At 37.5% G+C, this 54,128-nt stretch overlaps 1 protein-coding gene across 2 annotated transcripts; it reads left to right on the top strand.

Annotated features, from left to right (window-relative positions):
* Positions 1-11,054: 11,054 nt before the first annotated feature.
* LOC138333403 (follistatin-A-like) lies at positions 11,055-47,315 on the top strand. Of its 2 annotated transcripts, none has more exons than XM_069281758.1 (7): positions 11,055-11,630; positions 41,851-42,048; positions 42,229-42,447; positions 44,499-44,720; positions 45,255-45,485; positions 46,007-46,113; positions 46,430-47,315. In XM_069281758.1, exons 1-7 carry the CDS (start codon positions 11,558-11,560, stop codon positions 46,463-46,465), a joined length of 1,086 nt encoding a protein of 361 aa, XP_069137859.1. In that variant the 5' UTR covers positions 11,055-11,557; the 3' UTR covers positions 46,466-47,315. The 2 variants fall into 2 exon arrangements, with proteins under 2 accessions (XP_069137859.1, XP_069137858.1); XM_069281757.1 differs by having other exon boundaries at positions 11,060-11,630; positions 46,007-46,126.
* The last annotated feature ends 6,813 nt before the right edge of the window (positions 47,316-54,128 follow it).

Raw genomic sequence — 54,128 nt, 5'->3', positions numbered from 1 at the left:
AATGTCGGACAAAGGTCAAGTACGTCCGTGGAGGTAACAGACGGGTTAGGGACGAGTTCGCGCTGTACTGGTAAACAACTGAATGGAATAGCCATTAATTAATCCCGAAGTTCTGTCATGTAAAAGTTCATGGTAGTGCCACATTATATGAGTCACTGCCAAGGTTAATGCGATGGTTTTACAATCAAGTACTTCTGAACTTATAAAGACGAAATCTAGGACATTAAATTGGTTTGCCGGTGTAACGTTGGATATTGAGCCACCGTCGAAAACTAACCTTGGGTCATTTATCAACGTTGGAAAATGACGCAAATTCCCGTTGAAAAATTTCATTAAAGCGAATTTTTCACACCTGTCCATTGAAAATGAACCCCGTTGAAAAATGAACCTATAAGAACTAAGAATGTATCATTACGTAACCCTACGCTACAAACTATATCTCGACAAACACTTACACATTTACTCATCCCAATCGACTCGATCTATCGTTTTATCTTTGAAAAAAAAGTGAATGTCAAAATTCGAGGTCATTATTGTCAATGGCCAAGGTTCATTTTTATACAGTTTTATTTATTTTTTTACGATATTATAAAGCAAATGAGTGCAGAAATGGAAAAAGAGTCATCGCACCAAGGCCTTGGTTAATTTAGTTTAGTTTATTTTTGTTTTACGTTCTATTCGGTTTGATTATGTGTGATATAGTGTGAAGGCATTTCGAGATTATTGTTATGACGGGAGGCGATAACAGACCTGGGTTAGGGTTAGGGTTAGACCTAGACAATTCGTCGAGGGTTTCCCATGGTAATTTTCCAACGGTTATTTTTCAACAGACGTGCCGTTGAGAATTGACCCTCGATGCTGTCAGTTTTCAACGACATGTTCAATATTCAACGACATTCGGGGTCAGTTTCCAACGTTGACAAATGACCCGAAGTCAATTTTCAAAGAAGGTCCGTTTTCAACGTTATTTATATTCATCATTTGTACAACGAACCATCTAAGACATGTTTTGCTTCGGGGTTTTACCCCAAAAATTAGTTACTAGAAAATAACATCTCATTTGCACAAATTTTTATTTAATACTTTTCACTTCCGGTTCACCATACAAAGGCTCTATTCTTGTACTATCGCAAGAGTCGTAAGGGTCGTACATATGTTTGTTTGTTGTTGGTTGTTGTTTTTTTTTTTTCGTTTTTTTTTCTCCTTTTTTTCTTTATTGTTTTGTTGTTTGCATTACACATTCTATATGAATCAATGTAGAATAGTCATTGAATATTTGTCTTTGAAAAACAGCATTATCTTCCAAATGGTCATTGATGATGTGTTTATTGCGTATCATTCAGTTGTATCAAATAGTGAATTTGATACAGAGGTATGCATGTACTGTACATGAAATGTATCAACGTGTTCATCCCTAGACACCTATATTACTAATATTGGAGGACCTTTTCGAACTTTAACTAGTTCCCTATGACCTGTGTAACCAAAGTACTAGGGAATGGCATGAAATATAAATACCACACCAATTTCTACCAGGCTGCGAGATCACCGAAGTTTTGTAGATATACCGATAGTGAAATGTAGAGAATTCCATTCATAAACTATATCAAACAATTCACACGCAATATGACCCATCCCATTATCATTGTGAAATCACACACAGATTAAGTGTAGTCGTTTTTTTTATGAATGGGATAGTTTTTTATGAATGGAGAGTAGGAATTATTAACCCCTAGTTTTAGGTCAATCCGTATGTAGGTTTATCCTAAAGCAAACCATCACAATAGCGTTGTAGACAGTAAGTATAATTACGTGTAAATCGACACATTAAAATCAGAAGATCTAATTTCCATTTCAATTTAAAATGATGTTATCTGGTGCCCGGCAGCATCTTGTTATCTGGCGCGGGAATATTAAATGGCGTTATCACCGAAGTTATGATCTACACCGCATCGATACACTTCCGGTTTTAGTGCGAAAGAAACCAATGTCATTCGTACTCTTGCCAAGTCATCATCTCTCAATTTGTTATTTTGAAAAAAAGTTATTTCCAACGTAACGCAACAAGTCAAAAAACAAATAACTGTAGTTGTAGTCCACGAAATAGTTTTTGGTGGATATAAAGATGTCACACTCCCTCAATTGCTATTCTGAAGTGATGGGATCTTAACCCATTACTGATCGACTTTCGTCCATTGCTATTCTGAAGAGATGGGATCTTAACCCATTAATGTTTGACTTTCGTTCATTGCTATTCTGAAGTGATGGGATCTTAACCCATTACTGATCGACTTTCGTCCATTGCTATTCTGAAGAGATGGGATCTTAACACATTACTGATCGACTTTCGTCCATTGCTATTCTGAAGTGATGGGATCTTAACCCATTACTGATCGACTTTCGTCCATTGCTATTCTGAAGAGATGGGATCTTAACCCATTACTGATCGACTTTCGTCCATTGCTATTCTGAAGAGATGGGATCTTAACCCATTACTGTTTGACTTTCGTCCATTGCTATTCTGAAGAGATGGGATCTTAACCCATTACTGATCGACTTTCGTCCATTGCTATTCTGAAGTGATGGGATCTTAACCCATAACTGTTTGACTTTCGTTCATTGCTATTCTGAAGAAATGGGATCTTAACCCATTACTGATCGACTTTCGTCCATTGCTATTCTGAAGAGATGGGATCTTAACCCATTACTGATCGACTTTCGTCCATTGCTATTCTGAAGAGATGGGATCTTAACCCATTACTGATCGACTTTCGTCCATTGCTATTCTGAAGAGATGGGATCTTAACCCATTACTGTTTGACTTTCGTTCATTGCTATTCTGAAGAGATGGGATCTCAACCCATTACTGATCGACTTTCGTCCATTGCTATTCTGAAGATCGTTAGCCATCGCATTCTAAGAGACATGTCCATCATCATAATACTGCTCTTCCGAGAGCGTGACTTTCGTCTATTACTATTCTAAGAGACACGACTTTCGTCTATTACTATTCTAAGAGACACGACTTTCGTCTATTACTATTCTAAGAGACACGACTTTCGTCTATTACTATTCTAAGAGACACGACTTTCGTCTATTACTATTCTAAAGACAGACTTTCGTCTATTACTATTCTAAGAGACATGACTTTTCGTCTATTACTATTCTAAGAAACATGACTTTTCTTTCTATTCGTCTATTACTATTCTAAGAAACATGATTTTCGTCTATTACTATTCTAAGAGACACGACTTTCGTCTATTACTATTCTAAGAGACACGACTTTCGTCTATTACTATTCTAAGAGACACGACTTTCGTCTATTACTATTCTAAGAGACACGACTTTCGTCTATTACTATTCTAAGAAACGTGATTTTCGTCATTAACTATTCTAACAGACACGCATTTCGTCTATTACTATTCTAAGAGACAGAGACTACGACTTTGTCTATTTGTCTATTCTATTCTAAAGACACGACTTTCGTCTATTACTATTCTAAGAGACACGACTTTCGTTTTTCTAGATCTTTCGTCTTTACTATTCTAAAGACATGACTTTCGTCTATTACTATTCTAAGAGACACGACTTTCGTCTATTACTATTCTTAGAGACATGACGTCTATACTATCAAAGATTTCGTCTTTACTATCTAGAGACATATTTCTTACTATTCTAGAGACATGTTTTCGTCTGATTACTATTCTAAGAGACACGACTTGGTCTATTACTATTCTAAGAAACATGGTTTTCGTCTTGAACTATTCTAAAGACAAGACTTTCGCTATTACTATTTAAGAAACATGACTTTCGTCTATTACTATTCTAAGAGACATGATTTTCGTCTATTACTATTCTTAGAGACATGATTTTCGTCTATTACCGTTCTAAGAGACATGACTTTCGTCTATGACTATTATTAGAGATAAGACTTTCGTCTGATACTATTCTAAGAGACACGACTTTCGTCTATTACTATTCTAAGAGAGACACGACTTTCGTCTATTACTATTCTAAGAGACACGACTTTCGTCTATTACTATTCTAAGAGACACGACTTTCGTCTATTACTATTCTAAGAGACACGACTTTCGTCTATTACTATTCTAAGAGACACGACTTTCGTCTATTACTATTCTAAGAGACATGACTTTCGTCTATTACTATTCTAAAAGACACGACTTTCGTCTATTACTATTCTAAGAGACACGACTTTCGTCTATTACTATTCTAAGAGACACGACTTTCGTCTATTACTATTTCTAAGAGACACGACTTTCGTCTATTACTATTCTAAGAACATGACTTTCGTCTATTACTATTCTAAAAGACATGACTTTCGTCTATTACTATTCTAAGAAACATGACTTTCGTCTATTACTATTCTAAAAGACACGACTTTCGTCTATTACTATTCTGAGAGTCACGACTTTCGTCTATTACTATTCTAAGAGACACGACTTTCGTCTATTACTATTCTAAGAGACACGACTTTCGTCTATTACTATTCTAAGAGACATGACTTTCGTCTATTACTATTCTAAGAGACACGACTTTCGTCTATTACTATTCTGAGAGTCACGACTTTCGTCTATTACTTTTCTAAGAGACACGACTTTCGTCTATTACTATTCTAAGAGACACGACTTTCGTCTATTACTATTCTAAGAGACACGACTTTCGTCTATTACTATTCTAAGAGACATGACTTTCGTCTATTACTATTCTAAGAGACATGACTTTCGTCTATTACTATTCTAAGAGACAGCACTTCCGAGATCGACTTTCGTCTATTACTATTCTAAGAGACACGACTTTCGTCTATTACTATTCTAAGAGACACGACTTTCGTCTATTACTATTCTAAGAGACATGACTTTCGTCTATTACTATTCTAAGAGACACGACTTTCGTCTATTACTATTCTAAGAGACACGACTTTCGTCTATTACTATTCTGAGAGTCACGACTTTCGTCTATTACTTTTCTAAGAGACACGACTTTCGTCTGTTACTATTCTAAGAGACATGACTTTCGTCTATTACTATTCTAAGAGACACGACTTTCGTCTATTACTATTCTAAGAGACACGACTTTCGTCTGTTACTATTCTAAGAGACACGACTTTCGTCTATTACTATTCTAAAAGACACGGCTTTCGTCTATTACTATTCTGAGAGTCACGACTTTCGTCTATTACTTTCTAAGAGACACGACTTTCGACTATTACTATTCTAAGAGACACGACTTTCGTCTATTACTATTCTAAGAGACATGACTTTCGTCTATTACTATTCTAAGAGACACGACTTTCGTCTATTACTATTCTGAGAGTCACGACTTTCGTCTATTACTTTTCTAAGAGACATGACTTTCGTCTATTACTATTCTGAGAGTCACGACTTTCGTCTATTACTTTTCTAAGAGACATGACTTTCGTCTGTTACTATCATAAGAGACATGGATTTCGTCTTTAACTTTTCTAAGAGACATGACTTTAGTCTGTTACTATTATAAGAGACATGATTTTCGTCTTTAACTTTCCTAAGAGACATGACTTTCGTCTGTTACTATTATAAGAAACACTTACATTGATATTCTGGATATTTAAGTCCATTGCTATTCTAAAGATCTTCGGCCTTTGCTATTCTGAGAGATGAGGTCTTCGGTCATTGATATTCTGAGAGACGGGATCTTCGTTCATTGCTATTCTGAAAGACGAGAACTTCGTCCATTGCTATTCTGAGAGACGGGACCTTATTCTAGTGCTATTCTAGATATTTTCGTTCATCATTGCTACTCTGGACATTTTCGGTCATGGTACTCTGAAAGATGAGATCTTCGTCCATTGCTATTTTAAGAGACGGGACCTTCTTCTTGTCCTATTCTGGATATCTTCGGTCATTGGTACTCTGAGAGATGGGACTTTCGTCAATTGCTATTCTAGATATCTTCGTTCATTGCTATTCTGGATATATTTGGTCATTGCTATTCAGAGAGTCGGGACCTTCGTCCATTGCTATTCCGAGGAATTTCGTCCATTGCTATTCCGAGGATTTTCGGCCATTGCTATTCTGAGAGGCGGGGCATTAATTGTTATTATGAAAAGACTGCACTTCCCCACCTTTACATTCCTTCACCCACTGCGTTTTTGACAGACGCACGTTCTGGCTTTGACCCTGTGTTGTTTTTTTACGATATGACAGAGACAGGAGCATAATATCTAATTATTGGATTTAATATGAAGTGAGTGATGCTTGTAGCCTTACCTGAACTTTCAGTACGTCACTGTTTGGTTGGTTTTTGGTTACTGAATTCAATGATCTATTCACGTTGGATATGCATTCTCTCAGATACCCTACTAGAGTCTCTAGGTAGATCCCATGACCTGCCACGTTCCGTTAATTCCGAGTACGCGATATATTTGGTGTTGTCAACGAAATATAGTAGTACTTTTCATTGGTGTCAGCACTTGAATATTTTTCGCGTTGTATATTTTATAAAAGTAATAAAACGATTACAAACATGTCACCCTATCTTAATTAAATCCTCAATACCGGTAACAATAAACCTACACGACATGCTTCAAGTCGGTATAAGATTACAATAGTTACGTGAGAAGGGTTTGTGATCGAGGAGGAGGGCATGGGTGGGGCTGTATTATCTAACCTGTACGTAATAACACGTACTTCTGTATCCGTGTAGGACTTGATACATTTTCCCACATTATTCTTTATACAACTAAGAGTTGTTACTGACGCTTCCATCAGATATCAGTGTAAATAAAGGTCGGTTTGTTTACATTTGTACTATATTCCTCTATACCCCCACTCTTTGTTTCTACTTGTGTCACCTCCCTAGTATCTTTATAGTGCTCCCTAACTTTCTATCACCCTTGTGTCTCATTCCCCTTCTGAACCCCTCTCTTTGTGTTTCTAACCCCTTTTTCCCTACCCTTATATATCTCTCCCATTATATCTCCCGTCCTCTTGCACTTGTATTTCGCCTCCCTCTGTATCTTACCCTTCCCTTGTCTCCCCTTCTCTTGTATTTCGCCTCCCTCTGTACCCCCTCATTCCCTTGTCTCCCCTCCTCTTGCATTTCGCCTCCCTCTGTACCTCCCCATTCCCTTGTCTCCACTCCTCTTGTATTTCGCCTCTCTCTGTACCTCCCCATTCCCTTGTCTCCACTCCTCTTGTATTTCGCCTCCCTCTGTACCTCCCTATTCCCTTGTCTTCCCTCTGTTTTATCTTACCCTTACCATACCATGGTGCTATCTCCCCTTCTAATGGTGGTCTCCCCTTCCCCTGGGTCTTCTTCCATTGTGACCCCTCCCTTTGTGTTTCCCTCGTCGCTTTTCTGCCCTTCCCTCCCTCATCTCACTCTTCCTGCATCTTGTACCCTCGTCTTTATCCTATTTTTCGTCAATAAACTTTTTCGCCACAATCCATTACGTTTTAAAATTATCCTTTTTTGATATCATTTGCAGTCAATGAAGGGTCGAGCCATGTACATTTTTTGAAAGGCTTGGCATAAAACAGACATCACACTACAATAGCCTTCAAACAAGATCTCCGTCTGTTTCTTCAATTCCCGTCAAGTTCTAATGGTATCCTTGGATAATGTGTGTTGCAGCTGAAGATATTATCATCGGAGTAATGTGCATTCCGGAAGAATGTGAACCGAGTCACCCCTCTATATTTAAGTTCAACGTTCGATCTTGACCTATATTTTCTGTATACATTTGTACATAGTTCTAACTATAAGAGCATTCGAATCTTTTTCGTTGCAATTAAGAATGCGTAATGCATGAATTGTCATGAAAATGCATGAGGTGTTCTTATCTTATTATAGGTAACATGTTTAATAATTTTAGAAAAAAGCAAAAATAAAATAACAGGTCGCTACACTACCAAAATAGTGCGCTTGATTTAAAACTTCTCAATCGCAGCATTATCTTCTATGAGGTTTTTTTACACCTTTTATAGAACAGTGATTGTAATGTTATATACCGCGCGCATATTAATGAGTCGTTATCTATATTTATGTTACAATTAATTAAATTACTAATTCCGATTCATTAAAAACTACAACTTTTTATACAATTGCGTGGAAATTTTGAATATATCAATTAAATCGATGTAATGCCTCCATCCCTTACATGACAGGGGAGACTTCATTTAGATTTAAATATGTGTAGATAATTAATTTGGAAAATACGTATAAAAACATGTTTTATTTATCATCAAAGTGGGAGCTTACTAATTTCACCGATATACCCAGTCAATGCCCTGGTGTATCCTTGACTCACAGAAGCATGCGATTCAATTCATTTTATATACAGTTAAATGGAATAATTGTAATATATGGGGCAAGAGGGAGGGCATGCATAAACATTAATATGGTAATTAATTAATGTTACTGCTACATAACGAGTAGAGAAGTTATAGTTTGTATATGAGTGATAGTGTACACAGTTTTGATTGACACTTGATTTAACCTTTTAGAGAATATAATATAAATATTTTTGAGGTCTTGTGTCTGTGGTTGATAACACATAGCACCGCACGTGGAGTTGACATCTCGTGAAAATTGTAAAATGTCGTACAAATTGCTAACTGAAGTCATTGTGGGAGACCATACAATCAGCCGTGGATCTTCGACGATCAACTATGTTAATATAAAATATGCTCTACTTCTATTCCGTCTTTGCGAATTGATAGTGACGTAATTATATAGTGAGCACAAATTACATCATGTTGTCTGCACTAATACGTTACGTTCACAAACACAAGGCGGAACTATAATTTACGGGACGCCAAATGGGACACTTGAAATTTTGTATACGAAATCCAATTTTGTGTAGACAAAAATGAATAATGTACAACAAAGATGAGTGCAGATTAACAAAATTTATAACACAAATAATCTTTCAGTGGACAAAGATCATGACGAAATCCAATTTTGTAGACAAAAATCAATTTCGTGACACAAAATTGAATTCTGTCGTAACAAAATCATTTTCGTCTTACAAAAAAAAGGATTTTTTATAATAACTTCATTTCCGTTATGACAAAAATAAATTTTGTTAAACAAAATCATCTTTCAGTGGACAAAAATCATTTTTGTTATGACAAATTTCATTTTTGTGGACAGAATTCATTTGCGTCATGACGAAATTCAATTTCGTCTCGACATAATTCATTTTAGTCAGTTAAGTATGCAAATGAGTCCATGTTTGACCTTTACTTGTAAGCTGCAAACCGATTGGTTGAAACGCTTACAGTTCGCTCAATCTTTGGTGAAGGATAACCGGACTTGAAAGTTGTGATAGTGAACGAATATTTGTTGAATAGGTACGTAATCATTACGGTCAAATAACAATTCGTGTGCATTTCCTTGAAAGACTATTTTCCATAGAGTATTCATTGTATGTAACCTCCTTCCCCTTCTACTAGGCCTTATAAATGATATTCCAGAGCATGCGCCTTTTACATGACATATTCTGCTGATTAAAGTAAATATATTAAACATCCACAAGAATGACACGGATGATACAAACACAAGTGCTTTCTGCAAAAGCTCTTGCAGCCTATCCATTATTTAATGCCACATTGGTTTAACACCGTGTGCGCGTGCCATACCAACGGTCACTATATCAAATCAGAGGCCACGTCACAAAAATCGTGGCGAGACAGTTCATTTTCATTTTGCATTTATCCATATTTGGATTCGGTGACAAAATTGACTTTTGTGACACAAAATTAAACTTTGTCAATTTTCACTTTTGTCTAACAAAAATTAACTTTGTCATGACAGAAATGAATTTTGTGGAGACACAAATGAATTTTGTGTTCTGAAAGATAATTTTGTAAGACGAAAATGATTTCGTTATGGCAGACAAAATTAATTTTGATTAAAAAAAGATAAAGTCCCAATCGGCGCCCCGTTTAATTCACTACAGTACTTTCTCCGCAAGGGTAGACAACAATTAATATCAACCCACCTTTCCTACCGGTAAGCTGCACTGTCACTATCAATACATAATGTCTCGGTATAACGATTTTCGGTAATCTGTCGCGCGACCCTTTCTAACTAAAACATCTATATATAACGAAGGAACTATCACAGCTCTGTAGACAATGCAGTATCTCTGTACAGACACCAGAACTTAGCCGGCTAATTAAGTTTGCTCCCAGGTTTGATGTGTGTAAAGGAATTTTAACGTGTTGTGGCCGTGTCTGTCGAGACGAAATGTAGTTAGTACAGATCAGACAACTATTTAACAACGTTAGATTAAAAACGTGATGATAATGTCGAATCAACTTAGCGGTCTGACAAGCTTCTTTCCCAGTGTAGAGTAGTACAATAAAGCATTACGAAGACATGTACACTGAATGTTGTGGAGGCTGAGTCCTGACCGAAATCGACTATTGCAAGAGAGAATTTATCGTCGATGGCATCTCTTCAACCTTCATGTATAAAACTTTTGGACGTACAAATTTATTATTGAAGTCAATGCGTTAATGTCAAAGCCGAGTAATAAATGTATAGATGTATGATCATTGTTACATTGTAGACGAGTACTCCAACCAGGAATCGAACTCGGCTATCCGGCGTGATCAACCGTGTGTGTACAGGAAAATTACTAGCTAGGTACACGTACTGACTTTAACGCGTTTGTTTTTTCTCAGGACACTCCGGTGTTCATCCACTTTTTAAACGATACATATGCTAAAATGTAAATTATTATTTAAAAAAAACGCCATACAAAATAAACTACTTTACCCGTATTTTATATGTTAACCTTCAGGGGCTACTATCACTGTCGTTGGTGGATAGAACAACAAGACTAATAACCCCTGGAGTATCGAGGATGTACAACTGCCTTCTACCACTGATAACAATTTACTGGCATCAACGAGGGACAGTAGCATGGTCATTACCGTAAGTTGGAAGTTTTCCTCAGGGTACTCTGCCCTACCTCCTCCTCGTCCTAAAAATGGCACGTGTATGATGTTAGATAACAGAATATACCTAGAGCCCTTTACCAGTGAACCGTCCGCTCCCTCTAGTAATACTGGTGTGTGTAAAGTGTGTGAGGCATTACTACGCCCTAGTACTACACGGTTAGCTGTCTTCGCCCGGAACACATTAATCAAATATCTCTCAAAATTGTTATGTTAATTTGATATCTCAATCGAACGCGCAGTTACAGCTTCGCAGGTAAGGACTCTGTATACAGGTCCCTCCCCTTAAACTCGTCGCTGGTAGAGGTGTCACTGACAAGTCCCTCCTCCCGCGATGCCACTATAACATAAATATATATATAATCACTCCATTCATACATTCGTCCGTCATAGTAGACTCATAGTATGAGGAAGGGACGTGTTATCGGTGAAGTGTTTATTTACCGTACGTAACTAGTGCTACACTGTCACCCTACCCCAGGGCCATTAAATCTCGTAAATACGTATATCAGGACAAACACCCAGTGCATGTTGGAAAACACGTGTCTACATGTGTGTACTATGGGATAATAGTGCGCCTCAGACTCATGGATACATACGCTACCTGTCATCATTCAATACCTATAATTCTCCTTGTGTCTTGGGCTGGATATGCTGCAGGTAAGTGTGCATAACACCTGTCAGACCAAATTATGTGACAATTTCGCAAAGTTGTGGTGATTTGAAAGCGCTTGTAGTAAAATATCATAAGTTTACGTAATATGACATACACGTGTTACTCAATATAATAATACAGTTGACACGATATAAGATGCACATGTAGCCCGTTATCACACAACAACATGCACATGTAGCCCGTTATCACACAGTTAATGGCCATAGATATGTAATTTAAGTGTATTCCAATATCATACACTGATATATGACCTGCACGTGTACCCCGATATCACATACTGTTCTTTAAGTAGTTAACAGCATAAGACGCACATGTGCACATATGCCCGATGGCATACAGTTGAAGGGATATGACATGCACGTGTAGCCCGATATAGCAACGTTGACGGGATATGACATCCACGAGTAGCCACGTATCATACACATTTTGTCCACAATATCATACATGCCTTGTCCTCTCTAACATACACGTGCTGTCCTCAATGATATAAACGTGTTATACTCTATAACATACACGTTGTTATACTCTATAATATACACGTGTTATACTCTATAACATACACGTGTTATACTCTATAACATATACACGTGTTATACTCTTATAACACGTGTTTACTCTATAATATACACGTGTTATACTCTATAATATACACGTGTTATACTCTATAATATACACGTGTTATACTCTATAATATACACGTGTTATACTCTATAATATACACGTGTTATACTCTATAATATACACGTGTTATACTCTATAATATACACGTGTTATACTCTATAATATACACGTGTTATACTCTATAATATACACGTGTTATACTCTATAATATACACGTGTTATACTCTATAATATACACGTGTTATACTCTATAATATACACGTGTTATACTCTATAACATACACGTGTTATCCTCAATGATATACACGTGTTATCCTCAATGATATACACGTGTTATCCTCAATGATATTCACGTGTTGTCCTCTATAATATACACGTGTTATACTCTATAACATACACGTGTTATCCTCAATAACATACACGTGTTATCCTCAAAAACATACACGTGTATTCCTCTATTAACATACACGTGTTATCCTCAATAACATACATGTGTTATCCTCTATAACATGGATTAATACACAAGTGCTATTCTTTTGAACATACGCGTGCTGTCCTCTATAACATACGCGTGTTGTCCTCTATAACATACACGTGTTATCCTCTATAATATACACGTGTTATCCTCTATAACATGCACGTGTATTCCTCTATAACATACATGTGTTATCCTCTATAACATACACGTGTTACCATCTATAACATATGCGTGTCAATCTCTATAACATACACGTGTTGTCCTATACAACAAACACGTGTTGGCCTCTATAACATACATGTGTTATCCTCTATAATATACACGTGTTATACTCTATAACATACACGTGTTATCCTCAATAACATACATGTGTTATCCTCTATAACATGGATTAATACACAAGTGCTATTCTTTTGAACATACGCGTGCTGTCCTCTATAACATACGCGTGTTGTCCTCTATAACATACACGTGTTATCCTCTATAACATACACGTGCTATCCTCTATAACATACACGTGTATTCCTCTATAACATACATGTGTTATCCTCTATAACATACACGTGTTATCCTCTATAACATATGCGTGTCAATCTCTATAACATACACGTGTTGCCCTATACAACATACACGTGTTGGCCTCTATAACATACACGTGTTGTCCTCTATAATATACACGTGTTATACTCTATAACATACACGTGTTATCCTCAATAACATACATGTGTTATCCTCTATAACATGGATTAATACACAAGTGCTATTCTTTTGAACATACGCGTGCTGTCCTCTATAACATACGCGTGTTGTCCTCTATAACATACACGTGCTATCCTCTATAACATACACGTGTATTCCTCTATAACATACATGTGTTGTCCTCTATAACATACACGTGTTATCCTCTATAACATATGCGTGTCAATCTCTATAACATACACGTGTTGCCCTATACAACATACACGTGTTGGCCTCTATAACATACATGTGTTATCCTCTATAATATACACGTGTTATCCTCTATAACATACACGTGTATTCCTCTATAACATACACGTGTTATCCCCTATAAAATACACATGTTGTCCTCTATAACATACATGTGCTGTCCTCAATGATATATACGTGTTGTCCTCTATAATATACACGTGTTATACTCTAAAACAAACACGTGCTGTCCTCTATAACGTACATGTGCTGTTCCCTATTACATACACGTGTTATCCTCAATAACATACATGTGTTCTCCTCTATAACATGGATTGTCACTATAATATACAAGAGCTATTATTTTGAACATACACATGTTATCCTCTATAACATACATGTGTTGTCCTCTATAACATACACGTGTATTCCTCTATAACATACACGTGCTGTCCTCTCTAACATACACGTGTATTCCTCTATAACATACACGTGTATTCCTCTATAACATACACGTGTTGTCCTCTATAACATACACGTGTATTCCTCTATAACATACACGTGTATTCCTCTATAACATACACGTGTTGTCCTCTATAACATACACGTGTATTCCTCTATAACATACACGTGTATTCCTCTATAACATACACGTGTATTCCTCTATAACATACACGTGTATTCCTCTATAACATACACGTGTATTCCTCTACAACATACACGTGTATTCCTCTATAACATACACGTGTATTCCTCTATAACATACACGTGTATTCCTCTATAACATACACGTGTATTCCTCTATAACATACACGTGTATTCCTCTATAACATACACGTGTTGTCCTCTTTAACATACACGTGCTGTCCTCTATAACATACACGTGCTGTCCTCTATAACATACACGTGTTATCCTCTATAATTTACACTCAGGTATACACTTGTCGACAACTAATTACACTCAGGTATACACATGTTGACGACTTATTACTCTCAGGTATACTCTTGTCGATGACTAATTACACTCAGGTATACACTTGTTGGCGACTAATTACTCTCAGGTATACTCTTGTCGATGACTAATTACACTCAGGTATACACTTGTCGACGAGTAATTACACTCAGGTATACACTTGTCGACGAGTAATTACACTCAGGTATACACTTATCGACGAGTAATTACACTCAGGTATACACTTGTCGACGAGTAATTACACTCAGGTATACACTTATCGACGAGTAATTACACTCAGGTATACACTTATCGACGAGTAATTACACTCAGGTATACACTTGTCGACGACTTATTACACTCAGGTATACCCTTGTCGATGACTAATTTCACTCAGGTATACACTTGTCGACGACTAATTAGTAATTACACTCAGGTATACACTTGTCGACGACTAATTACACTCAGGTATACACTTATCGACGAGTAATTACACTCAGGTATACACTTGTCGACGACTAATTAGTAATTACACTCAGGTATACACTTGTCGACGACTAATTACACTCAGGTATACACTTATCGACAAGTAATTACACTCAGGTATACACGACTGTTGACGACTTATTACTCTCAGGTATACTCTTGTCGATGACTAATTACACTCAGGTATACACTTGTTGGCGATTAATTTCTCTCATGTGTACTCTTGTCGATGACTAATTACACTCAGGTATACACTTGTCGACGAGTAATTACACTCAGGTATACACTTATCGACGAGTAATTACACTCAGGTATACACTTGTCGACGAGTAATTACACTCAGGTATACACTTGTTGACGACTAATTACACTCAGGTATACACTTGTCGACGACTAATTACACTCAGGTATACACATGTTGACGACTTATTACTCTCAGGTATACTCTTGTCGATGACTAATTACACTCAGGTATACACTTGTTGGCGACTAATTACTCTCAGGTATACTCTTGTCGATGACTAATTACACTCAGGTATACACTTGTCGACGAGTAATTACACTCAGGTATACACTTATCGACGAGTAATTACACTCAGGTATACACTTGTCGACGAGTAATTACACTCAGGTATACACTTGTCGACGACTAATTACACTCAGGTATACACTTATCGACGAGTAATTACACTCAGGTATACACTTGTCGACGAGTAATTACACTCAGGTATACACTTGTCGACGAGTAATTACACTCAGGTATACACTTGTCGACGAGTAATTACACTCAGGTATACACTTATCGACGAGTAATTACACTCAGGTATACACTTGTCGACGACTAATTAGTAATTACACTCAGGTATACACTTGTCGACGACTAATTACACTCAGGTATACACTTATCGACGAGGAATTACACTCAGGTATACACTTGTCGACGAGTAATTACACTCAGGTATACACTTGTCGACGAGTAATTACGCTTAGGTAGATATGGGCAGATGGTCTCATCCAGGAACGTATTGCAAATTAGAAGTTAAGTTTATGAAGCATCAATTCAATTTAGAGTGTGTTTTAATTTCTACATTGACATTCCAAGTGACATTGAATTTCTTGAGGATTTCCTCATTTTCGAGATATTTTATACACGTAGTCTCAGTATATATATTTTATTGTTGCTGGAAGGAAATGGGTGTCTCTTATAGACTGTATTACTTCGTTTGTGTTTATGAAGAGAAAAACTTATCAAATTCACAGTAAAATGGTTATATCTATCATAGTTACCTCCCTTAGTTTCTCTCCATTGTCTCATGAGTTAGGATCACGACACACGTATTGATTTGCTGTGTATTAATACTTTTAATCATGTCATTATTATAAGGTTTCCATTGACCTAACTTATAATATCAGCGTTTATTGCTAATCATGCCACGGACGGCACGTGCTTCTATGCCTTGTCTTTGATCCTAACGAATTACGTGAGGATTGATATATACGAAAATGTGGCTACCCTGGTCCGACCCCCGACATATTAGAATACATCTCAGAAAATGTTAAAGTGACAATCCATTTCGAGGCTAATTCTGTTACATAACCACGAAGCATTAGACATAAATATATTGTTGTACATTCCTTATGAAACATATAACATGAAATATTAACAAATACCACGACATTGATTGTTACCGTTGAAATTCCAAATCGTTGATCAATAAGATTAAACAGGTACAACATGTACGCTGTACTTATACCCGAACCAAAGTCACGCACGTTAAACAAATGCAATACATAACTACTGAGGAGTTGATGAAATCATATTTTAGACAAGAACATGCATCTAATAAGGAAAAGACACTACTGTAAGAGCGATTTGAGTAGTTCTAGACAAAATCTTTACCAAACTGGCAAGGGCCAGGGTTCGGCATACAGGACATCCGACCACTATGTGTAATGACGAATAGTAAGCGAGTTTGAACATTTCACATACATTTCACTACAGTGGGTTTTTTCTGGCATATCACAGTAAAACCACCTAATCTGATTTATATTAGAACTTGTTTGTTTTCGAAATATGTGCAAATTTTAATATAGTCTTAGACTGAATCAATAAAGCATACCACAGGCTTTTGGCTCTATAGATGTACGGACTCCTATATTAGTGTGTCACTATCGGGTGTCATCTATAGAGCAAAAGGCCTGTGATCTGAACGGACATTTCGGACAGACTATCCTGTAAGGATTTATAGTCAATCATTCCAATCACAGGTATTACCGTATGACCTATTTCGCCCGACTTCTAAAATGGCATACATAAATCGTAAGAATATATATCCATATTTAAATGATTTATGGAATTCTATTCATTTGATATAAAATTTTATATTAAAAATATAATAAAAATAAAGATAGTTCCTTATATGCCTTAATCCTTTATATACCGGACTTTAATTAGCTGACTTTCATAATTAAAGTTATATGTGCCGTAACTGGGTGAAAATTTTGGCATGTTTTAAAAATTTTCTTGTTTAGATGGAAACTTTCCTGCAGAAATCACTGTAAAAATGTTACATGAAATTGTAGACCACGATCGTGGTCTGACCGTAGGTACTAATTTCACTTCACTATAGACCAAGGACGTATATGAGACTTATAAATCCTTGCTATAGACGTACATATAATGATTTTTAGCAGTACTGCTAAAAATTATTTTTTCCTCTGATTTTGTAAAATTAAAACCAATGTATTGAAAGTACTATAATTTTCAAAATATTAGTACATGTAACTTAAGGTGATGAATAACATTAAAAGCTTATCTTGATTCGTGAGTATGAAAAATACTGCACATATAAGCGTTATGAATTTATTGAACTGATTAGCATGTACGACAGACTGATGCATCACGTATAATGTATTGAACATATCAGAAATGCTTTTGATGTGTTTCACCTTGAACTGATTTGTTCTAAATTTGTAACTTTACGACGACGACGACGATGACGACGAAAATGATAATTGATGATGATGATGATGATGATGATGATCACAATGATGATGATGATGATATGAAATGAATGATGATGATGATGATGATGATGATATGATGAGATGATAATGATGATGATGATGATGAGATGATGATGATGATGATGATGATGATGATGATGATGATGATGATGATGATGATGATGATGATGATGATGATGATGATGATGATGATGATGATGATGATGATGATGATGATGATGATGATGATGATGACAAATGATGATGACGATGATGATCACATATGATGATGATGATTATGATTAATTGTTTTCTTGACATTATTTAAACCTATATCTATTATCATATATGACATTCGATATACATTGAACTTCAACGCGAACTATTTTAAGACCTATTCAAATGACTTCAATCACTAATATGAACTTTCGTTATTTCCAAGTTTATATAAATAACTACTAATTTCAAATCTGTTTGACCTGTATATTTTGACTCTGACTGAAAACATATAAGATCGTAGGCATATATGAGATACTGATATTAATTATATCAATGTTTATAGTAAGCGTTAACAGGCGCGTTATTAGTAAATTGACGCTTTATATTCTAAAATTGATTAAGATAGAATATGATGTAGTTTATGTAATTTGATTTGGGGCAGGTAATTTCTTTATTTGGTTATTTTACTAGAACATTCATATCTGTCTTACCTAGATCTCCAAATCATCTAAAATGCTGTTGTTTTATAATGTATTATTACGGAAATCCATTGATGCCAAAACAATTCTGTAAAATGGAATTTATTCGATATACTAAATATTTTTGCGATTATAGGATACAGATGCACATACCAGCTGTTTTCGTAGGTCCTTGTGTTCGCTAAGCGGGTAGAGCTTTTGACAACACAAATAAAAAATAAATTTTAGACCTTGAAATCCGATATATCGACATGGGATATACAGTTTGCTGATAGAGTTATTTCTGACACTCATGTGTGTACCTTATATGAAGAGAAAAGTATGAATAATTATGAGTAAATATTGTTATCTTGCTATATGATCACTTACGGTCACACATGAAACAGGTAAATCCTTAAATAAGCTAGAAATTCTCAATGACACTGTCACAATCACGTGCACTCCGACCTCTCAGAGTTACTTCCCTTCGCTTCACTTCGCCAGTACTGACGGAGTGGAACGAAGGGAAATAACTCTCAGAGTTACAAAGTACTTCCCTTCGCTTCACTTCGCCAGTACTGACGGAGTGGAACGAAGGGAAATAACTATAAGAGATCGGAATGGGTCACGTCTTCGCACAAAGACAAAAAAAGTAAACTTTAGGAAGGTTTCCAAGAAAAGGGCGACCCTGACCCCCAGGGGCGATGAGGTTTAACTGCAGTCAATGGCGCGCTTTTTTGAATGGCTGTTGTGCATGGATAAACATGACGTCAGAATAATTTTAACAGCAAATAACACATGATAAATAACTGTATCTGTCGTTCTGGTTGATTTTATTGTTCAAATTTACCTCATGCTCCGTTGGGTTTATCATTTATAAACTAAACAAAGTAATAGGTAAATCCTTAAATAAGCTAGAAAATCTCAATGACACTGTCACGATCACGTGCACTCCGACCTCTCAGAGTTACTTCCCTTCGCTTCACTTCGTCAGTACTGACGGAGTGGAACGAAGGGAAATAACTCTCAGAGTTACAATGTACTTCCCTTCGCTTCACTTCGCCAGTACTGACGGAGTGGAACGAAGGGAAATAACTCTCAGAGTTACAATGTACTTCCCTTCGCTTCACTTCGCCAGTACTGACGGAGTGGAACGAAGGGAAATAACTCTCATTGTTACTTCCCTTCGCTTCACTTCGTCAGTACTGACGGAGTGGAACGAAGGGAAATAACTCTAAGAGATCGGAATGGGTCACGTCTTCGCACAAAGACAAAAAAGTAAACTTTAGGAAGGTTTCCAAGGTAGCTCTTAGTGACTGAGAAATCAACCAAGGACCATAGTTTATTACCTCACTCCAAATGGATTTTCACCAAATTTAGCCTGAAGCTTCCTTGGGTGAAGGGAAACCAATCTAGTATAAACGGTGACCCTGACCCCCAGGGGCATGAGGGGCGGGGCCCAAAAGGGGAAATATAACAAATTCTTTAAAATCCTTCGTCTTCTGTAGGGATGAAGTTGTTTAGATCTAATTTGGTCTGAAGCTTCATTGGGTGAAAGGGAACCAATTTTGTATAAACGATGACCCTGGCCCCCAGGGGTCTGAGGGGCGGGGCCGAATAGGGGAAATATAGCAAATTCTTAATATCCTTCTTCTTCGGTAGAAATTAAGGGATTTAGCTCTAATTTGATCTGAAGCTTCTTTGGGTTATGGGGAACCAAACTTGTATAAAGGGTGACCCTGGTTCCACAGGGACCTGAAAGGGGGGGCCTATAGGGGAAATATAGCAAATTCTTTAAAAATACATCTGTAGAAATAAATAGATTAAGTTCAATTCTAAAGTCTTCAAGTTGGTAGCTTGTTTTTTTAGCCGAAACAGGTGGGCGATACAGGCCCAATGAGCCTCTTGTTCAACTGATGATTGTCTCAAAAGTACATCATGTCTCAGTATAATATTATCAAAAGTGCATATGACATAATAATACAGCGATATCTAACACTTTTTTCTTTCTTGTATTCTGTGCCAGTTTATCTGATAAAGAGGGATGATAGCCTACACCTGTAGGTTAGAAACACAGGTACTGTAGAACTGGGTCAATCGGATACATTTTATCGTAAGTTATAAGGGCACCAAGGGGAGTTCTACTGTACTTTAGCCAAGACAGAAGAAGACGGAGACCACAACTCATACACCGGAAGTACCGGAACCACATATTTGAATCCAAAAAGTGAAAAACGGGAACCGAAAAAGAATCAGACACGGGAACATATATTTGAATCCATAAAGTTCTTGGCAATCACTGGAAACAAAATGCCGAAATATACATTGGATGAGCGCACTGGAGTCCTGTGCCGAAAGGAGATTCCGGAAACGTGGTTTTGGGCGCCAGGATCAGACTGTGGAAGCAGGGTATAGAGATTAGGCATACGAAGTCATACACGTATAAGCTTCCCGCTAAGTGGGCTACACGAAAGCTTAACCCTTTGATTGGAAAAAATATGGAAATTAAACAATGATATGACGTTATTGCTTAGCAATTTTAATTATTCTGTTGAAAGCAATTTAATAATAAAGGAGCTTGTTTAAGTGCAAGGTAGCCAGGTCTAGTACAGACGAACAGTTTTAATCAAACTTTCGTTACCAACAAGATTCAAATATTTTTTATGCAGAGATTGCTAAGCTCAGAAAAAAGCAAAGGCAATATTTCATATGTTTCTATGTTTTTTTATGTTCCGTTTTCATTTCGCTTTAATAAAGTATTTTCATTCCGCATTCCGCTATTTAGTATATGTTCCATGTTCCGTCAATTAGCATCTACGCATTGTCTGATATTTATTGTTACACGATTGTGTTCTAAATAAAAAATATATAAGTAATGTCTCGAACATGGTATACTACTACAGAAATATTTGTTCCATCTGTAAATGGAGCTAGATTTCATTGAAAGTACCTTAAAAATCTTATGACCAAGATCTTATCAGGATGATGACCAAGATCTATCAGGAAGATGGCGTCCGAATCCGAACAGATTCAAGTCTGTTCTTGCTACATGACTATCCTGCGAGATGGCGTGAATTGCTTATCAAGTGGCGTAGCAACAAATTGTATTACAAGGCACCGGAACATTGGTGTTAAATACATGTGTATAGTAAACCTTAATTATTTCACATATGGATTTCGGACATTTGCGACAGCTGTCTAGGAAAGAACATTACGAAAACTTCTATCATATATTTCTTAAAAAAGTACGTGCCCCTGTGTATGGACGAGATGATCTAAAAAAAATCCGGCATTGTGTTAACAAAACAACAGAATAGTTAACTTTGGTATATTTGTCTGGATTTCGTTGAATCGTTCTTGATTAACCAGAAAATGGAAACCAAGCACCTAAAAATAGTAGACACTACAAATTCGTGTCTAGAAACTTAACCTAAGGTAACAATTATCGGACACCTATAAATATAAAGACGTGCGCACCAGCCTTGGTAATGGCAGTCATGTTAAGCTCCAGACTATGTCCTAGAATGTCTGAATCCTGTGGTCAACTGTCCAAGTTTGGCGGTCCATGTTACAGACATGTCCGACTGTGAAGTTTTAGCGCATGGACTATTGACCAGTAACACGTACATTGTACTTGCGTGGTGTTAGTCACGTAGACAACCCTACCCACCCATAATGACACAGAGTATCGATGTATAATGTTTTACTAAATCTCTGCATTCAATAATAACAATTAGAGTAATCTCCCCTTTCTTTGGACGCAGTGCCAAGACTCGCAGGACGATGAACCCCTGTCCCAGTCTGTCGACATCTGGTAATGTAATCAATGTCTGGCTCACGGCTACACCTCACAAAAGTACTCCTGTCTCTCCCCATTTTGTCGCATTCTGATGCGTTGCGTTAAATGTTTTAAAACTAATGTTGGAGGATTTGTCGAACTCGTTAATTACCTCAGACTCCGCCATTGATTCTGTTAGACTTTGGCGGTGTTTCCCTTGATCAGACGGTGATACCAACCCCCAGGCGAAACTGCATCTATACAAGGAAGACACACTGCAATATTTGTAAGATAAAAATTCCAAAGATAACTGGTGCAGATAAGCTTTGATTTGAGTTTTTTTGTAAGATAAATCGTTGTTGGTTTGTCGACAAAATTCCAGCATACATCAACATTTATCATTTGAACGTCGATACTTTTAAACAAAAGCAATACTTAGAGATTGGCATGTTCGTGTAATGATTGGTTTTACACCTGTTACAGCGAGTATAAAGAAACATACATACTGGCGAACACAGCCAATTGATGTTATAATTGGTTCCATTCTTTGTTTCTGCTATAAAAAGTTACCAACTGTAGATGCATATCTGGCACCTAAACATTACAATGGAACTACCACATTTAAGCCTGCAGATAAAGAGTATATATGGACTCTTAAATGAGTTTCCTTTTCATTTAAGGTTTTAGGAAATGATTGTTTTATAAACACACGTATAAGTTTTATTATCGCTTTTAATAATTTGGTATACAGAGCTTTAACATCTGCGACAATAACATACCCCCACCTAAAAAAGAACGTGAAATAATCTCTATAACCTATGCTACAAATTATGACATCATGCATGTGTCACGCTATTAGCTACACCATGTGGCCTTTGAGCTGCATAGGATCACACACTGTGTATATTGGTATTATGATTTACTGGTCTAGAAAAAAATGAATAAAACGACAAAGTACAATGTCTTTATCCAGACAAGGACAATTCTATAAATCTAGATCATTCCATGGAGGAATATCTCCTGGGTAACACGTTCTGTACAGGTCAAGGTCATCTATACGGTGACGATTTATAAAATGTGTAGGTCAAGAGGACATAACAAATGCCAACCTGTTTCTGTGGTCAAGAGAATGGCCGAGATTAAGATGGAGCTTGGATGTTGCTCACTGTCGTGGTCATGTAGAACACCATTATGCTATGCAAAGTATGCAAAAAATCTAATTATAGTTCTCAACTTCACCGAGGACAATTACAACACCACTTTGCTTCCGGAAAATGCTTGCGTTGCTCTTATGTCGCCGAGATTTTTGTCACAGACTCCGTCATTAAAAAGGCTTCATGTCTTTCTTTTGTATAACCAAGTTAGAACAGGAATCAGTTTCCGCTAATTTGCTGAATAGACAAAAAAGGAGATCCCTATAGATGGCGCTGTGATATTTGTGGGGATTCACGATTATCAGACAAGACGGCGAAAGATTTATACGTCTTCACACCAAATTCGTCTGATACAAAATGGATTTTAAATCTTGCACACTAGACAAACTCAATCATATAATTTTATCTTAATTTACTCCACAAGTGTGTGTCGTCTGCCCTGTTCCCGCCTTGTCGTGCGACGACGCTGCACTCAGACGCTACAAATCCAATCCAGTGCTCGAAAGTCGGGGTTTCACTTTGAAGTTGGAACGTTACCACTTCCACAGTGTTTTATAGATTACGTCTTCGGTCTTTTGTGATTGCGGGTCTGCCGGCATGTCACAGACGAGCGCTGAGAGAAAATTGATTGGTTCTACTATTAAGAGGTATTTCTGTCTCAGGTTTGTGCTTACGAAAGGGAATCATTGTTAATGACGCCTGCGTTAAGAATCAATTATACTATTCCAAGATCAGCCTGCAGATGAATTGTCTGCTTCAATCCTTTCCTGTCATATCAAACTTTTTTTTCTCTTTTTTTAAAGAGCTAAAATTCCAATATTTCGTCAATTCGATTCTTTCCAGACTGTCTTGAAACCCTCCATATTGCTTTAAGTTAAAATTCTAATCTTTTGTCTGAAACTTATCTCTTTCGATCTTTACCAGACGGTCTTAAAACTCCACAAAAAGTTTTTCCTTGAAGCTTTGGTTTTGAATTGTGCGTTTGATTCCGTCTCCAGATTGTTTCGAAATCTTAAGACTGGTTTAACATTTGGCTCAAAAATTGAGACCCTAAACTTTCAAATAATCTTATTACACATGTAACAGCCTAGTCCTTCAAATCATCATTGTTTTGACCAGTCTTTTCTGTTTGCAAAGTTATTTACAGTTTTAAAACACATTGGAATGCATAATCCAAAGAGAGCTTTATTTTATGAAGTTACCATGGAGTTGCAATTCTATTCCTTGTGAATAAAAGTACCCTCAATCGCTTTGGTACAAAACAGCTGTAGAAGTTTTCATGATTGTTGAAAACCGTACTTTTAGTGAAGTAATTTCGTATTTTTATTATCAATATGTTTTGGTTACATTCATATTTCCTGTCTTAATTTTTTTAAACTAGCATTTCTCAACTCGCAACTCGCATTTCTTAAATCACAATCGGCCGAAGGCACCAGTTCGGCCCGAGAGTTTAAAATAACACGTATTGACCAAAGTAGGTGCCATAATTGGGGACATTTTGACCTGTTATTTTTTCTTCTGTCGGAAATCTGTTGAAACCCACCAGTTTTGATAAATTAAGTTTAATATAGACAAATATATATACAATCAATGATGTTAGTATGTTTTGATCTTAAATATCATATTTTCTTGGAAAAAATCTTGTTATTTATTGCCTTTGTAAAACGCTAACCTGGATACAGTCGGTACTATCAGTACAACTTAGATGTCGATGTCTTCGAAAACAGTAAAACTTGGATAAATCGAACACTCGGATAAGTCGATTATTTTGCCTGGTCCCGCTGACTTCGACTTATCCGTGTTTTACTGTACAGATGCGCTATAAAGTAATAACACATCTTATTTCTCAATCTGATGTTTTATTCGTGTTAATTGTTTATGTGAAAAATGTCTAAAAAGTCACTGTACAAATGTCGTAGATCGCTCGTCTTGGTTTAACCTCATTTAACCATCTTAATGCTAAAATTCACTCTGAGCCTTTATACATGTAAATGTAATTCTGAAACTGTTGGTAACTTTTGGTGGTAAATAACATTGCGCCTTTGATTCGCCAAATTCTGAAAATTACTACACGTGTGGTTCTCAAACTATCAGCAAAATGTTAATATCTCCATAGTTTTGACATATCACAGAAGCGTTGAAATAATAAACTTAAAACGAATACTAAACAATGCTGGATATACGTGTTATAATGAGTTCAGTAATATCATTCTTGTTGAATGGTGCGGGGAAATAGACGTAAGGCCCAAGAATTATGTTGATAACCGTTATTTTGCTGTCCGTTTTAGTGTTTCTGCGAGTCAGAGTGGTACACATTTAGAGCTAAATTCTTAAAAAAATGTCTGATCAATCCTGAGGATGTAAAAAAGACAAGTTGTTAGATAATCCCATTTTTCACAGATGATAGATATTGTAAATCTACCTTACAAATACAAGAAAATAAGTCGAACAGGAAGGAAATAGCTAAAATGTGCAGTCATGCAAGACGTTCCTTATTATAACCTCTGCTGATTATCATTCATAACTTTCAGAACACATGTCCTTATAATATTGTTATGCATGTATTGGGATTTACGAATTTCATTTAAATGCTAAATAGAGTATACTGATGCTGTTTTCTATCTCTCCATTAACTATTCCAACATACAGAAAGCAAGAATAGTCTAGAAGCAGTATTTGTACGTAAGTGAATTTGTTGATGTACCCTCAAACTTAGAAACTATGTCTTTGATTATGGTGCTCAGGAATTTGAACAAACAACAAACTCGCAAAACGACCTTTAATACTGCGACTGATGCCTTGTCCGCCGAGTGCAAAATTCCCATTCAAAATGCCGCTTTGTATGCCGCCGTTATTAAAGTATATGAATAGAAACTTGTGATTGCAAAATATGCAGTTATTTTGCTTTGTATATTGCATCATGGAAATAGTCGTGCATTGGCATAAGTGTGCATGTACTCGTTTTAGAATAGAGACATGGCGAGAATGCCTTTCTTCTATAGACGTTACATGTAGCTGTAAAAAAAAGTCTCCAAAAGCATTAACACCGTATAAAGATCAAATACATAATTCGTACCAGACTACAGAATTTATAGACTAAACAATACAACAAAGCTGCTCAGTATCACAAACGGTGTCTGAAAGAAGAATTTTGTTAGTCTAAGGGACAATCTCCTTGATCTCAAACTTCCTGGTATTTGCACAAGAAATGTAAAATGACTGGTATGACAACATAAGTCAATGGAGGCCTAAGTCAGATATCTGTTATCCAATTTTGGGGTCATCACGTTGCTGCTCTTGTTTCAGTGTATGCTGGTTGTATAGTTTTTTGTGGAATCATGATAGAGGTCAGTTATTTGTACGACATATATTTGTCATTATAATATTTCTATTTAGTACAACAAAAGTTAACGGGCCATTGAAGATGAATGTTGTTTGTATAGCTGTACAAATCATTTGCCTTAGTTACCAATATGTACTATTAGTAATCAGGGTTATAGTTTCGGGTCGTTTGTCCTGTTTGGCCTATATATATCTAACACACCCTACTCTTAATTCTACTGGAATGCATCTGTGAAAGTTCATTCACATAAAAGTGGGTTGTAAACAGAGAACGTGTGTTTGGAGTGGGGAAACGCGAATGAACAGAGTACATATCAACATCGGGTGCTTATAAAAGCTGTATTGTAACTGACATGGAATTCGGGTGATTGACAGGCCGTGAGACCGTATATAAACCTGGGTCTGTAGGCGGTTAGTTGTCCTATCTACATACAAACACTCAGTATATATATAGTTTGACATGCTTACATCTCAACTGATATGCATTGCATTATTCGAGTCAGGTTTCACAGAGCGATCTTATTTTACGCAATACATTGATAAAAACGCGCGAAAGTTCACTGAAGTTCGACAATTGTCGGCATGCCAAATGTTGCCCTAGTTAATAAATCCCTACACATAATAAACAGTACAAGTATACAGTCACAACAGCCCAAAGGGATTGGGTACAATCATGTTTGATCTTAATTATAAAGTCAACATGCACTTCGATTTGAATGTATACTTATAAGTTATTCGTACTTGAGATGAATATCATGAAGAGTCAACGTATTGCATACTTAGTAATGATAAGTTGTGTAAGGTTGATAAACCTCGGGATCAACCGCATTAAAAGTCAATAATTGTTATACTGCTAAAGGCAAACTCTTGTAGTTAGGGAAACGTCTTGCACTCAATGACATTCGCGTGAAAGACGGCACGTAATGATATAAATAACTTGAGAAGCATTCCGACACAGCTTTGGTTGCACAGTGCCCGTCCATACTTGTCTCTCCCTGTGCCAAACTGTCATAACGCTACCTGTAGTGTATAGGAACTACAACAGATACACCCATGTATACTACTGTATCTTATACAGACGAGTAATTGCAAGGGACATGGATTCGGTTAAAGGGACATGAACCTAAATGAACCTTGTAAATTTGAGTAAAATACATATTTCAGACGTGTCGGATACCTAATTACTAAGTAATATATATCATTTATTGTGCAAATATGTCAAATAAAATAATTATAATGGAATTTCCATCATTCGGTATTTTGAACCGGCCCAGTCGAAATTTGTAGATAAAAATAGTAGTGTTGAACTTTAGTGACCTCCCACAATGCACTGCACACATTAAATGAATGTAAACAAAATAGTGGGTCAAAAACGTGCGAAGACTGGTTCCCTTCCCTTAGTTCTCTACTCTCCACCAGGCTGCGCTCCTCTCACTAGGGTCCTCAGTGAAGCTTGCGCAAGGGAGGTAACTGAGGCGGGAACCAGTGTAAAACGTGCGTGAAGCGAACACAAACGAATTCAGATAGAAAACGGAGTACGACAAGAGTCAGTTACCGGCGCGATTGGGAAAGTAGGTAAACATTAATGGATCGCTGAAATACAAGATACGGGGGCAACTTCCCACTTTCTACTTGCGTGACGTAAATATATGCAATAAGTCAAGAACCTCTCTTTGCGGTGCCTCATCGAATGAAAAGTCTTTTTTTTTACTTATCTTTCTTACGGTAAAATTGTTTTATAACAAATATTAACAAATGTGGCTACATATGTCAACAAGCGTTATTTAGAAAATAATCTTAAAAATGTGGAAAACTAATATTCCTTGTCGTGTCAGCAAGTCTGTGGTTCATTATAAGCTGGCTTTTGACCAGCTTTCGTTTTGTATTCCAAAAATAGAATATGACCGTCTATTTTTATCATTTGTGGTGTAGGTATTCCCCACGTTTTCCGGTCGTTTTAGATAACCAATCCTTGTAATAAAATATTCAATAAACATCTGAAAACCATATCTTTAAGCATACAGAACAACTTATCGAAGGTTCGTGTCCCTTTAACAACAGATCACTGTACCCATTTCAAAACACACCCTATATCAGTGTTCCCTTGTCTATACCAGAGTGCGATAGTTTCTATATTTTACTTTATTCAATGTTTTGGATAGGGTAGGGATGACATTTGCACGGTCGCTTGTACAAGGTTTGATAGTAAACTTTCGGTGAAACCGATGAAAATATTACATTGTCATCGTCGCCTTTTATTTACATTGCAACGTCAAAAAAACAATTTCCATTATTGATATGAGTTGTTGTCTTTATCAACCTTACTCTATTGCGTACCATATTCAAACATAGCGCGATAAGCTTTCGATCTATTCACAGTATCATAAATTTTTGCGACACCTACTTCCGGTTTATTGGTAATATTGTGAAGTTAGTTCGACGTCGCTAGTTTGCACTTCCGGTCTATTTGCAATATTGTACAGTTGGTTCAATGTTGTTAATTTCCACTCTTGTTTGGTCTATTGGCAATATCATTGGTGCGATGTCGCCGACTTTCATTTTCGGTATTGCCATTGTACAGTTGGAACTTTGTCACAGATTTCCACTTCCGGTCTACAGGCTGAATTTTGTATTTCCGATATACTTATTGGCAAAGCGGTAAATCGCTGAGTTATGTAATGGTTGGTGTGAAAGGGGGAGGGGGTCTTAATATTTCTCAAGCTAAGCTGATATCGTGAGAACATGTGAATGGCAAACCGATGTTTCCTCTTTTCCTGACGCCTATAATGGTCATTCTGACAGGTAAATGTTTGATAAAGATCACACCTCTGTCTGTTAAAACATCAGAATATGCTGCCAGAGATGTAAGAAACGTACCTCACTTTATAGCTACATATTTCACTTGGGAAGTAAATCTGTTAATGTGCTGATTAAGATAGCAAAAATAATAAACTGCGTCATTCAAATCGTAGGTATGTGATTAAGATATGAAAAATAATAAACTGCGTCATTCAAAAAGAAGGTCTTGATTCAGTGGAATGATATCTCGGATCTTCAGTTTTGCGATGTAAACTTTCAGATGTGAGAAATTTGTGATAAAACAGGTTACGGTGTTGACAGTTCCAATATATCTCTACGGCATGGCGTATGTTATCTCTATATCGAATGATAACGATGAATACGGTCAATTAACAGAGAAAGAGTTCCAATGTAGAATTCCCTACAGTCTATGTGTATTTGTGATTATTTGTAGCTGTATACAAAATAATTTCAGACGTTCCCGACGTTAATTTCATATAAACCAAATCTTCATCATCCATTTGCGACCCTCGCATTAAGGCCATCCAAACCGATACGTCCCACCATCCGTACCATTTTCCAACCCTATCCTTACCCTACCCAATAAGCCCTATCATCCGTACCACCTCCCAACCCTATCCTTACCACTACCTAATAAGCCCTATCATCCGTACCACCTCTCAACCCTACCCTTACCCCTACTAAATAAGCCATATCATCCGTACCACCTCCCAACACTATCCTTACCCCTACTTAATAAGCCCTATCATCCGTACCACCTCCCAACCCTATCCTTACCTCTACCTAATAAGCCCTATCATCCGTACCACCTCCCAACACTATCCTTACCACTACCTAATAAGCCCTATCATCCGTACCACCTCCCAACCCTATCCTTACCCCTACCTAATAAGCCCTATCATCCGTACCACCTCCCAACACTATCCCTACCACTACCTCATAAGCCCTATCATCCGTACCACCTCCCAACACTATCCTTACCACTATCTAATAAACCCTATCATCCGTACCACCTCTCAACCCTATCCTTACCCCTACCTAATAAACCCTATCATCCGTACCACCTCCCAACACCATCCTTACCCCTACCTAATAAGCCCTATCATCCGTACCACCTCCCAACCCTATCCTTACCACTACCTAATAAGCCCTATCATCCGTACCACCTCCCAACCCTATCCTTACCACTACCTAATAATCCCTATCATCCGTACCACCTCCCAACCCTATCCTTACCCCTACCTAATAAGCCCTATCATCCGTACCACCTCCCAACCCTATCCTTACCCCTACCTAATAAGCCCTATCATCCGTACCACCTCCCAACCCTATCCTTACCACTACCTAATAAGCCCTATCATCCGTACCACCTCTCAACCCTATCCTTACCCCTACCTCATAAGCTCTAACATCCGTACCACCTCCCAACCCTATCCTTACCCCTACTTAATAAGCCCTACCATCCGAACTACATCCCAACCCTATCCTTACTCCTACTTAATAATCCCTATCATCCGTGCCACCTCCCAACCCTATCCTTACCCCTACTTAATAAGCCCTACCATCCGTACCACATCCCAACCCTATCCTTACTCCTACTTAATAATCCCTATCATCCCTGCCTCCTCCCAACACTATCCTTACCCCTAATTAATAAGCCCTATCATCCGTACCACCTCCCAACCCTATCCTTACTCCTACTTAATAATCCCTATCATCCCTGCCTCCTCCCAACACTATCCTTACCCCTACTTAATAAGCCCTATCATCCGTACCACCTCCCAACCCTATCCTTAGTATCCGTATCTGACCCAATAAACTCCACCATTCCTACCACCTCTCCTATCCTTGCTCCAACATTCCTTCCACCTCCCCTATCCTGGCTCCAACATTCCTACCTCCTCCCCTATCCTCGCTCCATCTCGTTTAAGGACTAAACAATCCCCTTTCCTCGCTCCATCTCGTTTAAGGACCAAACAATTCCCTATCCTCGCTCCATCACGTGACCAAACAATCTGCTGTGCTAGCGCATATTTGAAACAAAGGAAATTAACTCCGATAGAGCAGAATCCGTGCATTCACATCATATCAACAGTTAGTGGTATTTCGTTTCTGGTATTTACTTTGAAGAAAGCCATAGTACCTAGAGAAAAACCACCGACCTCTGATTAGTACCTGGTACTGTAACTGGTTCATGTGGGTTCAAACTTGCAACGCTAGTGGTAATATTTGGAACACCTTTACCACTCGGCCAACACGCACGGAAATGCTTAAATTAAGGAGACATCAAAAAGAAATGTTTTTTACTAAATCATGTGTGTTATCGCTGTAAATGGTTTGTGTTCGGTCCAGTACCACGGGTAATAGGTGTAAAGGTTATAATGTATGTAGGGTAGCCTAACCAACAATAACGTAGTTATATAATCTCTCCACATACCACTGAACTACTGTCATACATCACAATACACGGAGATGTTTCCACGACAGATTTGTGGCGCAGCTCTATGTAATTGGCACAATTATATCAACCCATTCTGATTAAGTCTTTCCACGTTAAAACATTTCTCATAATTTATCGTCGTGTCTTAAACGCCAATTTGACTGTTTGCCGAAGTCATATCTATTTTTACCGGATTGGATCTCAAAAAAGGAATAAATGTGCTTCCCAAAATAGATCGGCTTGAGTATTTACATAACGCTGTACGAGAGGTAGGATTAAGGTGTTTAGTTTCTCGTGGAGCCAATTATAAACTGTAAGTCTTATCAATTAATTCACTTTACATTTTGATAAGATATAATGAAAAACTCTATCTCTAAACTATCTTACAAAATTGATTTTTTCATCATTTGAAGAAAAAAACATACTCTATCTAGATATGAAATGAACACTTTAAAAGCAATCTTTCAATCCGTTCAATTCACGATGACACGCCTGGCTATACGGCGACTTTTTTGTTTAAAGGCTCACTAGCTTTCCGGAGCAAAATTTAAATGTTTCTACAAATCATAAATAAGATAAGAATATAAATATATATAAGCCATAAGACGAGGTTACAACATGAAGCTTATGCAAGATAACCTACGTAATATATTATAACCGTTGGGTTTCATTTCGCTGTTTTGCCTTTTGACTCGGTAATACGACGGCGGGAAAAATTGTTCAGAAGGTGATCGGTTAGTGCAGTATTGACGGTAAGTTGATAACTTTGCGACTCTATATTGTTTCGATCTTGTTTTACATTCCAATTTTAAAAATTAAAAGCCGTTTCGGAAAGGTAGGGGGCCTCTTAGGTTAAACAACATAAAAACAAAATCTGTACAATTCCGGAAAGAACTTACCAGCATACATGTCTAAAAGGAGCGGGTCGGTGTGGTTTGTACATAGTGTTAAATACGGGCACACCCTAATAGTCCGAAGGGTCGTTAGTCCGAAGGCCATTTAGTCCGAAGGCCAAACAGTCCGAAGGCCCGTTAGTCCGAAAATTAGTTGATATTGTTAAGTTATATAGTATTTTGACGAAAACATTTTTCGGAACTGCTGATCCGACAATTTCTATGGACGGCAAGTTGTCATTTCTTCATGGAGCATTGAAAGGTCAAAATTACATCAAAATTTGAAATGAAATATAAAAAATGTTAATGTTACATTTTATAAGATATCTCACAAGCATACATTCTATGAACTATCTTACAAACATACACACTTTAAAATGTCCTATTGTAAGCCTTATGTAAACTGTATTGCATTAGGATTAACATTTAAAGATGCTCCACCACTAGTCCAGGTGCCAAATGGTGATTTTCCACCCAACCTCAAAAAGCAGTTCGCATAAAATGTTTTTGCACAGAAATGTTCTTTAACATGTCCTCCATCAGAAACTGGATGATGCCACCGTGGCATCATTGGGGAAATTGAAATATTCAAGATGGCGGACAAGATGGTTGACAAACTGCAACATTGATATATTTCAATCCTAATTTGATATTCTTGCTATAAAATCATCAATTCTTTATGCTCTTCGATAAAATTTTGTGTACATATTCGTCATACCGTCATTGAACAGAATTCTTAATATAATAAAGTTAACTCTTGTAATTAATGTTTAATTAATAAGTTAATTAACTTAATTTTCAAATCGGTTATTGTATGATAAAATTGCTTTGATTCATTAGTTATTACATGTAGATTGGTATTTTGTGTGGTTTTGTTTAAGACAATATTTTACATTTCGCTGGTTTCGGTGTCTATAGCGTTTTAATTCTACCTTTTTGCCCATTACATGATCATAAAAGGCGACCTTTGGGGCTTTATATATTCTTTTCTTCCTAACGTCTTCCTTGACACCACCTCACTTTTGGCCGCCTTGAGTTGACTGTTTAGAAAGGCTAGATGGGAACTATTACTTGCACGAGACACGTCTCTTTACTGTAAACGTACTTATTTTAGCGGTATTGAACCATCGAACTGCGTTATTTTATATCCGCGACGATAAATAATAATTTACAGATGTTCGCCTTGCGCTACAGTAAGTATGTTTTTTACAGAATATACATGTACATTGTTTCTGCTCTTGCTGAGCATTCAACAGAAAGAGAGCGAGACGACTACTATACAAGTAGCCGATGTCAGTATATATGACCGACTGTGATGTTCTCCCAGTGTATTTGGCAACATGTTTCAGTGAGAATGCATTAAAATGTTTCCACCATTAAAAAAGGCACTCTTGATCATATCACAGCCACCCGAACCAAAGGCATCCAACAAAGCAACATATGTAAGGTAGACCGTTCTTAAAATGACATTTTCTGTGAAAAGGGCATTATACGTAATCAACCAACCAACACTTTTAATATTTACAGATTTTCTTCTACCCAAAATGGAATTACCCATTCAGTAGTCATTTTGAAAGATATAGGAATAACCTCATGTGATTTTTAGCAATAAACTAATCTTATTATAATTATTGGTAAGATGACATGTTCAGTCTTACCTTGTTAACTTGTTCTGCAGGTAGGGTGTTAGTATTTAGTATTGTACCTGCTGCACCTATTTCATGATCGTAAAAGGCGACTAAGTGTATGATCTTATCTTTTATCTTCTTCCTAACTGACGTCTGACTTCTAACGTCTCCCTTGACAACGCCTCACTTTGGGCTTTCGGTTGAGCACTCGTCCCTGTGAGAAAGGTTCTGGGTTTGGTCCCTTGGCGGAGACACACAAAAGTCTGTAAAAGTGGTAGTTTCTGCTCCTGCTTAGTGCTCAGCATACCGGGAGTGGGACGACTGGTTCGTCCGTAGACAGTATAATTTGACTAGGAGGGTTGTATTGCTCGGTGTCTTGGTGGCATGCTTCAGTGATAGAACAAAGGGCAAGAGTTCCAAAATTTCCACTATACAAGAAGACACAACACAAATATACCAGTCTCCCAAAACACTCCCTCACTTCTTTACGCAATACAGCGCATACACGAGAGGCCGTCTCAACATAACCCTGCCTGTTAACAGGACGTTACTTTAATCATAATAAAAAACACGACAAACAAACTAGTTTATTATGCAATACATCTTTATCATAAAATGAAAATACACACTTCTTGAAATTGATTATTTGATGGTATAAACCTGTAATAACGATGTTTTGCATGCTTCAATATGTAATAAGCAGGAGCAGAAACTACCACTTTTTAAAGACTTTGGTGTGTCTCGGCTAGGGGACAGAACCCAGAGCCTTCCTCACAGGGGCGAATGCTCAACTCAAGGCCAAAAGTGAGGCGGTGCCAAGGGAAGCATTAGGAAAGATAAAGTCAGTTAGGAAGAAGAGAAAAGATAAGATCCTAAATTTAGTCGCCTTTTACGATCATGCAATAGGGGCAGCAGGTACAATTCTAATGCCCTACCTGCAGGGCCAACGAAATCACAACCCTCGGGGCAATTCCTGAATGTCCAACCCTCGGCAAGCCTCGGGTTAGACGTTAATGAATTACCCCTCGGGTTGTGATTTCGTTGTCACACCCTCTAGGTAGGGAAAGATTCTATTAATCACAGCCCACGCGTTCACATTAAAATGACAACGGGCAAACAGTCGTCCCCATTCCCTTTGTACTGACCAGACACTGCATCATTTTAGAGTAATGTGAGGCTCGGCTAGGGGATGTATTCCCCAAATGGGCGAGAGTTCAACTCTGCCAATTTAGGCAGCGATGTTGTCACTTTGCGCAGTTGAGCGCTTGCCCTTGTGGGGAAGCTCTGGCTACTATTCTATAACCCAGGATAAAATAAAAAAAAGATATCCTAAATTTAGTCGCCTTTTACGATCATGCACAGGTACACTTCTGATGTTCTACCTGCAGGACATTCGTAAACAGTTTGTGTGATGTAGTAAATCTTTTTCCCGGATGATCGTCCTTAAATATGCTACTATGTTTAACGTTGCGCAATATAAGTAATATTGTTCATTTTTCGACAAAATAATGACGTAAAATAACTGGTTCTGAAAATTAGTTTTTATCGGATTTTATTTTCTATCAAAGAATATGCATCTATCTTGCAAATTTAAGAAAGAAAACTTATCTTTTGCAATTACGTTACATTTAACTTTAATTCATTTGACTTATACCGTTTTTGAGAACGTTCATGGCGGCCATCTTGAATATTTTCAATTCCCCAAAGATGCCAAGGTGGCATCATTCGGATTCTGATTAAGCACATCCTACTGCAACATAATCAGCAAAAACATTTTATGCGAACTATATTTTTGGGTTTTCTGGTTGGCACCTGGACTACGCTGACAAATGATATTTATTCACTATCAAAAACATTAGCAGCCGATTTAGTCCCTTTCTTCAGTTACAAAAGTTACTTACTTTACACCATTACATTCGTTGAAAAAATTGAGCTTCTAATTTTATTTCAAGTTTAAAATATCAAAAATAATTAATTGCATCCCGAAAAAATTCCCTGGCACTATATGCTATATGGAGTGATGTACTGATTGGGCATGCACCAAAGTTAAAATAAATTATTTTATATTATTTTTTGCGTTAATTAGACATATATCTACACGATTAAACACCAATTATTGTTCAAATAATTAATATCATTTATGCTCTGTCGGCGTAGGAGCATCTTTAAGCATTGATGTCACTATTTTTTTAATTTTATCGGGGTATGAAAAAAAAATTGTTGTGAATCCGCGTAGTCATATAGTGTCACGTTACAGTGACACTATAAATCGAGTTTACTCTCACGAAGAAAATCGTGCACTATAAATCGATTTTTTTCTCACGAAGAAAAACGTGCACTATAAATCGAGTTTACTCTCACAAAGAAAATCGTGCACTATAAATCGAGTTTACTCTCACGAAGAAGACGTGCACTTTAAATCGAGTTTACTCTCACGAAGAAAAGCGTGCACTATAAATCGAGTTTACTATCATGAAGAAAAGCGTGCACTATAAATCGAATTTACTCTCACGAAGAAAATCGTGCACTATAAATCGAATTTACTCACACGAAGAAAAACGTGCACTATAAATCGAGTTTACTCTCACGAAGAAAAGCGTGCACTAAAAATCGGTTTTTTTCTCACGAAGAAAAACGTGCACTATAAATCGAGTTTACTCTCACGAAGAAAATCGTGCACTATAAATCGAGTTTACTCTCACGAAGAAGACGTGCACTTTAAATCGAGTTTACTCTCACGAAGAAAAGCGTGCACTATAAATCGAGTTTACTATCATGAAGAAAAGCGTGCACTATAAATCGAATTTACTCACACGAAGAAAAACGTGCACTATAAATCGAGTTTACTCTCGTGAAGAAAAGTGTGCACTATAAATCGAGTTTACTCTCACGAAGAAAAGCGTGCACTATAAATCGAATTTACTCACACGAAGAAAAGCGTTCACTATAAATCGAATTTTTTCTCACGAAGAAAAACGTGCAATATAAATCGAGTTTACTCTCACGAAGAAAATCGTGCACTATAAATCGATTTTTTTTCTCACGAAGAAAAACGTGCACTATAAATCGAGTTTACTCTCACAAAGAAAATCGTGCACTATAAATCGAGTTTACTCTCACGAAGAAGACGTGCACTTTAAATCGAGTTTACTCTCACGAAGAAAAGCGTGCACTATAAATCGAGTTTACTATCATGAAGAAAAGCGTGCACTATAAATCGAATTTACTCTCACGAAGAAAATCGTGCACTATAAATCGAATTTACTCACACGAAGAAAAACGTGCACTATAAATCGAGTTTACTCTCACGAAGAAAAGCGTGCACTAAAAATCGGTTTTTTTCTCACGAAGAAAAACGTGCACTATAAATCGAGTTTACTCTCACGAAGAAAATCGTGCACTATAAATCGAGTTTACTCTCACGAAGAAGACGTGCACTATAAATCGAGTTTACTCTCACGAAGAAAAGCGTGCACTATAAATCGAGTTTACTCTCATGAAGAAAAGCGTGCACTATAAATCGAATTTACTCACACGAAGAAAAACGTGCACTATAAATCGAGTTTACTCTCGTGAAGAAAAGTGTGCACTATAAATCGAGTTTACTCTCACGAAGAAAAGCGTGCACTATAAATCGAATTTACTCACACGAAGAAAAGCGTTCACTATAAATCGAATTTTTTCTCACGAAGAAAAACGTGCAATATAAATCGAGTTTACTCTCACGAAGAAAATCGTGCACTATAAATCGAGTTTACTCTCACGAAGAAGACGTGCACTTTAAATCGAGTTTACTCTCACGAAGAAAAGCGTGCACTATAAATCGAATTTACTCACACGAAGAAAAACATCCACTATAAATCGCGTTTACTCTCGTGAAGAAAAGTGTGCACTATAAATCGAGTTTACTCTCACGAAGAAAAGCGTGCACTATAAATCGAATTTACTCACACGAAGAAAAGCGTTCACTATAAATCGAATTTTTTCTCACGAATAAAAACGTGCAATATAATTCGAGTTTACTCTTACGAAGAAAACGTGCACTATAAATCTAGTTTACTCTCACGAAGAAAAGCGTGCACTATAAATCGATTTTTTTCTCACGCAGAAAAATATGCACTATAAATCGAGTTTACTTTAACGAAGAAAACGGGCACTTTAAATCGAGTTTACTCTCACGAAGAAAAGCGTGCACTATAAATCGAGTTTACTCTCACGAAGAAAAGCGTGCACTATAAATCGAATTTACTCTCACGAAGAAAAGCGTGCACTATAAATCGAGTTTAGTCTCACGAAGAAAAGCGTGCACTATAAATCGAGTTTACTCTCACGAAGAAAAGCGTGCACTATAAATCGAATTTACTCTCACGAAGAAAAGCGTGAACTATAAATGAATTTCCCTATCCTCTTATAGAGAACGTGTGCTCTATAAATAGAGTATGTTTGGCCCCCCTTTTTAAAAAAATGCACGCATTTGGATTTTTTTTTCTGGGGGGGGGTTGAATTTTTTTATATATCATGCGTGTAGCCTTGATTAATAGTGTTGAAATGCAAAAATTGTGAGGCAAAGACATGGAATATTTATTATTGTGGAGTCATTGAAATATCCTGAGCAATCGGATACCCCTTCGTATCAAATCATCGACTGTTTATGACGTCCTTTTTGCTAGGCACTGGACGCTGTCAGCGATTTTGCTTAGAGGTCAACTCGATTTGGGCTCTTCCCCTAAAGGAACCAGAGAAAATATTCAAATCGAGTTTATTCTAGAGGTAAAAAGGGCACTCCGGCTTTCGTTTGTCACTATTAAAGGGACAATTCACTCAGGCTAAGTCTTTTACATAACCAAAAAGTAAAATATGGCATAAATGTATTGTTTTATATTTCTTATGAAACATATAACATAAAATAAAAAATTCCACGTCATTGTTTAGTATTTTAATTGATACCGTTGTAATTACAAATCGTTGGTCAATACGATTTAGCAGGTACAATATGTACGCTGTACCCATACCCGAGCCAAAGTCACGCACGTTAAACAAATGAACTACATAACCACTGAGGAGGTGATAAAATGATTTTTTAGGCAAGACAATTCACCTAATAAGGTAAACACATTACTGTCAGAGCGATTTGAGCAGTTCTAGACAAAAGTTGCTTTACTCTACGAGCAAGGGACAGGGTTCGGCATACAAGATGTTTGACCACAATGTGTAATGGTGGACAGCGAGCGACTTTGAACATTTCACACGCATTTCACCACCATGGGCTTTTCTGGCATATCACAGTAAAACCGACTGATCTAATTTCCATTAGAACGGGGTTTTCCCGATATATGTACAAATTTTAATGTTCTTTTAGACTGAATTGTCACTTTAAAATCTACATGTAGCTCATACATAAGGAGGGGAGGGGGACAGCTAACTAAATCAAACGTAAACATAAGGATTGAAGTAAGATGGACGTCCGTTTACAGTTCCAATTACAAAGGGCAGTAGAAACCTCTATATCGTTACACGTTCATTACAGTAACCTTTAAAACCGCATGTATGTATGAGGTTTTGGCGGCGCCAGTAAATGGACATGGAAAATAAACAAACCGAAAGTTGAAATATGTAATTGAAAACAATTTGTAAAACGACAAAAACACATTCTTGGTATTTAAGATTGAGGCATTACATAAAACAAACATTTAAGAAAAAACCTTATCCAAATAAATAATAAATGTAATGAAAATATCAGCGGGCCGAAACACATTATTATGGAACTGGGACAGCTTTAAATGTTAATGTGTCACGTAATGAATTATAAGTTATATATACACAGGCTTTTAATTCCCTGGGTCAGCATCCTCGATACTCCAGGGGTTCCGATCACATACGATCACTGGACTATCTCGTAGTAAAACTTGAGGCAACTGGACAGAACACGTAATTTAGGCCTTTGATGCACATCAAAAGGGCTGTATAACGGTACACTGTGGTTGTGTGGCTGTCTCTCCCTGAAGTCTTCAAAGGAAGATTTTGCTTGCCTGTGATTGGTTCAGATTTTTGAGCTCTGAGCTGTCTTCAGTTTACTATGAGATAGTCCAGGGGTGTAGAGATCGTAAGTGATCGGAACCCCTGGAGAATCGAGGTCACTGGGTCAGTAACAAGAATCAGTTACAGTTTTTATCAATATGGATCCATCAGAGTGTCTACGGGAACCATTTTATACATTAAAGGGGTCTAGATAAAAACAAAAGGCCCATTGGGCCTGTATCGCTCACCTGTTTTTTGGTGTGTGTTTTTTGTTTTTGTAATTCTGTAATTTAGTAATTAGTGATTCAAAAATCACAAAGACAAATTGATCCCACGATTTGCTTAATTTTGAATCCAACCCGTATAATGATGCTATAGATACCATACGAATAGGCTATCCAATGCATAGTTTCAGAGAAGAAGTAAGGCCGGACGCCAAGGTATAGCGAAAGTTCACGTTGGTCCTGCGGACCAGGTGAGCTACAAATCAACGAAATCATATTATATATATAGTTTATGAAGAATATGATTTTACTGATATTTTCATCTAGACCCGAAAACGTCTAAAATGGTCCATGGGCACTCGGTGGGTCCAAACTGTAATTCTTCATGTGGTCAGTATTACACATAAGGTATCGAATCAAAATACCGTGATGTATTTAAACACGTATATCCTTTCAGACATAAATAGATGCATTTTTCGTCTTTTTATGTTACAAAGTTATCTGCTCGTGTGGATAGGTACTGTATCGATTGTGAAGATGGCTTTATATGAGACATCATGTCAGGGCCAGTGTAAATTTCGATACACCGTATTGATATGTTTGTAAATACGGGATCGGCACATTCTAACGCCGTCATCCCTCCATATTTGGGTAATTAATCTGTTGGTCGGTGGTTTTCCACAGGGGCTTCTATTACTTTCACCACCAAACTTTAAGCTGCTTGGTGTCGTTTGATCTGTTTCTGACGTTATACTTACAGGAGGCCTCTGTTGGGCTAACATCTCCCCCTCCGGTACGTGTAGTGCCCTGTACAGAGCTAACATTACCCAGGAGGACTGCTGTCGCCACACCTTCTCCCCTTCCATTGGCTGGTCACCCTCCGATTTCCTCACCAACGGACAGGTGTTTTACTGGAAGGCATTAATGAGAGGTGTGGACAACTGTCATCGCTGTCATAGTAAGTTTTATTACCTCTTCACGATCGGATACAAAGTCTGAAAGTAAAATCTTTTTTGTTTCCTTAGAATTCAGAGTCAAATAAAAAAACACCCAGCTTTTAATTATAATCATTTCATCTAGTAAGATAGTTATGTTATATCTATCGAAACCCCTCTAATGTTTTCATCCTTTAACCTAGACAGTTGTACCAACATCCGATGTGCTCCGGGTAGAGTGTGTCGGATGCGGAAGGGAGTGCCTAAATGCGTGTGTCGACCCCGGTGTACGGACCAAATGCGGAACCGTGGTACTTTGTGTGGTACAGATAGCATCACCTATAAAAACTATTGTCACATGCTCAAACGGAACTGTAGAAAGAACCAACAGACACATGTTGCCTATTTTGGCAAGTGTAAACGTAAGTTGTAAATGTATAAAACACATTTATAATAAATCTACTTTCAACAAAACAAAGAGATGGTTTGTAGCAATTTGGATCAATAGTTTGGGTCATGTTTCGGCATTATCATTTAACTGTAACTTTCAGACCATTACATTTGATAGCTTAAGGAACCAGAAGAATGTAACAATATGGACCATTGGTAGTGTTTATGCATATTTACTTTATATAATAGACTTTGAATGAATCATTAATGATAGACATATAGAACATAAAGAGTGTCCAGTTACTAAGGCACCCTGCAAAATAAAGAATATTAAAGCCAGGTCGTAGCACAGGGACCTGGCACGAAATTTTTTAACCAATAGTATACATATATATATATTATAGTATATGTATACTGTTAGTTTAACAAATCGTGCCAGGTCCCTGTGGATCGTAGCATTATTGCTGGGATGGTACATGTAGCTATTATAATTGGTCGCTTTGCCTGCCATGTTGTTGGGATTTCACATGGTTATAAATAGTCTGTTCACTTTGATTGGCTGGCCAAAACGATTTACGTTTGTTGATTGGTTACTTGTTGTTGAAGATTTCTTGTGTGTAAGGGGCACTAGTGGGGAAATTATAGCAAACAAATTATCTTTAGATAAACCCAGAGAAGTCTGAATGTTTTTTTTTATAATAAGATCGGTGATTTGCCTTATAACCCGGAAACGAATTATAATACAATGTACGTTGCGGTACGTTAAACCCCGAGCTTTGTTTACATTGTCGGGAGCGCGTGGAGCATCAAAATATCCAAAGAGCAAAGTCGATCCTTAATTTCACTGCATATATATAAGATATCTTGATTGAAATATAAGATATCTTATTGAGTATATGGGATATCTCATATAATATAAAAGATATCTTATATAATATATAACATATCTTAAGATATCTTATATCATTTTATAAGATATCTTATATAATTCGATTAAATACGGGATAGACCTTGCTCCTTCAATAAATGTTAAATTGGCTTGCCATATAACTAGTACTGTTAGCTGGATGATCATGACATACATATAAAAACTGTCCGTACATGGGAGATGTTTGAACCAAACAAAGTTGGGCTTTACTTAGGGGATATTTGTGGAACTGTATGCGCTACTAAAGTAAAGTAAAGCTTTTACCGAGATGTTATGCTTGTTTCTATGCGTATATTATGTATTTCACCAACTTATCCAAGTACATGTACACCAGTGCAGTGTATTTTAGACGATAAACATGTATACATTAGGAAAAGGCTGTTTGTTAGTTTGTTTGTTTGATTAATTAACGTCCTATTAACAGCTATGGTCTTGTAAAGACGGTTTCCCATGTATGCTGTGTGTTGCGTGTATGTTTTGCGAGGTGCGTGTTTTTGGAGACTGCGGTATATCCATGTAGTGTCTTCTTGTATAGTGGAACTGTTGCCCTTTTTATAGTGCTATATCACTGGAGCATGTCGCCGAAGACACCAGGCAACACATCCCACTCGGTCACATTATACTGACAACGAGCGAACCAGTCGTCCCACTCCCTGTATGCTGAACGCTAAGCAGGAGCAGAAACTATCACTTTTCCCTACAACATCTGAACAACTTTATTGAAATAATCAACACGTTAATTTTCATATTACGCCGGTCATATTTTGTTTCCCGACGTCGTCATAATTACAACGTGTTATTACTATACTGCGCCAAACGAAAAAAACCTTGTAACCTCATCTTTGGCCATCAATTTTATTATGTTCTATTTGTTTTTAAAGAAACTTTCATTTTTTTGGTTCGGACAGATTAGCCTAGTGGCCGTTTCATGAATATCATGAAGTTGCTTATCTTTTACATTGAATGTGAAATCATTTAAATTATCATTCTTCAAAAATGAATTGTCATAAGAACTATGGCAGCTAACAGTGAACAGAACAATGCGCCAAGCTTTCCTATAACTGCTTCCTAATGAATAATGCTGTATGGTAGCCTTCATAGCTTTATGGGAAGCTAATACTTGTGTGGTATTTATAATCCCGTTTGTGCTGACAGGTGCGTGTAAGAGAGTAAAATGCTTGACCGGAACTCGTTGTCTTGAGGACCAGAACGGACTCCCTCACTGTGTCCGGTGTCGGTCAATATGTCCAGTGATAACCAATCCTAACTTCGTGTGTGGAGATGACCAAGTGTCCTATCCCAGCATCTGCCACGTGCGGGCCGCCATTTGTCTTCGACAGTCACCAATACGTATTGCGTACGGTGGTAAATGTCGAGGTAAGTATGATCCTGGACACTCCAGCCCCAACCGTCTAATTCCATAGTCGAAAACATCGAAATGACCGCGGTCGGCTACCACGTTTCCGAATGACTCCATGGTAACTTACTTTTGAAAAGAAAGCGTTTAAAGAAATCGCTCCACATTTTGAAAATGCAATTTGTTCCAATAAGAAGTTGTATGATATTAGTGAGTGGTTTATTGAAGAAGATCCGCATGTATTTCGTGTAAATTATTGATTCAAAACAAAGCCTTAGGACAAGCAATCCACACGCCGATAGGCGTCAAGATTTTATGGCAAAAGTTAACGGTCATTTGATTTCAATTTATGTCCTGCCTGAGGTAGAAGATAGAAATCAGAACTAATAATTATATTGAAAAAACTAAAGTTGAGAAATCAAGGTTAAGTGAACAAAACTTATTTTGATCCTATGTCACTTTACTCGCTCCTCTCTGGACCAGAAGTTAGCCGATAATTGTGAACACTACTCTTATGAATCATTTTTGATGGTCTCCTGTTCTGTATTTTACAGAAAACGCGACGTGTTCGGATACTATGTGTCCAGATAACTACCAGTGCTTGGTAAATAGAAAGACGTTACAGCCCATGTGTGTAAACTGTCGGATGAAGTGTTCTCCAATGTCTACCGTCCCCGTGTGTGGAACGGACGGAGTTAGTTATGATAACTACTGCCAGCTGTTTAGTACGTCCTGTCAGACCGGAGTTTTCATCACCACAAAACACAGTGGCCGCTGTTATAATCGTAAGTAACTTTTACAACGTTTGATATACAAATTCTCAGAAAGTCATCTTGGACTCGACATTGTCGCATGTGCCGTATCGAAATCGAAAGTAACCAATCAAAAGTCGGTACCAAAAGTGATAAGTAACAAACTGATGTCATTAATAGCAAGTTATCAGTCGTTAGGTACAAACCAGAATAGTTTGTAGTGTATAACAAACCATAACAGCTCCAGCACACGGTGATGCTTACTCCTTAATAACGAGTCGTTAGTAACAAATCAGTCGTTATCTACCAAATCAGGAATCACATAACCGCAGTTACAGATTTATGGTCACTGATTAGTGCAATCCTGACTTTAAGTTGAGATTGTGCAGTCAATCGACTTTAATCTCAACTTCATAGTCGAGGTGCGAGATCACGAGATTAGCAGCTTGCTTAACTTGAGGTCGAGATTGTGAGGCGGAACTAACCGATCACCATACTAACATGGCCAACAGTTTCTGTTTAAAAATATCTACCTAGTATGTTCCATTTTTCAGGTAAAAGAAGTTCCAATCGAACGTGTAAGAAATGTAGACGAAAGAAGAAAAGAAAACATAGACGCCGACAACAGCGACGATATAAAACCAGTGTAGGCTATTATAAAGTAAATGTTTACAGTACGTATAACAATGTACAAAATCTCCATCTCTCAACCCAAAGTTTCTAGTCCAAAAGTCCTTGTTTGTCAGTTGCAATTTTGATTCTGATTGACATAGCGACGTCAGAAATTGAAACATGTGATAATTGGATTTTCGATTTTAAAATAAACTTAATAAACTAACGAAGCTTCAAAAAAATGATAACTCCTAAGTCAAATGGTTTGAAGATACTCCTGTTACTCCTTTGTTGTCATTTGTATATATTCTTTAAACAATATCATTAGGCAAGTTCTCAAATAAAGATCATTACGTTTATTTCAGAACCACAAAAGTCCGGACAATCAGAAAGGATCCTGAAACTACAAATAATTTCCGATTCAGAGAAATTATCACGTGACATCAGTTGACCTCACGCCTGAGTGCATGGCAGAAGAAAGGTCATCAAGTGCATTCCTAACGTATAACTGGATAATCCAGGGATTCTATCTGTGATGTTACATGTGGACGGGCATGTCTGTCATTGACGCTCATTTACGTCATAGATGTGGATTACCAACCCAACCTGGGTGGACGATTCCAGAGAAGGAAGTGACGTCATGGAGAAACCCTGACTAGAAACGAGATTGAGGCTTTAAGAAAGCTATGACTGCAGATGTTACTGTGCATGTACATGTATATTGATAATTTATTTTTCTTCGTCTCCATATGATATTATTGGCACAAAATCCTCATCGTATTCTATTTAAATATCATTACAATATCTTAGGTATTTGTTACGTGAATTATACAGTATGTACCATCGGCATTATCGTCGTTTAGTCATTTCATTTATAAATGTTAGTCATCAGAGTCGTCACGTGACTGGATTGATTAATAGTATGCCAGTGACTAGTCCAGCTGTTCCATCTTACATGATCATATGACTTGACCAACTCCAATTCGAGCACTTTGTGCTTTTCATGTGACATGTTGAGTCCCGTCTTGCCATGTGAACAATGGAATAATTTTGTGTCCGATAGTCGACTTTTTTGGAACACACATCCGAACCACGTGACTTGGTCAGATGATTTCAGTGGCCCTAGACTGGTAGAGATCACTCTGTATCTAAACTGGGGGTTATAAACTAGGTCACAGACGAGGCTTGTTGTATCAGTTGTGATGTGCGTGTTGTCTGTCATTGTAATAAAATGAAGACATTAGACAAGGTTGTAACGTGTTTGCATTTCTGTATCCAACCAGATAGCGTGTTTTACGGCTTCGACACGTTTGTAAGATCAGATAATGTAAAGAAAGCCAGTTTGTCACTTAGGGACGTGATAAAAATGTCTACTCCACGCGCACGAGAGATCTATTGCCGAAAAGCCAGGGGACAAACAGAGGCTGATAAGGGAAACATCTCCTGTAGCAGCCAGTCTGGCTAAGACAGTTCGCCTGTTTCTACATGCTAACCAAACTACATTTCTACCTCGACGATAAGTTTACTATGAACGTACATATATATCGCTGGTTACGTCCGATTGTCTTAGAGCTAGCCTCATAATTATCACCCGTTTGAAAACCAAGTCAAACAACATTTGTATGCAAAATAACCTAGTTTGATAAAGTTAAGTTATAGCAACTTAGATATGTTACAGCGAATAATTACGCCTTGTGATTTGATGTGTAATTGATTTCGATGAAGCGTGCCATTGTACAATGTATACAGTCGGTAGAGTGTGACGTATTGGTGAAGCATGTCATTGTACAATGTGTACAGTCGGTAGAGTGTGACGTTTGGTGAAGCGTGTCATTGTACAATGTGTACAGTCGGTAGAGCATGACATTTTAATGAAGCGTGTCATTGTACAATGTGTACAGTCGGTAGGGTGTGACGTATTGGTGAAGCGCGTCATTGTACAATGTGTACAGTCGGTAGGGTGTGACGTATTGGTGAAGCGTGTCATTGTACAATGTGTACAGTCGGTAGAGTGTGACGTTTGGTGAAGCGTGTCATTGTACAATGTGCACAATCGGTAGGGTGTGACGTTTTGGTGAAGCGTGTCATTGTACAATGTGTACAGTCGGTAGAGTGTGACGTTTTGGTGAAGCGTGTCATTGTACAATGTGTACAGTCGGTAGAGTGTGACGTTTTGGTGAAGCGTGTCATTGTACAATGTGTACAGTCGGTAGAGTGTGACATTTTGGTGAAGCGTGTCATTGTACAATGTGACAGTCGGTAGAGCATGACATTTTAATGAAGCGTGTTATTGTACAATGTGTACAATCGGTAGGGTGTGACGTTTTGGTGAAGCGTGTAATTGTACAATGTGAACAGTCGGTAGGGTGTGACATTTTAGTGAAGCGTGTTATTGTACAATGTGTACAGTCGGTAGGGTGTGACGTTTTGGTGAAGCGTGTAATTGTACAATGTGTACAGTCGGTAGGGTGTGACGTTTGGTGAAGCGTTTTATTGTACAATGTGTACAGTCGGTAGGGTGTGACGTATTGGTGAAGCGTGTCATTGTACAATGTGTACAGTCGGTAGGGTGTGACGTATTGGTGAAGCGTGTCATTGTACAATGTATACAGTCGGTAGAGTGTGACATTTGGTGAAGCGTGTCATTGTACAATGTGTACAGTTGGTAGGGTGTGACGTATTGGTGAAGCGTGTCATTGTACAATGTGTACAGTCGGTAGGGTGTGACGTATTGGTGAAGCGTGTCATTGTACAATGTATACAGTCGGTAGAGTATGACATTTGGTGAAGCGTGTCATTGTATAATGTGTACAATCGGTAGGGTGTGACGTTTTGGTGAAGCGTGTAATTGTACAATGTGTACAGTCGGTAGAGTGTGACATTTTGGTGAAGCGTGTCATTGTACAATGTGACAGTCGGTAGGGTGTGACGTATTGGTGAAGCGTGTCATTGTACAAGGTATACAGTCGGTAGAGTGTGACATTTGGTGAAGCGTGTCATTGTACAATGTGTACAGTTGGTAGGGTGTGACGTATTGGTGAAGCGTGTCATTGTACAATGTGTACAGTCGGTAGAGTGTGACGTATTGGTGAAGCGTGTCATTGTACAATGTATACAGTCGGTAGAGTGTGACATTTGGTGAAGCGTGTCATTGTATAATGTGTACAATCGGTAGGGTGTGACGTTTTGGTGAAGCGTGTCATTGTACAATGTGACAGTCGGTAGAGCATGACATTTTAATGAAGCGTGTCATTGTACAATGTGTACAGTCGGTAGGGTGTGACATTTTAGTGAAGCGTGTCATTGTACAATGTGAACAGTCGGTAGGGTGTGACGTTTTGGTGAAGCGTGTAATTGTACAATGTGTACAGTCGGTAGGGTGTGACGTTTGGTGAAGCGTGTCATTGTACAATTGTACTTTAGTGAAGCGTGTATATGTGTACAGTCGGTAGGGTGTGACATTTTGTGAAGCGTGTCATTGTACAATGTGTACAGTCGGTAGGGTGTGACGTTTTGGTGAAGCGTGTCATTGTACAATGTGTACAGGCGGTAGAGTGTGACATTTTGGTGAAGCGTGTCATTGTGCAATGTGACAGTCGGTAGGGTGTGACATTTTAATGAAGCGTGTTATTGTACAATGTGTACAGTCGGTAGGGTGTGACATTTTGGTGAAGCGTGTAATTGTACAATGTGCACAGTCGGTAGAGTGTGACGTTTTGGTGAAGCGTGTAATTGTACAATGTGTACAGTCGGTAGGGTGTGACGTTTTGGTGAAGCGTGTAATTGTACAATGTGTACAGTCGGTAGAGTGTGACATTTTGGTGAAGCGTGCCATTGTACAATGTGTACAGTCGGTAGAGTGTGACATTTTAGTGAAGCGTGCCATTGTACAATGTGTACAGTCGGTAGAGTGTGACATTTTAGTGAAGCGTGTAATTGTACAATGTGTACAGTCGGTAGGGTGTGACGTTTTGGTGAAGCGTGTCATTGTACAATGTGTACAGTCGGTAGAGTGTGACATTTTGGTGAAGCGTGTCATTGTACAATGTGTACAGTCGGTAGGGTGTGACGTTTTGGTGAAGCGTGTAATTGTACAATGTGTACAGTCGGTAGAGTGTGACATTTTGGTGAAGCGTGCCATTGTACAATGTGTACAGTCGGTAGAGTGTGACATTTTAGTGAAGCGTGTAATTGTACAATGTGTACAGTCGGTAGGGTGTGACGTTTTGGTGAAGCGTGTCATTGTACAATGTGTACAGTCGGTAGAGTGTGACATTTTGGTGAAGCGTGTCATTGTACAATGTGTACAGTCGGTAGGGTGTGACGTTTTGATGAAGCGTGTCATTGTACAATGTGTACAGTCGGTAGGGTGTGACGTATTGGTGAAGCGTTTTATTGTACAATGTGTACAGTCGGTAGGGTGTGACGTATTGGTGAAGCGTGTCATTGTACAATGTGTAAATGCCGGTACATGTAGGGAGTGACATGTCGGTGAAGTGTGTAATTGTACAATGTGTACAGTCGGTACATGGAGTATGTGACATTTTGGTGAAGCGTGTCACAGTACAATGTGTAAAGCCGGTACATGTAGGGGGTGACATTTTGGTGAAGAGAGTCATTGTACAATATGTACGTCGTGGTCAGTAAATTGTGAGGTTTTGATGAAGCGTGTCATTGTACAATGTGTACAGTTGGTACATGTAGAGTGTGACATGTTGGTGAAGCATGTCATTGTGTACAGTTGGTAGGGTGTGTCATTTTGGTGAAGCGTGTAATTGTACAATGTGTACAGTCAGTACATGAAGGGTGTGACAATTTGGTGAAGCGTGTAATTGTACAATGTGTACAGTCGGTACATGTAGAGTGTGACATGTTGGTGAAGCGTGTCATTGTACAATGTGTACAGTCGGTAGGATGTGACGTTTGGTGAAGCGTGTCATTGTACAATGTGTACAGTTGGTAGGGTGTGTCATTTTGGTGAAGCGTGTAATTGTACAATGTGTACAGTCAGTACATGAAGAGTGTGACATTTTGGTGAAGCGTGTAATTGTACAATGTGTACAGTCATTAGGGTGTGACGTTTTGGTGAAGTGAGTCATTGTACAATATGTACGTCGTGGTCAGTAAATTGTGATGTTTTGATGAAGCGTGTTACTGTACAATGTGTACAGTCAGTAGATTGACATTTTTGGGTAAACCTGAAATGTGTATACGGTTAGTAGATCGAGAGATGTTGATGTGTATCGTTGAGAAGAAGTCGGTATGTTTTAAAGATTAAGGCAAGTAGATCGACGATCCAGTATATATTTAATCTTTGAGATCAGTATAGTGTAACATTGTAGTCGAGGCATAACGTGTATCTAATGCGATAGCTCAGTAGAATATGACATTACCATAGAGAGCATTAAGTATATTTTGCGCTCAACGTTTTCTTTTTGTAGTCAATCCATAAACTGCCATGGTTGATATTATGACTTAGTGTCAATCCAAGAACATAATTTATGTTTCATTAAAGATGCTCCACCGCCGACAGAGCATAAATGATATTCATCATTCGAACAATAATTTGTGTTTAATCGTGTATATATATGCCTAATTAACACAAAAAAATAATATAAAATAATTTATTTCGCCTTTTGTGCATGCGCAATCAGTACTTCATTTCATATAGAATATAGTGCCACGGAATTTTTTCGGGATGCAATTAATTATTTTTCATATTTTTAAATTGAAGTAAAATTAGAAGATCAAACTTTTCAATGGTGGTAATGGTGTAAAGTAAGTAACTTTTGCAACAGAAGAAAAATACTAAATCGTCTGCTCCTGTTTTTGAGAGTGAAAAAATACCATTTGTCAGCGGTGGAGCATCTTTAAAGCAATATCACTAAATACGTGGATGTTATTGCCATTCTCTCTAAGCCCACTGGCATTTTAAAACGCTGACGGAAGGTATATTTGACAGTGTCCCGGAGGTGTTTTACCCCAGACACTTCGATCATGTTGTCTGAACTCAAGCAGAGACAAGCCTAAAACAGCCAACAATGAGCTCATAAACCGCTACAATTAGTGCACTAGTATGTCGAAATCGAGCTTCGTTTAATATCCGATTCCTGAAATGTCATGAACCGTGTATGTTGGCTACAACAATACCCTGTATGGGAGTACAAATTTATGGCGATACCCTTCGTGACGATAGTGTGACCGTTTTAGTTCAGTAGATCAATATATAGAGAAATATATATATAATTTATTAGACATTAAGAAAAGCAATCAGTGGCACAATTTTGTCTATCGCAGTCTTCTGAAAACATGGTGAATGTAGCGTCACTTGATTGTGGGAGAAACGTGACACAGGGGCCAACTCAATGGAAATGGATATTGTCATACATTTTTTGTATTTGGAGGATGGACTGATGAGTATATATGACAGTCATGTGAGTTTTTTCAGAAAATATGAGATTTGAAAAATCAGTCTCATTCATTTTCATTGAGTTGGCCCGCTGTGAAGTGCCAGTATATTTGAGGTAGACAATTAGACAAATATTTTTTTCGAATTGATAAAGTAACTGGTTTCGTATTCAAGTGCGCATGTCAACTGAGATATAAAATGTTTCATAATAAGGGGACTATACAAGGCTTTGTTTCATTAACCTTATTTTATAGAAATTCCTTAACTTTATAAATTGTAAAAGCGTTGATGAAGTAAGGGAAAGTTACTCAACTAAAGATTGTTTTCTGGACTGCATACTAATGAAGAATTTTAAGTTAAGGAAATTCTTTTGTTCTTTTGTAACTGAACCTGGGGCCAAACAAAAAACAACAAAAAACTCATGTTGTGACACGATAACCTTCCCTTGTCTTAAAAAAACTTGTAAAAGGAGGAATAAGGGGTAAAGTGTTTATACTTGGATGGGATGGTTTTAGTCTACAACTTGATTAACTCTACATGTTCTTATGAGGTCCGGTTTATTGTTTGTGGACAGCTCCTAGTCTTCGTGATCGTCCCCCTAAATAAATGATGATACCGACGACCATTTCGTTTAAAGCTGACATCAGTGATCGTTGCGGGAATGATATTTTCACAATTTGTAGGATATTGCTATGATCGCGACTTAGATCTGCGAAATGTTGAGCAATGGTTGTGTTATATAAAACCTAAAGCCTGATCGCAAAAAAATTAAAACCGTCAAAATTTAATATTTCCGATTTTATCCGTATAGATAACCGGCTACCTTCTGATTCCTTCTTGAATGAAGAAATTAATTACTTGCCTGCGTATTCCAAAAAATAGACATTGCTTGAGGCTTTATTATAGATTGAATCCGTTGTTTGAATGCCTACAAGTCAGCATGTTAGATCTTAAATAGTATGTTAATTTACAACGAACGTCTCCATCCTTTGATGTGGGGGCAGTTTTTGTTTGGATTATTTTTTGTTTCAATTAGGATCGCAGACATTATGTAAATAACTCCAGACATCTTGACTGAATTTTCTTCCAATCAATTCTCGATACGAACCGGATTTCAAAGACTTAATTCAACAAACCCCTATCTCCTGTGATCACTGGTAAGGAAATAAAGTGCGGAAAGGTTTTGTATGTTATATAAGGCCAAGATATTGGTTTTATATCCATTGTAAGTGACCGATTTATAAAGTTCCCGTGAGAATTTACATAGTGTCTACTCCGATACCATAGTCCGCACGACACCTAGGTAAACACATAATGTCAAACTTATATATTGTCTCATTTCATCCGGGTAAAGACTTGATATCAAAGTTATATTGTCTCGTTTTAAATTTTATATTACAGGTACAATCTATATATAGTGACATCAAATCCGCACGTGTTTGTGAAAGCTGATGAAAGACATTTTCCATCATTTCCATCGCAATGCTATTTCGTTCTACGCAACCATACGAAAGTGTTTGTGTTTTAAGATGCCGAGCAAATTTTATGCCAATTCCGACAACTTTACATATTAGATAGTTATCTACCCTTGCGGGTAGGTATTGATTGAAAAGTCAGGAGTTTGCGAGCCTAACGTCATACTTTTCGTAGAAAGC

This window comes from Argopecten irradians, chromosome 10 (assembly GCF_041381155.1).
Source record: "Argopecten irradians isolate NY chromosome 10, Ai_NY, whole genome shotgun sequence".
NCBI classification, from domain to species: Eukaryota; Metazoa; Mollusca; class Bivalvia; order Pectinida; family Pectinidae; genus Argopecten; species Argopecten irradians.
This window is presented reverse-complemented; position numbering and strand designations above follow the sequence as displayed.

Coding starts and splice junctions, on each gene's coding strand:
- LOC138333403 (XM_069281757.1), top strand. CDS start 11,558: ATGGATACATACGCTACCTGTCATCATTCAATACCTATAATTCTCCTT. Junction 45,486..46,006: donor CAGTGGCCGCTGTTATAATC/GTAAGTAACTTT, acceptor TCCATTTTTCAG/GTAAAAGAAGTTCCAATCGA. Junction 46,127..46,429: donor TTATAAAGTAAATGTTTACA/GTACGTATAACA, acceptor CGTTTATTTCAG/AACCACAAAAGTCCGGACAA.